Raw genomic sequence first — 63,481 nt, 5'->3', positions numbered from 1 at the left:
CTTAGGGTTAGTTACGGTTTTGAAGATTTGAGGTTTTTTTTTAGTTTAGAGTTGTTTCGCGCCTAGGGTTGGCTAGGTTTGCTTACGGTTTTGCAGGGTTGATGGTTTTTCAGTTTGTAGAGGTTTTTTCCGGTTAGGGTATATCTTAGGGTTAGTTACGGTTTTGAAGATTTGAGGTTTTTTTTTAGTTTAGAGTTGTTTCGCGCCTAGGGTTGGCTAGGTTTGCTTACGGTTTTGCAGGGTTGATGGTTTTTCAGTTTGTAAAGGTTTTTTCCGGTTAGGGTATATCTTAGGGTTAGTTACGGTTTTGTAGGATTGAGGTTTTTTTAAGTTTAGAGTTGTTTCGCGCCTAGGGTTGGCTAGGTTTGCTTACGGTTTTGTAGGATTGAGTTTTTTTTAAGTTTAGAGCTGTTTCGCGCCTAGGGTTAGCTAGGTTTGCTTACGGTTTTGTAGGGTTGATGGTTTTTCAGTTTCTAGAGGTTTTTTCCGGTTAGGGTATATGTTAGGGTTAGTTGTGGTTGTGTAGGGTTTTGGTTTTTTAGGGTTTAGAGTGGTTTCGCGCTTAGGGTTGGCAAGGTTTTTTACGGTTGGGTAGGGTTTAGGGTTTTTCAGTTGTTAGAGGTATTTTGTGGTTAGGGTATATCTTAGGGTTAGTTACGATTGTGTAGGGTTTAGGTTTTTGAGGGTTTAGAGTGGTTTTGCACTTAGGGCTTTTAGTGTTTTTTTCTGTTTCTTAGGTTTTAGGGTTTTTTTAGGGTTTAGAGTTTTTTTGGCGGTTAGGGTATTGCTAAGGATAGGGTTGGGGTTAGTTTCTTTTTTTTATACCAGGGTTTTTTTCTGGAAATAATAACCTTTAATGTCTTTTCTGGAACTTTTTACGCTGGGGTAGATTGTTGTTAATAGCAACCTTACTGATTTTTTTCATAAATATTAATTTTTTTACTTGAATTTTTCACTAGGAATATTAGTTTTTTATAAATGTTTTTAAATATTAACCTTACTTGCCTTGCTTGGAAAAATCTGACCTTTAACTGCTTCTTTGGAGATATCTCTGCTTAGTGTTAGGGTTTCGAAATAAAAACCCTAACCGTTTATCTGGGAAATATCTAGGATAGGGTTTATTTTTTTTTACTGGAACCATTAATTTGAAATTAACTCTACCAAAATGTAATCTTAGCTGCTCTCTGGGAAATATTTGAGCTATAACTGCCCTTTTGGAGATAAATATGCTTAGGGTTAGTTTTTCGAAATAATAACCTTAACCGTTTTGTTGGGAAATATCAAGGATAGGGTTGATTTTTTTTACTAGAACCATTAATTTGAAATTAACTCGACTGAAATATGACCTTAGCGGCCTCGGTGGGAAATATCTGAGCTTCAACGGTTCTTTTCGAGATAAATAAGATTGGGTGGATTTTCTGAAATAAGAACCCTTACCGTATGGTTGGGAAATTTGTAGGCTAAGGTGGATTTTTTTTACTGGAACTATTAATTTGAAATGAGTTTTACGAAATAATAAACTTTACCGTCTGTCTGGGTAAAACGTTTGATTTAGACTATAATGCGCTGCTTTTCTTAATGAGGATTTCTTTCTTTTCAATATGGCGAATGAAGTTTGGCAAAATTGTTTTTAATTTGTTTACGGTTTGGGATTGGGGTTGGGTTTAATTCCTAATCAAGTCAAGGTGGTAGTCGGCTTTCTTGCTGTCATATAAAATATTTAATCAAACTTTTATTGCTTGATGTTTCACACTTATATTTTACATTCACTTATTTTACATATAAACCATAACAAATTCTATATATAAACCATAACGGTAGCTTTATTAGAATACAACGAAGATTTGCATACAAAAATATAAGCAAAGAATCTTATACTTTGCCATTACTAACTGTGTGGCAATTGAATTACATGCTTATCGTTGGCTGGCGGTTGAAGGATTGGTTTTTTTATTAAGATAATTGTTACATTTTGTACTGGTATAAGTCTGCCTTTAAAATTATTCAATTCAGGAAAACTTTTCGAAGTTCTTATGGTTTTTCTATCTCATAAACAAAGGGTTTTCAAAAGGCTTTCTCTCAGATATACGCGTTAGTAATTTTTAAATACGTCGCTTATCATAGCGATTTGGAAAAGAAAATTCTTAAGATTGTTCTGGCTGTTGCCGCTTCTCAGGATATATATTCTTCTGCCTCTTTCCTGATTTGTAGTCCTCTTCACGTTTGACACTGTATGTAGATAAAAGGGAGCGATATTAAGTTAGGTTCATTCAAGGTTTCAATACAAAAGTAAATTGTAGTTGCTAATATCGAATCGAATTGCACTAAAGATTGAATTAGTAACTATGTACATAATAACTGGTGCTGGCGTGTTTTTTTTATCATTATTATTTAGTTTCGTTGTCCTTTAAACGTATTTGTAATTAAATAAGAGTGTAATGCTATTTTAGGGCATGTCAATTTCTACTTCTAGTTTAAATGGTTTCTCAACTTCGTTTGCTTAATACAGGCTTTGATTATGTTTGGAACAATTGAAAAAAGATATGAATTACTTTACCGATTTCAAATTAAACCAATCTATTATGTGAACAAGAAACATCTGGTTGCCAGCTTGTATTCAGAATGGTACCACATATTTGTAGTTTGCCAAATAAAGGGCAAGTTTGAAAAGTCCCTCTTTTTCAACTCGTTTTTTTTTAATTAGAATTTTTTAAATTATTTAGTTTAAGGTTGTAGTTTCTATCTATTGTCTAGTTGTAAAAGTAATAAACACACCAACTTATCTTTCACTATCAGCCATATGCCCTACTCTGCCACGATGTGATCCAGAGTGAGTAACGAGGTCATGCTGAAAAAAATCTAACAAAAATTGTTGCAGTTAAAACATGCCCGCCTTACCTCTTAGATGATATGTAGAGCTTATAGATATCAAGTTTTTCTTCAACTGATCAGTGCGACACATCAGGGTTTTCCTAACAGCGAACGAGCCCATCTTACACAGGTTAGTATCGTAACATTTAAGTATTTCTTTACATATCTTCTCAGTGATGCACAGCATCCGAAAATGAGGATATCTTGAGCTGCAATAATTTTTAAATGTTTTAAGCTCCCAAATCCCTTTTATTCTTTCTATCTAACTTGAGACAATATTAACTTCTATACTACACTATACCATAGTGTACACTACCATACTATGCTCAACTATACTATCCTATACACTACTGTACAGTACTTAGATGCATGTGTAATAATTTCACTTATTTTGCCATAAAAGCTATTATAAGATGTCATATTCTCGAGTTAGAGCAGCGATTAGAACACTTGTTCTCTTTTCAGTTTAAGATTAATGCAAGGGCTGTGCTCTGTCACCCGTTCATGACTGTCTTTTTTAATAGGAAGACAATCTGCCTTGAATAGCTTCTACTTCCATTACTCAGAAACTTTATCGTACCTGTGGTTATTTCCCTACTTTGGATTCTTCTTGCAGCTGTAGCTTAGCTTGTTGTCATGATCATCTTTTCATGAAACACTCCAGTACTGCTCTACTGATATCCCAGTGTTCGAAATTTAGCCACAAATCACCGGCGACCCTGTGGTTGCTTGTGTCCTTCCAAAGATCAGCTGATGTCGAAGTAAAACTAGGTCTTGGGACAAAAAAATCTCTGGAAAACTTTCAAAACATTGCATCTTTTAATAATATTCATTAAAAATCATAAATACATAAATCAGACAAAAACATTACATTTATTAGACTTTTATTTATTAATCAATTTATTTACATATTTATTCATCTTCCTACTTATTCATTATTTCTTTATCTTCTTAGGGATTTAGTTGAGAAATGATAACTGTCATTAGTTATCAAGATGTATTTTATTACTTTATTTCAACTTTTTATTATCAAAATTTTGGTGTATGTTAAGTTATTAGGTATACTTTTTTAAGCTATCATTTAGAAAAGGCTCTCAACGACAGTATTTGTAGACACTTCGTTGGGCCTATGTAACTGGACTGGTTGCACTGAACTTCACTGAATCCGACTTGACTGGGGCCTTTTTCTGAATAGAGCTTTACTCTCATGGATGGCACCGCACTGCCCTAGGTTGTACTTCACTAGTCTCAGCTGGAATGCATTGTGGTCGACATTGTGTACCAGATTGAAACACACTGCAATGTACCTCAGTTAGCGGGACTGGACTGGACTGTACTGGACTGGACAGCACTACACTGCATTGTTGCAGTTGGCTTATGTTGACTTGGGTAGTTCCGGATGGAAATACACTGCAATGTACTTGCATGGATGAGACTTGACTTGATTAGATGCGACTGGACTGGAGTGAGCGGGACAGGACTGCACTGGACCAGACAGCGATACACTTCACTGCACCGGATTGCTGTAGACTGTGCTTGACTTCACCAGACTGCATTACACTGCACTGTCTTGGATTGAACCGGAAATGACCATACAGGATAGCTTGCATAGCATTAAGCTTGACTTGGAGGGGCTGTTCTTGGTTGCCTAGAATGCAATGGAGTTAATGGTGCTACACTTGACTTGAATGCAAAAGACTGCTAACAAAGACTGATAATATACTTAGGATTTAGAGAAGACCGACTAAATCATAGTTTTTTTGAAGCTAGTGCTAGTCGCATATATTTAAGACAATTTGTGTCGCGAGCATATGAAATGCAATGGAAATCATATAAGTTGTCCCTGAATTGTCCCCTGACTTAATACTTACACATAATCGTCATGTGTTACTAATCCCATGGGTTGCTGATTGGATAACTGGGCCTTGTTTAAAAGCATGTCCAACTGATGGTTTTTCTCCTCTGATAACAGAAAACTTTCAGAATACAAGAAAGGATATAAATATTAAACATGTCACCTTGGAAATTATTAAAAATTGACACCAAAGCAATGAGTCGGGAGGCCAACTCACAAATTCTGTAAACAGAAAATTTCAGATAGTCCAGAGCCGAGAATAATTTTTACAAATGTTTCTACGTTACCTTTGAGGTGTCTGATGCCCTACCTCTTCACGAAGTGATCGGGAGTGAGTTACAAGGTCCTTTTGAAAAAAAAGAAAAAAGAAATCTAACAAAACTGGTTGATCTGTAGAGCTTACGGGTATTAAGTTTTTCTCCAGCTGCTCCGCAAAACGCATCAGGGTTTTCCTATTAGCGAACCAACCGATTTTTCTCAGGTTAGTATCATAATATTACAATATTTCTTTACGTACCTACTCACTGATGCACACCTCCCAAAAACCGCCTTATCTTTAGCTGCGAGAATTTTAAAATGTTTTAAGCTCCCAAATCCCTTTTTTATTCTTTCTGTCTAACTCGAGACAACATTAACTACCATACTATAGTGTATAGTACCAAACTATGCTATACCATACTATACTACACCCTCCTGTATAGTACTTTGATGCACGTGTAATAATATCACTTTTTTTGCCATGAAAACTATTATAAGGTCACATTCGCGAATTTGAAGGTGATAAGAGCACTTGTTCTCTTTTGAAGTGAACACTTATGTAAGGGCTATGCTCCAACACCCGTTCATGAGTGCTTTTTTCAGAGGAAGAAAATCTGCTTTGACTAGGTTTTCCATTACTCAGAAATTTTATCGTACCTGTGGTTATGTCCTAGCTTTAGATTCTTCTCGTAGCTGTAGCTTAGATTGTTCTTAAGATCATCTTCTAATGAAGCACTCCACTATTGCTCAATTGATATCCCAGCGTTACAAATTCAGCCACAAATCATTGGAGACCCTTTGATTGCTTGTGTCCTTCCAAAGATCAGCCGATTTCTCGGTGAAACTTGGGCTTGGAAGAAAAAAATACCTGGAAAACTTTTAAAGCGTTCCATTTCCTTTTAATATTCTGTATTGAAAAATCATTAATACATATAATAATGTTATGTTTATTATTTTTTATTGGTTTATCAACTTATTTACCTATTTTTTCATCTTCCTATTTATTCTTCATTTTTTATCTTCTTAGGAACTTAGTTGAGAAATGATCCCTGTTATTAGTAATTAAGATTATTTCATCACTTTATTTTAACTTTTTATTTATCGATTTTGTTTAGTGTATTTTAAGTTATTAGGTATAGTTTTATGAAGCTATCATTTAGAAAAAGCTCTCCACGACAGCATTTGTAGACACTTCATTAGACTGCTGTGACTGGACCAGACTGCGCTGACTGGGACCTGAATGTGGCCTTTTCTGAATGGCACTTTACTCTAATGGGCAGCACTGCACTGCTTTAGGTTCTACTTCACTTGACTCAGCCGGAGTGCATTGCGCTCGACATTGCGCTCCAGATTGAAATACACTACACTGTACTTCAGTGAGTGGGAGTGGACTGGACTGGACAGGACAGCACTTCACGGAACTGGATTGTTGCAGTTGTCTTTTATGGACTTAGGGTGTTCTGGATTGAAATACATTACAATGTAATTGCGTGGATGGGACTTCACTTGAGTGAACGGGACTGGACTGGAGTGAGCGGGAGAAGACTGTGCTGGACCAGAGAGCACTGCGCTTTGCTGCACTGAACCGCTATAGACTATGCTTGACTTCACCAGATTGCATTACACTGCACCGTCTTGGATAAACTGGAAATCTACTTACAGCATAGTTTGCATAACATTGGACTGGACTTGGATTGGATTGCCTAGATTGCAATGGAGTAAATGGTACTACACTTGACTTAATACTTACACTTAATCGTTATCTGTGACCAGTCCCATTGGCTGTTGATTGGATAACTAGGCCATGTTTAAAAGCACTACCCATTGATTATCTTTCTCTTCTGGAGAGAGAAAAATTTCAGAATACAAAAAAGGGTTAAATATTAAACATGTCACCTTGTAAACTATTAAACATTGGCATCAAAGCAATGAGTCGAGAAGCCGCCTCACAAATTCTATAAACAGAAAATTTAAGGTAGTCCAGAACCAAGAGTAATTCTCACAAATGTTTCTATGTTACCTTTGATGTGTCTGATGCCCTACTTCGTTACGATATGATCTGGAGTGAGTTACGAGGTCTTCTTTAAAAAAATGAGAATAGAAATCTGACAAAACTTGTTGCAATGAAAACATGCCAGCCTTACCTGGAGTAATTTATTTTATTGATATTTATTTTATTATATTTAAGACAATTTGCGTTTCCAGCATATGAAATGCAACAATGGAAATCATGTAAGTTGCCTTGAATTGTCCCCTGACTTAATACTTACACTTACTCGTCATCTGTGGCCGGTCCAATGGGCAGCTGAACGGATAACAGAGTTTTGTTTAAAAGCACTACCCACCGATAGTTTTCTCCTCTGAAAACAGAAAAATTTCAGAAAACAAAAAAGGATTGAAATATTAAACATGTAAATGATTAAACATTGACATCAAAGCAACGAGTCGCGAAGCCACCTCACAAATTCTGTAAACAGAAAATTTCAGATAGTCCAGAGCCAAGAATAATTCTTACAAATGTTTCGATGTTACCTTTGAAGTGTCTGATGCCCTTTTCGTCATGATGTGATCTGGAGCGAGTTACGAGGTCCTGCTGAAAAAACAAAACAAAAAAACAAGGAAATCGACAAAACTTGTTGAAATCCATAATATGACCTGTAGAGCTTAGGGTATTACCTTTTTCTCCAACTGCTCGGTGCAACGCATCAGGGTTTTCCTATCAGCAAAGCAAACCATCTTACTCAGGCTAGTAACATAACATTATAATATTTCGTTACATACCTACTCAGTGCTGCACAGCTCCTGAAAACGGGCGTATCTTGAGCAGCACTAATTTTAAAATGTTTTTACCTCCCAGATCCGTTTTCTATTCTTTCTATCAGACTTGAGATAACAGTAACTCCTATACTTTATTATAGAGTGCAGTACCAAACTATGCTATACTATACTGCAGTCTACCCTACTGTAAAATATATAGATGCCTGTAAAATAATTTCATTTATTTTGCCATAAAAACTATAACAAGAAGTCATATTCTTGAGATTGAATACGATCAGAACACTCGTTCTCTCTTGAATTTAAGACTAATGGAAGTGCTATGCTCTTTCACTCATTCATGAGTGCTTTTTTTAGAGGAAGGCAATCTTCTTTGACTAGCTTTTACTTCCATTACTTAGAAATTTTACCGTACCTGTGGTTATGTTCTAGCTTTGGATTCTTCTCCTTGCTGTAGTTTATCCTGTTGTTATGATCATCTTCTCATGAAGCACTCCAGTACTGTTTTACTGAGATCCCAGAATGACAAATTCAGCCACAAATCATTGGTTCTCCTGTGGTTGCTTGCGTCCTTGCAAAGTTCAGCTGATGTCTCAGTAAAACTAGGTCTTGGGAGAAAAAAATACCTGGAAAACTTTTAAAACGTTGCAATTGCTTTTAATATTCTGTGTTAGAAATTTTAAATACATAAATCATACAATAATATTATATTTATCAATCTTTTATTTATTTATCAATTTATTTACATATTTTTTCATCTTCCTACTCGTTTATCATTTCTTTATCTTCTTAGGAATTTAGTTGAGAAATGATCACTGTTCTAAGTTATTGAGATTTATTTCATTTCCTTATTTCATTTTTTTATTGATCAATTTTTTCAGGTGTATTTTAAGTTATTAGGTATACTTTTATTAAGCTATCATTTAGAAAAACCTCTCCGCGACAGTATTTGTAGAAACTTCATTGGGCTGATGTGACTGGACTGAATTGGACTGGAATGAACTTGATTTTACTGAATTGGACTTGAATGTGGCCTCTTCTGAATGGCACTTCACTCTAATGGACAGCACCGCACTACCCTAAATCGCACTTCACTTGACTCACCGGGACTGCATTGAGCTAGAAATTACGCGCCAGATTGAAATACACCGAACTGTACTTCAGTGGGCGGGACTGGACTGGACTGGAATGGAGTATTGCACTTGGCTTTTATGGACTTGGGATGTTCCGGATTGAAATACACTGCAATCTACTTGCGTGGATGGGACTTCACTTGAGTGGACGGGACTGGACTGGATTAGACGGCACTGCACTGGATTGCTATAGACTGTGCTTGACTTCACCAGACTGCATTACACTGCACTGCCTTGGATTAAACTGGAAATCACCATACAGGATAGTTTGCATAGCACTGGACTTTACTTGAAAGGACTGTTCTGGATTTAGAAAAGATCGGCTAGATCATGTTTTTTTTAAAGCTAGTGCTAGACGCGCATATTTAAGACAATTTGCGTTTCGAGCATATGAAATGCAACAATGGAAATCATGCAAGTTGTCCTTGAATTGTTCCCTGACTTAATACTTACACATCATCACCAGTTCCATGGGCTGCTGATTGGATAACTGGGGCTGTTAAAAGCACTACCCATTGATAGTTTTTCTCTTCTGAAAACAGAAAACTTTCAGAATACAAAAAAGGATTGAAATATTAGACATGTCACCTTGTAAATTATTAAACGCTGATATCAAAGAAATGAGTCGGGAAGCCACCTCACCAATTCTGTAAACAGAAAATTTCAGATAGTCTAGTAATTGCTTAGGGTTACCAAGAATAATTCTTACAAATGTTTCTGTTACCTTGGAAGTGTCTGATTCCCTACCTCGTTATGATGCAATGAGTTACGAGTCCACGCTGGAAAAAAAAACCTAACAAAACTTGTTGCAATCAAAACATGCCGGCCTTACCTCTTATTAGATTGATCTGTAGAGCTTATGGATATCACACTGTAAGTTTTTCTCCAACGTCAACGCATCAGGGTTTTCCTATCAGCAAAGCAACCCATCTTACTCAGGTTAGTGTCATAATATTTCTTTACATACCTACTCAGTGATGCACAACTCCCGAAAATGGACTTATCTTGAGCTGCAATAATTTAAAAATATTTTAACTTCCCAAATCCCTTTTCAATTCTTTCTATCAAAATTGAGACCTTATTATCTCCTATACTGTACTTTACTATACTATACGATAATGTACATTACCAAACTATGCTATACTATACTCTGCTATAACCCTAGTACACACTACTTAGGCACATGTGTGATAATTTCACTTATTTTCAATAAAATCCATTACAAGATGTCATATTCTCGAGTTTGGAAGCCATAAGAACACTTGTTCTCCTTCGGATTTAAGACTGATGTAGTAGCTATGCTCTATCACCAATTCATAGACGTTTTTGTCGGAGAAAGACAATCTGCTTTGACTAACTTTTACTTCCATTACTCAGAAAATTTTTCGTACCTGTAATTGTCCGCTCTCAATACTGCTCTACTGATATCTCAGTTTCACAAATTCAGCCACAAATCACTGGCGACCCTGTGGTTGCTGGTGTCTTTTTAAAAGTCAGCTGATGTCCTGGGAAAACTAGGTCTTGGGAGAAAAAAATATCTCTTAAACATTTAAGACAACGTCACATTTCATTTTAATATTCAGCAAAAATCATAAATACATAAATCATACTTCAATGTTATATTTATTGTTTCATTTACTTATCAATTTATTTACATATTTATTCATCATCCTATTTATTTATCATTTCTTTATCTTCTTAAGTGTTTAATTAAGAAGTAGTCACTATTAGTTATTAAGATTTATTTTCTTTCTTTATTTTCTTTTTTATTGATCAGTTATTTTTGATTATTTAAGTTATACTTTAGGTATATTTTTATTAGGCTATATTTAGAAAAAGCTCTCTACTAGAGAGTATGTAGATGGTCTTTCATATTTTTTTCCTCCAACTGCTCGATTCGACGTGTCAGGGTTTTCATATCAGCGAATAAACCCATCTTTACAGCAGATTTGTATCCCAAAATTATAGTTCTTTAATTACCATCTCTGTGAGAAAATGGACTTATGTTGAGCCGCAGATATACGAAGTTCAAGGGAAAAAAATTGAAATTTTTCGTTCAGTCCCCGAAAATGGACACAGTGAAGTTTTTCCATCTCAAACCTGAAAGTCGCACGAACAGTTTCCAGTTGAAAGTGGATGACTGTGGCTTAATTTACGACAATGACCAAACCCTCCCAAATATGGGCTAACATGCAGTTACCACCTAGATAACATTTCTTCCAGGGCTTTTTTTATTGGCAGATTGGGTAGTTATTGAACTAATCCAGTTTAGGCCATCTTTTCGTGAAGCACGCCGTCCTGTTCTATCGATAATCCAGGTTTAAATTCAATACTATATTATACTGTATTATGTAGTACTTTTCTAAGAGAAAGACAATCCGCTTCAAGTAGCTTTTAATCCATTACTCAGAAATTAAATGTACCTGTTATCATGTCCTAGCTTTTAGTTTCTTTTCGCGGTCATGAAGAATAGAAAAGATCTAAACAAATTTCTTGAAATCAAAACATGCCGGCCTTACCTCTTTCAGATGATCTGTAGTGCTGATCGACCGTAACTTTTTCCTCCAACTGCTCTAGGCAACGCGTTAGGGTTTTCCTATCAGCCAACGAACCCATCTTACAAAGGTTAGTACCAAGTTGTTATGATTGTTTACTTACCTTCTCACTAATGCAAAGTCGCTGAAAAGAGCTTATCGTGAGTTTCAGGAGGTTGAAATGTCTCAAGCTCTAAAATGGGAAAAAAAGGCGCGCTGTTCTTTCATATTAATTCTGGCAAACTCGAGACAACCTTAACTCTTACACTTGACTAGACTAGACTATACTATACTTCCTTTACTGAGACATTTAACATACCTGTGGTTATGTCCTAGCTTTGGATTCTCCTCTTTGTTGTAGCTCAGCTTGTTGTTATGGCTATCTTTTCATGAAGCACTCCAGTCCTGTTTTACTGATATCTTCGCTTTACATTCAATTGTTTACTATACTATACTATGTAGTAATTTTCTGCCTCGACTAGCCTTTAATCCATTACTCAGAAATTTACGGTACCTGTGGTTATGTCCTAGGTTTGGATTCTCCTCGATGTTGTAGCTCAGCTTGTGGTTATGGTTATTTTCTTATGAAGGACCCCAGTCCTGCTTTGATCCGAACTGAGCCACGAGGTCATGCTAAAAAGAAAAAATCTAACAAAACTCGTTGCAATCAAAACATGCCGGCCTTACCTCTTTCAGATGACCTGTAATGCTGAGCAACCATAACTTTTTTTACCAGATGCTCTATGCAACGCCTCAGGTTTTTCCCATCGCCAACGCACCCATCTTACACAATTAAGTTACTATCACATTGTTTTAGTTCTTTACTTACCTTCTCAGTGATGGAAAGCGCTGAAAATAAGCTTATCTTGAGCTGCAGAAAGTTAGAAAGTCTCAAGATCTTAAATCAGAAAAAAGGGCCTGCTCTTCTTTTTTATTTATTCTGGCAAACTCGAGACTACCTTAACTCCTACACTAGACTAGACTATAGTATACTTCCTTTACTGGGAGACTTAACATTTCTGTGGTTATGTCCTAGTCTTTGATTCTCCTCGCTGTTGTGGCTCAGCTTGTTATGGCTATCTTTTCACGAAGCACTCCAGTCCTGTTTTACTAATCTCCTAGCCTTAGATTTAATACCTTACTAAAGTATACTATTTAGTACTTTTCTAAGAGGAAGACAATCTGCTTCGACTAGCCTTTAATCCATTACTCAGAAATTTAACGTACCTGTGCTTATGTCCTAGCCTTGAATTCTTCTTGCAGCTGTTGCTTAGCTTGTTGTTATGCTTATCCATTCCATTTCTGCTCTACTGATATCTCAGTGTTGCAAATTCAGCCATGAATCACTAGCGACCTTGTGATTGCTTGTGTCTTTCCTAAGGTCAGCTGGTGTCTTGCTAAAACTAAGTCTTGAGAGAAAAAATACTTGCAAACCGTTAAGACAACGTGGTGCTATATTTAATATTCTGCAAAAACATTTTTAATACCTTGACCATTGTTAATAACGTAAGTATTTCTTAACTTATTTATATATCAGTTTATTTACATATTTATTGATCTCCTTATTAATTCATCATTTGTTTAGTTCTTCAAGAATTAATCAATGTTATCAGTTATTGAGGTATATATTTTATCTTTTATTGACTATCAGTTATTCTTGTTTATTTTTAAGTTATCTGGTATACTTTTATTAAGGTATCATTAAAAAGACTGTTTACGACAATGCCGTAAGTAGACGCTCTTGATTGTGTTGGTGTGACAACTGCAGACAAGACTGGACTGAAATACACTTCTATGGGCTTAAATGTGGGCTTTTCCGAAAAGCACTTCACTTGTCTTGACGGGTCGCAATGCACTTGGTTGTTCCTAACTTGATTGAGCAGGACTGCGTTGTGCTAGACTCAACGGCAATTAGTTGTTCTGGAATGGACGAAACGGAAATGGGCTGAGGTGTTACGGATTGCACTGTTCTGCACTGCACTTGACTGGACTAGACTCGACTGCTGTTGACTTATATGGACCTTGGCTATCCTAGATTGAAATGTACTCAGGTGGAAGGGAATGAATGGAATTGGACGGGAATGAATAAATTTGAACGGGACAGAACTGGACTGGAAAGGAAGGGAACAGAATCCACTTAATGGACTGGACCGGATTAAACTGGACTGGAGTACACATCAGCGGAGTGACTGGACTGAACTGGACTGAGCCGGACAGCAGTTCAGAAGACTGAACTAGACGGTACTGCACCTGACTGGACTGGACTGTCTTTGCCTGAGCTTGACTTCACCCGACTGCACTACACTGCACTACCCTGGATTAAACTGGAAAGTACCATACAGGACAGTCAGTTCATTGCACCTCGCCAGACTAATCTGCACCGGACTGCATTGCACGTTTCCAAATGAAATTGATAAAGACTGTACTGCACTGCACGTGAATGTACTCCATTGGACTAGACCACACAGGATAGCGTTGCACAGCGTTGGAAGTAAGTTAAAGGGATTGTTCTGGATTGCCTAAACTGCAATGGAGTTGATGGCTTTTATGCAAAAGACTACTAATAAAGACGGATGATATACTGATGTCTTAAGAAAACATCAACTAAATAAAAATTATATTAGGAAGCTGGTTTCAGTTTCAGTTATTCAAGACAATTTGTGTTTTTGAGCATACGAAATATGTAACAATGGATATCGTTTTGGTCGTCCTTGAATTGTCCCATAACTGAATAATGAAAGTTAATGGTCATCTGTGACCTTTCTGACGGGCTGCTGACTAGGCCTTGTTTGAAAACACCAGTTTTTCTCAGCTGAAAACAGGACACTTTTCAGAGAAAAAAAGGTGTTGAAATATTAAACACGTCACATAGTGAGTGGTGAAACGTTGTCATTAAACCAATTAATCAGGAAACCACCTAAAAATTTCTGTAAATAGAAAATTTCAGATAGTCTAAAAGAAAGAATAATTCTTACAAATGATTACATATTACCAATGAAGCGCTCGATGTGCTACTTATTTATGTTGTGATCCAAAGGGAGCCACGAGGTCATGTTTAAAAGAAAAAATCTAACAACTTGTTGCAATCAAAACATGCCGGCCTTACCTCTTTCAGATGACCTGTAGTGCTGATCGATCATAACTTTTTCCTCCAACTCCTCTATGCAACGCATCAGGGTTTTCATATACGCCAACGAACCCCACTGACGTTACCTCCTCTATTATACCAAATATCTACCATACCTGTAGTTATGTCCTAGCTTTGGATTCTCCTCGCCGTTGTAGCTCAGCTTGTCGTTATGTCTCTCTTTTTATGGCGCACTCCAGTCCTACTCTGATCCAAACTGAGCCACGAAGTCATGCTGAAAAGAAAAATCTGATAAAACTTGTTGTAATGAAAACATGCCGGCCTTACCTCTTTCAGATGACCTGTAATGCTGATCGACCATAAGTTTTTCCTCCAACTGCTCTATGCAACGCATCAGGGTTTTCCTATCAGCCAACGAGCCCATGTTACACAGGTTAGTATCACAGTATTATAATTCTTTACGTACCTTCTCAGTGATGGAAAGCCGCTAAAAATGAGCTTCTTGAGCTGGAGAGAGTTAAAATTTCTCAAGGTCTTAAATCGCAAAAAAAGGCGCGCTGTTCTTTTATATTAATTCTGGCAAACTCGAGACAACCTTAACTCCTACACCTGACTAGACTAGACTATACTGTACTTCCTTTCCTGAGACATTTAACATACCTGTAGTTATGTCCTAGCCTTGGATTCTCCTCGCTGTTACACCGCAGCTTGTTGTTATGGCTATCTTTTCCCGAACCACTCCAGTCCTGTTTTACAAATATCACAGCTTTAAATTCAATTCGTTACTATATTACACTGTGTAGTACTTTTTCTGTTTCGACTAGCCAGTAATCCATCACTCAGAAATTTAGCGTACCTGTAGTTATGTCCTCGCTTTAGATTCTCCACGCTGTTTTACCTTAGCTTGTGGTTGTGGCTATCTTATGAAGCACTCCAGTCCTGCTCCGATCTTAAGTGAGCCATGAGGTCATGCCTAAAACAAAAAATCTGACAAAACTTGTTGCAATCAAAACCTGCCGGCCTTACGTCTTTCAGATGACGTGTAGTGCTGATCTACCACAACTTTTTCCTACAACTGCTTTATGCAACGTATCAGGGTTTTCCTATCGGCCAACGAACCCATGTTACAAAAGTTACATTGTAATAATTCTTTACTTACCTTCTCAGTGATGGAAAGCCGCGTAAAATGAGTTCGTCTTGAGCTGCAGAAAGTTAAAATGTCTGAAGCTATTAAATCGAAAAAAAAACCCACTCTTCTCTCATATTAATTATGGCAAACTCGAGACAACCGTAACTCCTAGATTACACTAGACTAGACTAGACTATTCTATACTTCCTTTCCCGAGACATTTAACATACCTGTGATTATGTGCTAGCCTTGGATTCTCCTCGGTATTGTAGCTCAGCTTGTTGTTACGGCTATCTTTTCATGAAGCATTCCACTCCTTCTCTACTAATATCAGTCCTTTAACTTCAATATTTTAGTAAACTATGCTATGCAGCACTTTTTGTAAGAGGAAGACAATCTGCTTCGACTAGCTTTTAACCCATTACTCAAACATTTAACGTACCTGTGGTTATGTCCTAGCTTCGGATTCTCCTAGCAGGTGTTCCTTAGCTTGTTGTTATGATTATCCATTCCAATCGTGCTCTATTGATATCCCAGTGTTTCAAATTCAACCATGAATCACTAGTGACCCTGTGATTGCTTGTGTCTTTCCAAAGGTCAGCTGGTGTCTTGGTAAAACTAAGTCTTGTGAGAAAAAATACTTGCAAACTTTTAAGACGACGTGGAGCTATATTTTAATATTCTGCAAAAAATATTGTTAATACATTGACAATACGATAAAATTGTATTTATTTAACAACGTGACTATTTCTGGACTTGTTATTATATCAATTTATTTTCATATTTATTTATCCCTCTATTAATTCATCATTTCTTTAGTTCTTCAAGAATTAATCAATGTTTCAGAGATTGAGATATATATTTTATTTCTTTAATTTATCTTTTATTGATCATCAATTATTCTTGTTTACTTTTCAGTTATTAGGTATACTTTTATTAAGGTATCATTAAAAAAAGATCTGTCTACGACAATGCCGTAAGTAGACGCTCTTGATTGTGTTGGTGTGACAACTGAAGACAAGACTGGACTGAAATACACTTGTATGGGCTTCAATGTGGACTTTTCCGAATAGCACTTGACTTGAATGGACGGGCCGCAATGCACTTGGTTTTTCCTGACTTAACTGAGCAGGACTGCGTTGTGCTAGACTCAACGGCAGTTAGTTGTTCTGGACTGGACGGAACGGGACTGGGCTAAGCAGTTACGCATTTCACAGCTCTGCACTGCACTTGACTGGACAAGACTCGACTGCTGTTGACTTGTATGCACCTGGGCTATGCTGGATTGAAATTAACTTTGCTGGAAGGGAATGAATTGGAACTGGACTGAACGGGACTGGACTGTACGGGCACAGATTCCTCTAAATGGACTGGACCATACGTTAGTGGAGTGGAGTGGACTGGACTGGACTGAGCCGGACAGCAGTTCAGAAGACTGAACTGGACGGCACTGCACTTCGCTGGACTGGACTGTCTTAGTCTGAGCTTGACTTTACCAGACTGCACTACACTGCACTAACCTGTATTTAACTGGAAAGTACCATACAGGACAGTCACTGCACCTCGCTAGACTGATCTGCACCGAACTGCATTGCACGTTTCCACTGCACTGTACATGAATATATTCCACTGGACTAGACCCCACAGGATAGCTTAGCAAAACACTGGATGTAAGTTAAAAGGATTCTTTTAGATTACCTAAACTGCAATGGAGTAAATGGCAATACATTAATCTACACTTGACTTACATTCAAAAAGACTGCTTATAAAGACTGATAATAGACTGATGTTTTGAGAAAACATCAACGAAATAAAAATTATATTATGAAGCTAGTTTCAGTTTTAATTATTTAAGACAATTCGTGTTTTGAGCATACGAAATATGTAATAATGGGTATCGTGTTGGTTGTCCTTAATTTGTCCCATAATTGAATACTTGCAGTTAATTGTCATCTGTTACCTTTCTGATGGGCTGCTGATTATACCTTGTTTGAAAACACTAGTTTTTCTGCGCTGAAAACGGAAAACTGTTAAGAGAAAAAAAGATGTTGAAATATTAAACACGTGATATTGTGAACGTTGTCATTAAACCAGTTAATCAGGAAACCACCTAAACGGCTTTGTGAATAGAAGATTTCAGATAGTCTAGAAGAAATGATAATTCTTACAAATGATTACATATTACCTATGAAGCACTCGATGTGCTATTTGGTTTTGACGTGATTTGAAGTGAGCCACGAGGTCATGCTTAAAGAAAAATCTAACAACTTCTTGCAATCAAAACATGCCGGCCTTACCTCTTTAAGATGACCTGTAGTGCTGAACGACCATAACTTTCTCCCACAACTGCTTTATGCAACGCATCAGGGTTTTTCTATCAGCCAACGAACCCATCTTACACAGGTTAGTATCACATTGTTATAATTCTTACTTACCTTTTCAGTGATGCTAAGCCGCTGAAAATTAGCTTTTCTTGAGCTGCAGAAAGTTAATGTCTAAAGCTCTTAAACCGAAAAAAGGACCCGTTCTTCTTTTATATTAATTCTGGCAATCTCGAGACAATCTTAACTCCTACACTAGACTAAACTAGACTAGACTTACTTTACTGAGACGTTTAACACACCTGTGGTTATGTTCTAGCTTTGGATTCTCCTCTCTGTTGTAGCTCAGCTTGTTGTTTTGGCTATCTTTTTATGAAGCACTCCAGTCCTGCTCTGATCCGAATTGAGCCACGAGGTCATGCTGAAAAAAGAAAAAAAAAATCTGACAAAACTTGCTGCAATCAAAGCATGCCGGCCTTACCTCTTTCAGATGATCTGTAGTGCTGATCGATCATAACGTTTTCCTACAATTGCTTTAGGCAACGCATCAGGGTTTTCCTATCAGTGAAGGAACCCATCTTACACAAGTTAATACCAAATTGTTATGATTGTTTACTTACCTTCTCACTAATGCAAAGTCGCTGAAAAGAGCTTATCGTGAGTTTCAGGAGGTTGAAATGTCTCAAGCTCTAAAATGGGAAAAAAAGGCGCGCTGTTCTTTCATATTGATTCTGGCAAACTCGAGACAACCTTAACTCTTACACTTGACTAGACTAGACTATACTTCCTTTACTGAGACATTTAACATACCTGTGGTTATGTCCTAGCTTTGGATTCTCCTCTCTTTTGTGGCTCAGCTTGTTGTTATGGCTATCTTTTTATGAAGCACTCCAGTCCTTCTCTGATCTGATCTGAGCCATAAGGTCACGCTGAAAATCTAACAAAACTTGTTGCAATCCAAATATGCCGGCCTTACCTCTTTCAGTTGACATGTACTACTGATCGACCATAACTTTTCTCTACAACTGCTTTAGGCAACGCATCAGGGTTTTCCTTTCAGTGAATGAAGCTATCTTACACAGGTTAGAATCAAATTGTTGTGATTATTTACCTTCTCACTGATGCAAAGTGGCTGAAATGAGGTCATCGCGAGTTGCAGAAACTTAACTGTCTCAAGTTCTAAAATGGAAAAGAAGGCGCGCTGTTCTTTTATATTAATTCTGGCAAACTCGAGACAACCTTAACTCTTACAATAGACTAGATCATACAATACTATACTTCCTTTACTGAGACATTTAACATACCTGTGGTTATGTCCTAGCTTTGGGTTCTACTCGCTGTTTAGCTCAGCCTGTTGTTATGGCTATCTTTTCATGAAGCACTTTAGTACTGTTCTACTGACATGCCAGCTTTAAAATCAATATTTTACTAAACTATACAATACTATGTAGCACTTTTGTAAGAGGAATACATCCGCTTCGACTAACCTTTAAATTATTACTTAGAAATTAAATGTACTTATGGTTACGTCTTAGCTTCTGATTCTCCCCGCTGTTGTAGCTCAGCTTGTTGTTATTACTGTCTTTTAATGAAGCAATCTAGTCGTCCTCTACTGATCCGTGCGTTAACTTCAATACTATACTACAATATGTAGTACCTTTTGTAAGAGGAAGACAATTCGCTCCGAGTAGCTTTTAATCCATTACTCAGAAATTTAAGGCACCTGTGGTTATGTCCTAGCCTTGGATTCTCCTTGCAGCTGGTTCTCAGCGTGTTGTTATGATTATCCATTCCAGTCGTGCTCTACTGATATCCCAGTGTTGCGAATTAAGCCATGAATCACAAGCAACCCTGTGATTGCTTGTGTCTTTCTAAAGGTCAGCTGATGTTTTGGTAAAACTTAGTCTTGTGAGAAAAAATACTTGCAAACCCTTAAGATAACGTGGTAATGTATTTTAATATTCTGCAACTGATCATATTGTTTTAATTCTTTATTTACCTTCTCAGTGATGGAAAGCCGTTGAAAATGAGCTTGTCTTGAGCTGCAGAAAGTTAAAATGTCTCAAGCTCTTTGATCTGAAAAAAGGCCCGCTCTTCTTTTATATTAATTCTAACAACCTCGAGACGATCTTAACTCCTACACTAGACTAGACTAAACTATACTATGTTTTCTTTACCAAGACATTTAACATACCTGTGGTTATGTCCTAGCTTTGGATTCTCCTTGGGGTTGTAGCTCAGCTTGTTGTTTTGGCTATCTTTTCATGAAGAACTTCAGTCCTGTTTTACTCATCTCCCAGCTTTAAATTTAATTCCTTACTATACTGTGTAGTACTTTTGTAAGAGGAAGACAATCTGCTTTGTCTAGCCTTTTATCCATTACTCAGAAATTTAACGTACCTGTGGTTATGTCTTAGCTTTAAATTCTTCTCGCAGCTGTTGTTTAGTTTGGTGTTATGATTATCCATTCCAGTCCTACTCTACTGATATCTCAGTGTTGCAAATTCAGCCATGAATCACTAGCAACCCTGGTCCATAGGTCACCTGGTGTCTTGGTAAAGCTGACTCATGTGAGAAAAAATACTTGCAAGCCTTTAAGACAACGTGGTGCTATATTTTAATATTCCGCAAAATGATTGTTAATACGTTGATCGTACGATGAAATTGTATTTATTTAGTAACGTAACTTTTTGTCAACTTATTTATATATCATTTTTATTTACATATATATTCATCTCCTTCTTAATTCATCATTTCTTTAGTTCTTCAAGAATTAATTAATGTTATCAGTTATTGAGATATATATCTCATTTCTTTATTTTATCGTTTGTTGATTATCAATTATTCTTGTTTATTTTTAAGTTATCAAGTATACTTTTATCAACTCCAGTGGGCTTTTTCTAATAGCACTTCACTTAACTGGACGGGCCGCAATGCACTTGGTTGTTCCTAACTTGACTGAGCAGGACTGCGTTGTGCTTGACTCAACGGGACTGGGCTGAGCTGTTATAGATTGCACTGTTCTGCACTGCTTTTGACTGGACTAGACTGCTGTTGACTTATATGGACCTGGGCTATGCTGGATTGAAATTTACCTCGTTAGAAGGGAATGAATGGAATTAGTCGAGAACAGACAGAATTGGACAGGACGGGACTGGACTGGACGAGCACAGACTCCACTCAATGGACTGGACCAGATCAAACTCGAATGGTATACACGTCAGCGGAGTGGACTGGACTGAAGTGGACTGAGCCGAAGCACTTCAGAAGACTGAAGTGGACGGCACTGTACCTAATTGGACTGGAAGGTCTTAGCCTGAGCTTGACTTCGCCAGACTGCACTACACTGCACTACCCTCAATTGAACTGGAAAGTACCATACAGGACAGTCGGTTCACTGCATCTCGCTAGACTGATGTGTACCGAAGTGCATTGCACGTTTCCAAATGAAACTGACAAAGACTGTACTGCACTGCACGCGAATGTACTTCATTGGACTAGACCACACAGGATATCTTTGCACAGCGCTAGAAGTAAGTTCAAAGGATTGTGCTGGATTGCTTAAACTGCAATGGAGTTGATGGCAATACATTAATCTACACTTGACTTATATGCAAAAGACTGCTAATAAAGACGGATGATATACTGATGTCTTGAGAAAAGATCAACCAAATAAAAAATACATTAAGCTACTTTCAGTTTCAATTATTCAGGACAATTCGTGTTTTGAGCATACGAAATATGTAACAGTGGATATCGTGTTAGTTGTCCTTGAATTATCCCAAACTGAATACTGACACTTAATCGTCATCTGTGACCTTTCTGATGGGCTGCTGATAGGCCTTGTTTGAAAACACTAGTTTTTATCCACTGAAAACAGAAAACTTTTTAGAGAATAAAAAGGTGTTGAAATATTAAACCCGTCACATAGCGAGTAGTGAAACGTTGTCATTAAACCAATTAATCAGGAAGCCACCTACAAAGTTCTGCAAACAGAAAATTTCAGAAGAAAGAATAATTCTTACAAGTGATTAAATATTACCAATGAGGCGTTCGATGTGCTATTTGTTTATGACGTGATCCAAAGTGAGCCACGAGGTTATGCTGAAAAGAAAATTCTAATAACTTGTTGCAATCAAAACATGCCGGCCTTACCTCTTTCCGATGACCTGCAGTGCGGTTCGACCATAACTTTTTGCTCTAACTGCTCTATGCAACGCATCAGGGTTTTCCTATCAGCCAACGAACCCATCTTAGAAAGGTTAGTATCACATTGTTAGAATTCTTTACCTACCTTCTTAGTGATGCAAAGCCGCCAAAGATGGGCTTATCTTGAGCTGCAGAAAGTTAAAATGTCTCAAACTCTTAAATCGAAAAAAAAGCCCGCTCTTTTGTATTAATTCTGACAAACTCGAGACGACGTTAGCTCCGCCACCAGACTGGACTAAAGTAAACTATACTTCTATAACTCAGAAATCTAACATACCTGTAGTTATGTCCTAGCTTTGGATTCTCCTCGTTGTTGTAGCTCAGCTTGTTGTTATGGCCATCTTTTCGTGAAGCACTCCAGTCCTGTTCTATCGATAATCCAACTTTAAATTCAATACTATACTATATTGTACTATGTAGTGCTTTTCTAACCGAAAGACAATCCGCTTCGAGTAGCCTTTAATCTATTACTCAGAAATTGAATGTACCTGTTATTATGTACAAGCTTTTAGTTTCTTTTCGCTGTTGTAGCTGATCATGTTGTAATGGCTATCATTTTATGAAGCAATGCAGTCCTTCTCTGATCCGAACTGAGCCACGAGGTCATGAAGAAAAGAAAAGATTAAAAAAAATTTGTTGTATTCAACATGACTACAACAAATTAATTTGATGTAATCAGCTCAGTTTGTTGTTATGGCTATCTTTTCATGAAGCACTCCAGTCCTATTTTATTGATATCCTAGCTTTACATTCAATTGTTTACTATACTAAACTACTTTTATGCTTTGACTGGCCTTTAATCCATCACTCAGAAATTAAATGTACCTGTGACTATGTCCGAGCTTTGGATTCTTCTCGCTGTTGTAGCTTAGCTTGTAGTTGTGGCTATCTTTTTATGAAGCACTCTAGTCCTGCTCTGATCCGAACTGAGCTACGAGGTCATGCTGAAAAGAAAAAATCTAACAAAACTTGTTCCAATCAAAACATGGCGGCCTTACTTCTTTCAGATGACCTGTAGTGCTGATCGACGATTACTTTTTCCTCCAATTGCTCTATGCAACGCATCAGGGTTTTCCTATCAGCCAACGAACCGATGTTACACAGGTTAGTATCACATTGTTGTAATTCTTCACTTACCTTCTCAGTAATGATAAGCCGTTGAATGAGCCTATCTTGAGCTGCAGAAAGTTAAAATGTCTGAAGCTCTTAAATCGAAAAAAAGGCGCGCTCTTCTCTTATTTTAGTTCTCACAAACTCGAGACAACCTTAACTCCTACATTAGACTTAAGTATTCTATACTTCGGTCATGAATCACTGGACATTTAACATACCTGTGGTTATGTCCTAGCTTTGGATTCTCCTCTCTGTTGTAACTCAGCTTGTTGTTATGGCTGTCTTTTCATGAAGCATTCCAGTCCTGTTCTACTGATGTCCCAGCTTGAAATTCAATACTATATAAAACTATGTAGTACTTTTGTAAGAGGATGACAATCTGCTTCGACTAACCTTTAATCCATTGCTGAGAAATTTAACGAACCTGCGGTTATGTCCTAGCCTTGAATTGTCCTCGCTTTTGTAGCTTAGCTTGTTGTTATTGCAATCTTTTCCTGATACACTCCAGTGCTGCTCTACTGATATACCAGCTTTAAATTCAATTCTTTACTATACTATATTATGTAGTACTTTTCTAAGAGGAAGACAATCTGCTTCGACCAATCCACTACTGAGAAATTTAAGGTACCTGTGGTTATGTCCTAGCTTTGGATTCTCCTCGCTGTTGTATCTCAGCTTGTGGTCATGGCTATTTTCTTATGAAGGACTCCAGTCCTGCTCTTATTCTAACTGAGCCACGAGGTCCTACTAAAAAGAAAATCTCACAAAACTTGTTGCAATCAAAACATGCCGGCCTTGCCTCTTTCAGATGACCTGTAGTGCTGATCAACCATAACTTTTTTTACCAACTGCTCTATGCAACGCCTCAAGGTTTTCCTATCAACCAACGGCACCCATCTTACACAAGTTAGCATCACATTGTTTTAATTCTTTACTTACATTCTTAGTGATGGAAAGCCGCTGAAAACAAGCTTATCTTGAGCTGCAGAAAGTTAGAATGTCTCAAGATCTTTAATCGAAAAAAAGGCCTTTTTTTATATTAATTCTGGCAAACTCGAGAAAACCCAAACTCCTACGCTAGACCATACTTTACTTCCTTTACTGAGACATCTAACATACCTGCGGTTATGTCCTAGTCTTTGATGCTCCTCGTTGTATCTCAGCTTGTTGTTATGGCTATCTTTTCACGAAACACTCCAGTCCTGTTTTACTAGTCTCCCAGCTTTAGATTCAATACCTTACTATAGTGTGCTATGTAGTACTTTTCTAAGAAGAAGACAATCCGCTTTGACTAGCCTCTAATCCATTACTAAGAAATGTAACGTACCTGTGCTTATGTCCTAGCTTTGGATTCTTCTTGCAGCTGTTGCTTAGCCTTTTGTTATGATTATCCATTCCAGTCCCGCTCTACTGATATTTCAGTGTTGCAAATTCAGCCATGAATCACTAGCGACCTTGTGATGTCTTGTGTCTTTCCAAAGGTCAGCTGGTGTCTTGCTAAAATTAAGTCTTGTGAGAAAAAATACTTGCAAACCGTTTAGACAACGTGGTGCCATATGCAAGAACATTTTAAATACATTGACCATAAGATAAAATTGTATTCAGTTAATAACGCAAATATTTCTTAACTTATTTATATATCGATTTATTTACATATTTATTGATCTCTCTATTAATTCATCATTTCTTTAGTTCTTCAAGAATTAATCAATGTTATGAGTTATTGAGATATATATTTTATTTCGTTATTTTATCTTTTATTGATTATCAGTTATTCTTGTTTATTTTTAAGTTATCAGGTATACTTTTATTAAGGTACCATTAAAAAAGACCTGTCTATGACAATGCCGTAAGTAGACGCTCTTGAATGTGTTGGTGTGACAACTGAAGACAACAAAGGAATGAAATACACTAGTATGGGCTTAAATGTGGGCAAATAGCACTTCACTTGACTGGACGGGCCGCAATGCACTTGGTTGTTCCTAACTTGACTGAGTAAGACTGCGTTGTGCAAGACTCAACGGCAGTTATTTGTTCTGGACTGGACGAAACGGAAATGGGCTGAGGTGTTACGGATTGCACTGCTCTGCACTGCACTTGACTGGACCAGACTCGAATGCTGTTGACTTATATGGACCTGGGCTATCCAAGATTGAAATGTACTTAGGTGGAAGGGAATGACTGGAATTGGACGGGAACGAATAGATTTGAACGGGACGGGACTGGACTGGGCGGGACGGGAACAGACTCCACTTAATAGACTGGAACGGATTAAACTGGACTGGAGTAAACGTCGGCGGAGTGGACTGGACTGGACTGGACTGAGCCGGACAGCATTTCAGAAGACTGAACTGGACGGCACTGTACGTAACTGGACTGGACTGTCTTTGCCTGAGTTTGACTTCAGCAGACTGCACTACACTACACTACCCTCAATTGAACTGGAAAGTACCATACAGGATAGTCAGTTCACTGCACCTCGCTAGACTGATCTGCACCGAACTGCATTGCACGTTTCCAAATGAAACTATCAAAGACTGTACTGCGCTGCACGTGAACGTAGTCCATTGGACCACACAGGATATCTTTGTACAGCGCTGGAAGTAAGTTAAAAGGATTGTTCTGGATTGCCTAAACTGCAATGGAGTTGATGGCAATACATTAATCTGCTCTTGATTTTTGAGCAAAAGACTACTAATAAAGACGGATGATATGCTGATGTTTTGAGAAAAGATCAACTCAATAAAAATTATATTATGAAGTTAGTTTCAGTTTCAATCATTTAAGACAATTCGTGTTTTTGAGCATACGAAATATGTAACAATGGATATCGTGTAAGTTGTCCTTGAATTGTCCCATAACTGAATTCTGAAAGTTAATCGTCATCTGTGACCTCTCTAATGGGCTGCTGATAAGGCCTTGTTTGAAAACACTAGTTTTTCTCCACTGAAAACGGAAAACTGTTAAGAGAAAAAAAGGTGTTGAAATATTAAACACGTCACATAGTGAGTAGTGAAACGTTGTCATTAAACCAATTAATCAGGAAACCACCTAAAAAGTTCTGCAAACAGAAATTTCAGATAGTCTAAAAAAAGAATAATTCTTACAAATGATTACATATTACTTATGAAGTGCTCGATGTGCTACTTGTTTATGATGTGATCCAAAGGGAGCCACGAAGTCATGCTGAAAAGAAAAAATCTAACAACTTGTTGTAATCAAAACATGCCGGCCGTGCCTCTCTTAGATAACCTGTAGCGCTGATCGACCATAACTTTTTCCTCCAACTCCTCTATGCAACGCATCAGAGTTTTCGTATAAGCCAACGAACCCACCGACGTTCCTCCTCTACTAAACTAAACTAACATCTAACATACGTGTAGTTATGTCTTTGCTTTGGATTCTCCACGCTGTTGTAGCTCAGCTTGTTGTTTTGGCCATTTTTTCGTGAAGCAGTCCAGTCCTGCTCTATAGATATTCCAGTTTTAAATTCAATACTATACTATACTGTACTATGAAGCACTTTTTTATGAGGAAGACAATCCGCTTCGACTAGCCTTTAATCCATTACCTAGAAATTTAACGTACCTGTGGTTATATCCTAGCTTTGGATTCTCCTCGCCGTTGTAGCTCAGCTTGTTGTTATGGCTCTCTTTTTATAAAGCACTCAAGTCCTGCTCTGATCCGAACTGAGCCACGAAGTCATGCTGAAAAGAAAAAAAATCTGACAAAACTTGTTGCAATGGAAACATGCCGGCCTTACTTCTTTCAGATGACCTGTAGTGGTGATCGACCATAACGTTTTCGTCCAACTGCTCTATGCAACGCATCAGGGTTTTCCTATCAGCCAACGAGCCCATGTTACACAGTTTAGTACCACAGTATTATAATTCTTTACCTACCTTCTAAGTGATGGAAAGCCGCTAAAAATGAGCTTATCTTGAGCTGCAGAAAGTTAAAATGTCAGAAGCTCTTAAATCGAAAGAAACGCCCGCTCTTCTTTTATATAAATTCTGGCAAACTCGAGACAACCTTAACTCCTACACCTGACTAGACTAGACTAGACTGTACTACCTTTCCTGAGACATTTAACATACCTGTAGTTATGTCCTAGCCTTGGATTCTCCTCGCTGTTATACCTCAGCTTGTTGTTATATTATATTTTCCTGAAGCACTCTAGTCCTGTTTTACTGATATCCCAGTTAAATTCAATTCGTTACTATATTACACTATGTAGTACTTTTTCTGTTTCGACTAGCCTGTAATCCATTACTCAGAAATCCAACGTACCTGAGGTTATGTCCAAGCTTTGGATTCTCCACACTGTTTTACCTTAGCTTGTGGTTCTCGCTATCTTTTTATGAAGCACTCCAGTCCTGCTCCGATCCAAAGTGAGCCACGAGGTGATGCTTAAAAGAAAAAATCTGACAAAACTTGTTGCAATCAAAACCTGCCGGCCTTACCTCTTTCAGATGACCTGTGGTGCTGATCGACCATAACTTTTTCCTACAACTGCTTTACGCACCGCATCTGGGTTTTCCTACCAGTGTTTCAAATTCAACTATGAATCACTAGTGACCCTGTGATTGCTTGTGTCTTTTCAAAGGTCAGCTGGTGTCTTGGGAAAACTTACTCTTGTGAGAAGAAATACTTGAAAACTTTGAAGACAACGTGGTGCTATATTTAATATTCTGCAAAAATATTTTTATACGTAGACTATACGATAAAATTGTATTTATTTAACAACGTAACTATTCCTGAACTTATAAATATATCAATTTATTTGCATATTTATTTATCTCCCTATCAATTCATCATTTCTTTAGTTCTTCAAGAATTAATCAATGTTTTCAGTGATCGAAATATATATTTTATTTCTTTATTTTATCTTTGATTGATTATCAATTATTCTTGTTTACTTTTCAGTTATTAAGTATAATTTTATTAAGGTATCATAAAAAAAGACCTGTCTACGACAATGCCGTAAGTAGACGCTTTTGATTGTGTTGGTGTGACAACTGAAGGCAAGACTGGACTGAAATACACCTGTATGGGCTTCAATGTGGAATTTTTCGAATAGCACTTGACTTGACTGGACGGGCTGCAATGCACTTGGTTGTTCCTAACTTGACTGAGTAGGACTGCGTTGTGCTAGACTCAACGGCAGTTAGTTGTTCTGGACTGAACGGGACTGGGCTGAGCTGCTACGGATTGCACTGCTCTGCACTGTACTTGAATGGACTAGACTCGACTGCTGTTGGCTTATATGGACCTGGGCTATGCTGGATTGAAAAGTACTGAGCTGGAAGGGAATGAATTGGAATTGGACTGGACGGGCGCAGATTTCACTGGATGGACTGGACTGGACTAAGCCGGACAGGAGTTCGGAAGACTGAACTGGACGGCTCTGCATTTCACTGGACTGGACTGTCTTATTCTGAAGCTTGACTTCACCAGACTGCACTATACTGCATTACCCTAGATTTAACTGGAAAGTACCATACAGGAAAGTCACTGCACCTCGCTAGACTGATCTGCACCGAACTGCATTTCACGCGAAGTGAAACTGATAAAGACTGTACTGCACTGTATGTGAATGTACTCCACTGGACTAGACCACACAGGATAGCTTAGCACAACACTGGAAGTTAGTTAAAAGGATTCTTCTGGACTGCCTAAACTGCAATGGAGTAGATGGCAATACATTAATCTACACTTGACTTGCATGCAAAAAGACTGCTAATAAAGACTGATAATAAACTGATGTTTTCGGAAAACATAAATGAAATAAAAATTGCATTATGAAGATAGTTTCAGTTTTAATTATTTAAGACAATTCGTGTTTTGAGCATACGAAATATGTAACAATGGGTATCGTGCTGGTTGTCCTTAATTTGTCCCATAATTGAATACTTACAGTAAATTGTCATCTGTCACCTTTCTGATGGGCTGCTAGTTAGGCCTTGTTCGAAAACACTAGTTTTTCTGCGCTGAAAACGGAAAACTGTTAAGAGAAAAAAAGGATGTTGAAATATCAAACACGTCACATTGTGAAACGCTGTCATTAAAACAATTAATCAGGAAACCACCTAAAAAGTTCTGTAAACAGAAAATTTCCGATAGTCTAGAGGAATGAATAATTCTTACAAATAATTACATATTGCCTATAAAGCGCTTGATGTGCTATTCGGTTTTGACGTGATTTTAAGTGAGCCACGAGGTCATGCTGAAAAGAAAAAAATCTAACAACCTGTTGCAATCAAAACATGGCGGCCTTACCTCTTTCAGCTGACTTGTGATGCTGAATGACCACGGCTTCCTCCTACAACTTCTTTACGCAACGCATCAAGGTTTTGCTACTAGCCAACGAACTAATCTTACACAGGTTAGTATCACATTCTTATGATTCTTTACTTACCTTCTCAGTGATGCTAAGTCGCTGAAAATGAGCTTTTCTTGAGTTGTAGAAAGTTAAAATGTCTAAAGCTCTCAAACCGAAAAAGGTCCCGCTGTTCTTTTATATTAATTCTGGCAAACTGGATGAAGCACTTTATGAAGCACTCAAGTCCTGCTCTGATCCAAACTGAGCCACGAGATCATGATGAAAAAAAATATCTAACAAAACCTGTTGCAATCAAAACATGCCGGTCTTACCTCTTTCAGATGACCTGTAGTGCTGATCGACCATAACTTTTTTCCTACAACTGCTTTAGGCAACGCATCAGGGTTTTCCTATCAGTGAACGAACTCATCTTACACAGGTTAGTATCAAATTGTTATGATTATTTACTTACCTTCTCCCTGATGCAAAGTCGCTGAAATGAGCTTATCGTGAGTTGCAGAAAGTTAAAATGTCTCAAGCTGTAAAATGGAAAAAAAGACGCGCTCTTCTCTTATATTAATTCTGGCAAACTCGAGACAATTTAAATCTTATACTAGACTATACTAGACCAGACTAGACTATACTTCCTTTACTGAGACATTTAACATACCTATGATTATGTCCTAGCTTTGAATTCTCCTCTTTGTTGTCGTTCAGCTTGTTTTTATGGCTCTCTTTTTATGAAGCAATCAAGTCCTGCTATGATCTGAACTGTGCTACGAGATCATGTTGGAAGAAAAAAATCTAACAAAACCTGTTGCAAATTAAAACATGCCGGCCTTACCTCTTTCAGATGACCTGTAGTGCTGATCGACCATAACTTTTTCCTACAATTGCTTTAGGCAACGCATCAGGGTTTTCCTATCAGTGAACAAACTCATCTTACACAGGTTAGTATCAAATTGTTATGATTATTTACTTACCTTCACAGTGATGCAAAGTCGCTGAAATGAGCTTATCGTGAGCTGCAGAAAGTTCAAATGTCTCGAGCTTTAAAATGGAAAAAAAGGCGCGCTCTTCTTTTATCTTAATTTTGACAAACTCGAGACAACCTTAACTCCTACACTAGACCCGACTATACTATACTTCCTTTATTGAGACATTCAACATACCTGTGGTTATGTCCTATCTTTGGATTCTCCTCTCTGTTGTATCTTAGCTTGTTGATATGGCTCTCTTTTTATGAAGCACTCCAGTCCTGCTCTGATCCGAGCTGAGCCACGAGGTCATTCTGGAAAAAAAAAATCTAACAAAATTCGTTGCAATCAAAACATGCCGGCCTTACCTCTTTCAGATGACCTGTAGTGCTGATCGACCATAACTTTTTCCTACAACTGCTTTAGGCAACGCCGCAGGGTTTTCGTATCAATGAACGAACCCATCTTACACAGGTTAGTATCAAATTGTAATGATTATTTACTTACCTTCTCAGTGATGCAAAGTCACTTAAATGAGCTTATCGTGAGTTGCAGAAAGTTTAAATGTCTCAAGCTCTAAAATGGAAAAAAGGCGCGCTCTTCTTTTATCTTAATTCTGACAAACTCGAGACAACCTTAACTCCTACACTAGATCCGACTATACTATACTTCCTTTATGGAGACATTCAACATACCTGTGGTTATGTCCTATCTTTGGATTCTCCTCTCTGTTGTATCTTAGCTTGTTGTTATGGCTCTCTTTTTATGAAGCACTCCAGTCCTGCTCTGATCCGAGCTGAGCCACGAGGTCATTCTGGAAAAAAAAATCTAACAAAATTCGTTGCAATCAAAACATGCCGGCCTTACCTCTTTCAGATGACCTGTAGTGCTGATCGACCATAACTTTTTCCCACAACTGCTTTAGGCAACGCATCAGGGTTTTCCTATCAATGAACGAACCCATCTTACACAGGTTAGTATCAAATTGTAATGATTATTTACTTACCTTCTCAGTGATGCAAAGTCGCTTAAATGAGCTTATACCGAGTTGCAGAAAGTTAAAATGTCTCAAGCTCTAAAATGGAAAAAAAGGCGCGCTCTTCTTTTATATTAATTCTGGCAAACTCGAGACAACTTTAACTCCTACACTAGACTAGACGAGACTATACTATACTATACTATACTTCCTTTACTGAGACATTTAACATACCTGTGGTTATGTCCTTTGAATTCTCCTCGCTGTTGTAGCTCAGCTTTTTCTCATGGATATCTTTTTTATGAAGCACTCCAGTCCTGTTTCTACCGACATCCCAGATTTAAATTCAATATTTTACTATGCTATACTATGTAGCACTTTTGTAGGAGGAAAATAATCCGCTTCGACTAGCCTTTAAATTATTACTCAGAAATTAAACGTACTTGTGGTTATGTGCTAGCTTTGGATTCTCCTCGCCGTTGTAGCTTAGCTTGTTGCTACGACTATCTTCTTATGAAGCAATCTAGTCCTCCTCTACTGATATCTGTGTTTTAACTTCAATACTATACTACAATATGTAGTACTGTACTACTATGTAGTATATGTAGTACTTTTTTTAAGAGGAAGACAATCCGCTTCGAGTAGCTTTTAATCTATTACTCAAACTTTTAACGTACCTGTGGTTGTGTCCTAGCCTTGGATTCTCCTCGCAGCTGGTTCTAAGCTTGTTGTTATGATTATCTATTCCAGTCCTGCTCTACTGATATCCCAGTGTTACGAAATTGAGCCATGAACCACTAGCGACCCTGTGATTTCTCGTGTCTTTCTAAAGGTCAGCTAGTGTCTTGGTAAAACTTAATCTTGTGAGAAAAAGTACTCGCAAACCTCCAAGACAACGTGGTACTGTATTTTAATATTCTGCAAAAAGACTGTTAATACATTGACCATACGATAAAATTGTATTTATTTAACAACGTAACTATTTCTCAACCTATTTATATATCAATTTATTTACATATTTATTTATTTATCTCCCTTTCAATTCATCATTTCTTTAGTTCTTCAAGAATTAATCAATGTTATCGGTTATTGAGATATATTCATTTCTTTATTTTATCTTTTATCAATTATTTTTGTTTGTTTTTAAGTTATTAGGTCCACTTTTATTAAAAGTAAAGCTTAAGTGACAGGCCGAAGTGGCCCAAGGTATAATTAAAGAAGACCTTTCTACGACAATGCAAGTAGACGCTCTTCCTTGACTTGACAACTGAAGACAACACTGGACTGAAATACACTTGTATGGACTTAAATGTGGGCTTTTCGGAATAGCACTTCACTTGTCTGGACGGGCCAGAATGCACGTGGTTGTTCCTAAGTCGACTGAGCAGGACTGTGTTGTCCTAGACTCGGTGGCAATTAGTTGTTCTGGACTGGACGGGACGGGACTGGGCTGAGCTGTTAGGATTGCACTGGTGTGCACTGCACTTGACTGGACTAGACTCGACTGCCATTGACTTATATGGACCTGGGCTACGCTGGATTGAAATGTACTTAGCTGGAAGGGAACGAACAGGATTGGACTGGACGGGACTGGACCGGACGGGCGCAGATTCCACTGAATGGACTGGACCTCACGTCAGTGGAGTGGACTGGACTGGACTGAGCCGGACAGCACTTCAGAAGACTGGACTGGACTGTCATAGCTTCAGCTAAGGATTCAGCAGACTCCACTGCCCTGGATTGAACTGGAAAGTACCATACAGGATAGTCACTGCACCTGGCTAGACGGATCTGCACCGAACTGCATTCCACGTTTCCAAATGAAACTGAAAAAGACTGTGTTGCACTGTATATGAATGTACTCCACTGAACTAGACCACACAGGATAGCTTAGCACAATACTGGAAGCAAGTTAAAAGGATTCTTCTGGATTACCTAAACTGCAATGGAGTAGACGGCAATACATTAATCTACACTTGACTTGCATGCAAAAAGACTGCTAATAAAGACTGATAATATACTGATGTTTTGAGAAAACATCAACGAAATAAAAATTAAAAATGAAACGAAATTAAAAATTGTATTATGAAGCTAGTTTCAGTTTCAATTATTTAGACAATTCGTGTTTTGAGCATACGAAATATGTAACAGTGGGTATCGTGTTAGTTGTCCTTAATTTGTCCCATAATTGAATACCTACAGTTAATCGTTATCTGTCACCTTTCTGATGGGCTGCTTATTGGGCCTTGTTTGAAAACATTTGTTTTTCTCCACTGAAAACAGTAAACTGTTCAGAGTAAAAAGGATGTTGAAATATCAAACACGTCACGTGAAACGTTGTCATTAAAACAATTAATCAGGAAACCACCTAAAAAGTTCTGTAAACAGAAAATTTCAGATAGTCTAGAGGAATGAATAATTCTTACTAATGATTACATATTACCTATGAAGGGCTCGATGTGCTATTTGATTTTGACGTGATTTGAAATGAGCCACGAGGTCATGAAAAGAAAAAATCTAACAACCTGTTGCAATCAAAACATGCCGGCCTTACCTCTTTCAGATGACCTGTATTAATGATCGACCATAACTTTTTCCTTTAACTGCTCTATGCAACCCATCAGGGTTTTCCTATCAGCCAATGAACCCGTCTTACACAGGGTAGTATCACATTGTTATAATTCTTTACTTACCTTCTCAGTGATGCAAAGCCGCTAAAAACGGGCTTCTCTTGAGTTGTAGAAAGTTAAAATGTCTCAAGCTCTTAAATCTTAAAAAGGCGCGCTCTTCTTTTATATTAATTCTGGCAAACTTGAAACGACGTTAGCTCCTCTACTAGACTAGACTTAACTATGCTATACTATACTTCCATTACTCAGAAATCTAACATACCTTTAGTTATGTCCTAGCTTTGGATTCTCCACGCTGTTGTAGCTCAGGTTGTTGTTATGGCCACCATTTCGTGAAGCACTCCACTTCTTCTCTAACGATATTCCAGATTTAAATTCAGTACGATACTATACTGTACTATGTAGTACTTTTGTAAGAGGAAGATAATCCGCTTTAAATAACCAATAATCTTTTAATCAGAAATTTAACGTAGCTGTGGCTATGTCCTAGCGTTGGCTTCTCCTCGCTGTTGTAGCTCCGCTTGTTGTTATGGCTATCTTTTTATGAAGCTCTTTAGTCCTGCTCTGATCCGAACTGAGCCACGAGATCATGCTGAAGAGAAAAAATCTAACAAAACTTGTAATCGAAACATGCCGGCCTTACCTCTTTCGGATGAACTGTATTGTAGATGGACCATAACTTTTTCCTCCAACTGCTCTCTGCAACGCATCAGGGTTTTCCTACCAGTGAACGAACCAATCTTGCACAGGTTAGTATTACATTTCATGATTATTTACTTACCTTTTAAGTGATGCAAAGTCGCTGAAATGAGCTTATCTTGAGTTGCAGAAAGTTAGAATATCTCAAGCTCTAAAATCGAAGAAAAGGCCCGCTCTTCTTTTATATTAATTCTGGCAAACTCGAGACAACCTTAACTCCTACACTAGACTAGGCTAGACTATACTATACTACACTATACTTCCTTTACTGAGACATTTAACATACCTGTGGTTATGTCCTAGCTTTGGATTCTCCTCACTGTTATAACTCAGCTTGTTGTTATGGCCCTCTTTTCATGAAGCACTCCAGTCCTGTTCTACTGATGTCCCTGCTCTAAATTTAATATTATACTTTATTATACAGTAATTTTTTAGGAGGAAGACAATCCGCTTCGACTAGCCTTTATCCATTACTGAGAAATTTAACATACCTGTGGTTATGTCCTAGCTTTAGATTCTCCTCGCTGTTGTAGCTCAGCTTGTTGTTATGGCCATCTTTTCATGAAGCACTCCAGTCCTGCTCTACTAATATCCCTTCCTTAAATTTAATACTATACTATACTATATAGTAATTTTGTAAGAGGAAGACAACCTGCTTCGACTAACCTTTAATCCACTACTCAGAAACTTGACGTCCTAACTTTGGATTTTCCTCGTTGCTGTAGGTAGGGTTGTTGTTATGGCTATCTTTTTATGAAGCACTCTCAGTCCTGCTCTACTCATATCTTAGCTTGAACTTCAATTAATCATGAGGCCACCTAAACAGTTCTGCAAACAGAAAATTTCAGATAGTCTAGAAGAAAGAATAATTCTTACAAATGATTACGTATTACCTATGAAGCGCTCGATGTGCTTTTTGTTTATGACGTGATCCGAAGTGAGCCACGAGGTCATGCTGAAAAAAAAAAAAAAAAACAAAACTTTTTGTAATCAAACATGCCGGCCTTACCTCTTTCAGATGACCTGTAGTGCTGATCGACCATAACTTTTCCCTCCAACTGCTTTGAACGAACCCACCTTGCACAGGTTAGTATCACATTGTTATAATTCTTTACTTACCTTCTCAGTGATGCAAAGACGCTGAAAATGGGATTATCTTGAGCTGCAGAAATTTAAAATGTCTCAAGCTCTTAAATTGAAGAAAAGGCCCGCTCTTCTTTCATATTAATTCTGGCAAACGCGAGACGACGTTAGCTCCTACACTAGACTAGACTAAAGTATACTATACATCCATTACTCAGAAATTTAACATACCTGTAGTTATGTCCTAGCTTTGGATTCTCCTCGCTGTTGTGGCTCAGCTTGTTGTTACGGCCATCTTTTCGTGAAGCACTCCAGTCCTCCTCGACTGATATCCCAGCCTTAACTTCAATACTACACCATACTATGTAGTAGTTTTTTAAGAGGAAGACAATCCGCTTCGACTAGCCTTTGATCCATTGCTCAGAAATTTAACGTACCTGTGGCTATGTCCTAGCTTTGGATTCGCCTCGCAGCTGTTGGTTAGCTTGTTGTTATGATTATCCATCCCAGTCCTGCTCTACTAATATCTCAGTGTTGCAAATTCAGCCATCAAGCGACCCTGTGATTGCTTGTGTCTTTTCAAAGGTCGGCTGGTGTCTTAGGAAAACTGAGAAAAAATACTTGCAAACTTTTAAGACAACGTGGTACTGTATTTTAATATTCTGCAAAAAGATTGTTAATACATAGATCATACGATAAAATTGTATTTATTTATTTATCAATTTATTTATTTATCAACTTATTTATATACGAATTTATTTACATATTTATTGATCTCCCTATTTAACTCATCATTTCTTTAGTTCTTCAAGAATTAATCAATGTCATTAGTTATTAATTTATCTTTTACTGATCAATTGTTTTTGTTTATTTCAAATTATCAGGTTTACTTTTATCACATTATCAAGCGAAGAAACCCATCTTAGACAGATCAATATGTCAAAATTATAATAATTCTTCACTTACCGTCTCAGTGATGTTCAGCCCCTGAAAACGGGCTTATGTTGATCCGCAGGTATGGGAAATTCAAAGTAAAAATGAATTCAAAGTAAAAATGGACAGAGTTAAGTTTTGAAATCCTTTGCACTCGTCAATGGATGACTATCGCTAAATGTAAGACAACCAGCCAAACCCTCCGAAAATGGGCGAACGCACAGTTAACACCAAGGTGACTTTGCTTCTGAGGCGTTTTCATTGGCAAATTGGAAAGTCATTTTAACAATCTAGTTCACGATTCGAGCAAATGCCCCGAAATTGACAATTCAAGCCTCCGAAAATAGGTCAGTATAAAGCTCCTGCAGTTGAAATTGCTTTAGGGAGATCAAAAAATAATTTCTTAATAAAGAAAAGACACGACGCTCGCATCTTAATTGAATTCTTGAGACAGAAATTTACACTGGGCGCCGCGAAAAGTAAATCACATAAATTTGTGTACCCCAAAAATAAAGAAAAGAACACAGAGACATTCGGGTCAAGCATTTAATTTATAATACCGCATAACATCAATAACTTAACTTAGATTTTTCAAAATTACTTCACAGAACCCAGCAGGAGGGGACGCGCACCCTAGACGAAGAATTGGGCGTCCACAAATCTCCGAATGTTCCGTGTCAGTAATGCCGACACCCAGATAATTTGAACATCCATAGTGTCCTAGACGGTGCTCTCATTTTCATAGCAACTTGCTAACAACTCTCAGTCGTTTCCCATTGCCTTTGTATTCCGAACTGAGAATGCGAACAAGTTTTGAAAGGCCGAACGAGAAGCCGAAGTGAAATTCGAACCGAAGGTGAAGCCAAACTCCGAAAGAAACACGATCTTAATTTTCATCAATGCATGCATAATCTTTTCTCAAAGGCTAATTCTCAATTCTAATTTGCTGTCATAGCTGAATTGCTTAAATCCGATTTCCAGTCATAACTTTAAAATCTAGTTGAACCTTCGAGGCAAACTTTTTTCAAGTTAAACAGTCTTACTCGATCACAGTGTTTAAGATCCTCTCAATCAAGTAAAACTGAAAATGTAATCGGTCGCAGTCGAAGTAACAATGGGGGAAGACGTGCTCTAAAGTCGATGAGCAACTGATGAACACCGAAAGACCTGTTGATGAAGAGCCGAAGTATAAAAGGAGCCGATATTGTGACAAACCAAAGAAGCGACGAAGAAGAAACGACTTAAACCGAAAATATGCCGAACAGTATTCGATTGAAAAAAAAAGGCTAGAGAAAAAGATGTGGAGGGAGGACCTCGCCCAACCTCAAACTAAGCTTTAATAACTTTGAGCCGAATCAGAAGTGTGACAACTTTTAGCAGAATTTGGATTTTATGGTTCGACCAGTGCACTATCTATTAACCCTTTTTTTCATCCCAACCCACAAAGAATCTTACTAACCAGCCGGACATCAGCGTCTTCTAACTGTTCTGTTCCCAGCCTCCGCGTATACAGCAGAAAGGAAGAGAAGAAAACACCCAATTAAGCGTCGGCCCTTTTCTTCACCACGCTTTCCCGTCCATAGGCGAGTTATACCGGTAACAAGAGTCAGCACTTGTCTTGGGATGATGGACTGGACCATATGGAAAGGAATGGCGTGTACTGGAGCGGGTCGTACTGGACTGCATGGAACTGGACGGTGATTTTTGGACTGAATGCACAATGAACTGGTCTCTTCTGAAACGAAGTGAGAGGGGCTTAGGTTAAGTGATCTGGATTAGCTGGACTAGAATGGACTGAGCGGTGTTTGGACTGGAGTGTGTCGTACAAGTCTAAATGAGAAAGATATTGTGGATATTTAGGTGAAATAAATAATACGTAAAAACATCGTGGCTTCTTGTGAAGGGGAAAACATTGCAAAATAATCATACCCTGAGTTCGCAACCATTGCACATGTCATAAGAACTGAATAGGAATTTTCTGTTAGACACTTTTCCCTGAAACATTGCAAAACTTGGTTGGTCAACATGCCATAAATTTAAGTCATTTTTCCAGAGTACCTTCGGGAGTAACAAGATTAAAAAAAACTGTTCCCTTCACATCTTTACATCAGTGTTTTTATTGTCAATTCTGTTCTCCATACATTTCTTAAGAAGAACGTGTTTAACTATCATGAGCTTCGTTTGTTGGTGATTATTTCATTTCTTCTTATGCGTGTGACCTTAATTTGTGATTAAGGGGTGATATTATAACGAGAAATTAAATGTCAGTAATCCCTAGGTTTTCAAGATTACCAAAAAAATTACTTTTGTGTGAGAACGAAGCCCCCTTCATATTGTCAAATATCAGTTTCATCTGGATTCATGGCGAATAAACATCGAGGCATACCTTAATTTTCCCTCGCGAAATTTGGAGAATCTCATTGTAGAATTAAATTTAAACGTTTGCAGATTATCATTTCATTTGAAGCCCAGAAAAGAAGTAAACAAACAGGCAAATTAAATATTATGGCTTATTATAACCCTTTCGTCTAAAATATCAGAAATTTACAAACCTTCTTTGATTAAAAACCGTATTACTGACATTTTTACCATTCAGATGTTTCGATTAAAAAGAAAAAAAACAGAAGTGTGAACTTAATTTTTCACTTTTCATAACGAGCGGTTAACTCTTGAAGTCTAAGAAGTGATTAAAATGTAACTTCTCCCTATATTATTTATACATTATCCAGCAAACAGGAAGTGAGAATATTCAAATTTATCTCCTAGACGTTGTTATCTTGATATGATATCAGATTCTTTTAACTAATTGGAAGGACACGTTTGGCAGCCAAAGGGGAGAATTGACGATCTGATCTTGGAATTTAAGGGCTGAGACGAAGGAAATTCTCGGAATCTACCTAGAAAGTCGATTGAAATATTTCCTTAATTCACTCGTCATCTCTATATTACGCACAATGTTCAAAACTAGTGCCTCTATGAACAAGCTTTAGATATGCTCACTATCAAAATTAATATGCATTACTTAAAACACTAAGGTTCGCTTCAAACTTGTAACTAATTAAAAGTTAAGAGCACGAACCACGCTTTTTCTACATTGTTAACGCGGAATTTCAGCAAAGAAGATGAAAGATTAGAAATGGTACTCCGCGCGGTAAAGTTTCCGCACAGCCCCGTACTATTGTAAAACAAATCTGTTTTCCCAATGGAGATGAATTGTTTTTGTCATTGTTTTCTCTGTTCAAGAACTGAATGTATAATGTATGGGGGCTGTGCGGAAATTTTACCCTCCGCGCGACAACAGTTTCAAAAAAGAATTTCAAGGAAGCCAATTTTGCAAAAAAAAAAAATTACGCAATAGAATTTCTGCTGCTAAGTTATTGACAGCTTCTGGGCGGAAATACGAGCGACTGGAAAGAATTAAAGGATTTAATAAAACGAAGCTTCGATCTGGAGCCCTTCTTGAATTTGTAGATGGCTCAGCTGCTTTTAGAATTAGTTTACACAGTTTTACTTGTTTCTATAAGCTTCGATAAACGCTTACCTGCTTCCGTCCGTTGCCAGAAATGATACTTGATGTTAAGTTTGACAAAACGAGAAACGAAAGAGGGCTTCCAAGAGAGAAAACACTGTTTAAGGGCTAAAATTGTGACAAGAATTGATCACTGAAGTAGAATTTCTCGAAGCTTGTGATAATTTCAAAAGTGCGCCTTTTAAAACTTATACGTGCACGTGGGTTATTGAGCTCTTCCCTGAATGGCTCGTCTTACTGCACGGGTTTTTAGCGCGCACGATTTTTCTAATTAGCACTATTCATTAGAGGCACATTTTTGTTGTGGTAAACGCAAACGGCAAATTAACATATGCGTTCCCTCATTTTTCTTCCAAGACAAAATACAGAAGGGCCTCGCAAGTGATACTGCGGTATTCCCACTTAGTGTTTCTTTCCTTTTACGTTCCTAATTACATTTTTGTGTTTTTGCACGCATATTTTTCGTATTGTTTTCGCATTTTTTTCACTCACAGCGATTTGTATTCTGTTAGATTTTTTCGCATAATTCTGCTTTGTTTAATTTCATTCGTAAAATTTTCTCAGGAAAAAAGTGAACAATGGAGTATCAGAGTGCATTAGGTTAACATCGATTCCTTCGCTGCGATCATCTTTTAGTTTTCCCGTCCTTCATGCTCGCAAGTCACACAACGTTTGTAAGTGTCTTTCCTTGTCCGATTGTATTTCCTCTGCTGTTTTGCGTTTTCCTATTCCTTCTACTTCGAAATCATTTGTAATTTTTTGTTCCTTTTAGCAACCACGATCAACCGTAATGTAGATAAATCCTAAAGCGTTCGCGAGTTGAAACCTGACTTTGTTGGCAGTCACACAAAGAGTACAAAAGTTTTGCACAAAATGCAGAAACTGAAAGGGAGGTAACAAAACTTCAATTTTTGTCGTAGTCGTTCGTCGTGGGTTATTGAGCTCTTCCCTGAATGGCTCGTCTAACTGCACGGGTTTTTAGCGCGCACGATTTTTCTAATTAGCACCATTCATTAGAGGCACATTTTATTACGGTAAGTGCAAATGGCAAATTAACATCTGGGTTCTCTCGTTTTTCTTCCAAGACAAAATACAGAAGGATCTCACAATGAATACAAAAGTTTTACACAAAATGCAGAAACGGAAAGGGAAGTAACAAAACTTCAATATTTGTCGTAGTCGTTCGCGTTAAAATGATCCCTCCATCAAAATAGCACAATTTGACAAGAAATAAGCCATAGTTATCATTTTTCACGGGCTTTAAATATATATATTTTTTCTGTTTAGTCACGGTTGAAATGATAATAAAATAATCGACAAAACTTGTAAGAAAAATTAAACCCTGCGTGTTCCTCCGCTTCCAGTACAAATTGTCTACGGGCTAAACTTGCATGTTTCAGTTCGTTTTGTTTCTTAAAGAACTCTATCATACAGGTTAGTAGAAGCGTAAATAAAGATTATTATACTACTAGCGCAAGGCCGTAAGTTAGATAACTCATCGGGGTAATTACGTCACCTTCGTTCAATAAAGAATACTGTATTGTATTGTATTAATGAGGTTGGAGCCCCTTCGCATAGATTTCAACCTCAGATTTCTACGACATGACCCAAAGAAAGTTCGTAGCGATTTAGGGATCTAGCGATTTAGTGATTTTCAATGCTCTAAGTTTATAGTATTTGGAAGTTCAACCGAGGAGGATTTCCCCCAAAGGAACCAAAGAATTCTGTACTGAGGAGGTCAAGTATCCTTCTTTTGCTACATTGCAAATAGAAGGGAGTACCTTTGCTACAGAAACTATAACCACGAATAAAAATTTTATTCATATCATTTAATTTTTGTATGTTTTCCCTTTTGCCAGAGGAGCAATATCACAAAGCTTAATTAAAACTGGGCATAAAAGCTTTCTTTCCAGAATTTCAAATTTTTACGAACAAACCATAACAAGAAGAAGAGTTTGTTTGTTAAAATTATACTTTAAAAAGGAGCTAAAGTAAGCTCTTACTTCGGTCAAAACTTTGTCTGGTGCTCTTAGTGATTTTTTTACACAAGGAGGGCAGATTTAAGGCTACGTTCTTGATGCTGTTGCCATCCTCAATTCACCTCGTCTCGACCGCGGTTATCCAACGGTTGTCCAGATCCTTTTTTAAAATAATAATACTGTACATAACCTTCTCATTTCCCCCTCTCTCTCGTTCCCTCTATAGGTATGGTGGGTACTTTTGTAACTTTGTCGTCTCTTCAGCAAAAAATCGCCCTTTTTGAGACCCGGTTTTCGCATTTCCTGAAATTAGATGTTGCCCTCATTCTGCCGTGTGAAAATCTTTGCCAGACTTTCAAAGCAAAACGTATTATAAACATTTAAACTGCGTTCAGGCTACAAAAGTTCCCTTTGCCGTGGAAAGGTTAACTTTTCCGTGTTAAGTCGCCAAATTCCTGCGGTGTATGGGTATTTAGGGGCGTAGTACACGCCATACAATTCACTCTTTTTCCACCTTTAATTGTGAGTTGGCTATTGCGTGTGGAAAAATTTTGTCGGTTTCCGCGTACACTTCTCATGTAGAGTTGAAGTTTCCAGTTTGACGAAAACACCATTTTGCAGACAGCACAATTCGAAACTTAATTTCGTCCTTGTTATTGAGTCAAATTTTATTACATTTATGCTAAAGGTAGGTATGCTATTTTAGTTTATGTTTCTGAAATTTTGCAGCTTTTAGTTAATTCTTTGTACTAAAAAGTAGCTTTCATGTAGGGGTTGGTACATGAAGAATGCGAAGTTACGTAAGTACCTGCTTAGATGTTCCGTCAGTGGGAGAAGCACTTCTTTTTTTAATGAAACATCTACTGCTTCGTTGAAGAAAAAGACCTAAATGACAGCTTTCATCTTCGAAAATCTCAGGACGCGACAACAAAAAATATGTATGCAATACTATTATTTTCCTGAAAAAGCGCAAAACTGGCATTCGCAAGAACTGCGTATGTTCTTCAAGACCCCAGTTTTTTTATGCAGCAATAAAGGAAAAAAATAAAAAGAAGAAAATCAGTAAGCCACAACGCACCCTTACTTCGTGTTGAAGTCACTTATCAAATGAAATGCTCAGAATCGCCATATCTTATTGAGAAGGATGCATGTTTTTCCTTTCACAAGGCAAATTTTGAAATTGCTTTGACGTCTTTTCAGTTAAACAGTTCTTTATAACCCTGATGCTATAAAAAGTTTTGTGAAGTTTTGATTTAAGCAATTGACTTTAAGGCATGGCAAGTTCTGCTTCTCTTAGAAAAGAAAGAAAAAGGTAGATTGGAAATGCAATTCGGCAATCGAAACGTCCTGCAACTGATCTAAAATGTAATAATATTTGGAGACACATGTTACCTTGCTGATAAGAATTGGTATTTAAATACAAAAAAGGAAACTCAACGTATGTTTTTGCATTTGACTAAGCTCAGTGCTTTTTTATGCTATTTGTAGATCGACGCTCTGACTTGACCTGGCATTGGCCGAAAGATTTGGGTTACTCAGTTTTCTAACCTCCATAAAGCAATAGTGTTCATGAAAGAATAAAAAATTCGTTGTTTCTATTCACGCTCAGACCTAAAAAGACAACCAAACGTAAACTACAGAGCGCGCTAAGAACTAACAAAACAATCAAACGTAAATTATAGAGCACGCTTAGAACTGACAAAACAATCGAACGTAAACTACAGAGTGTACTTAGACTACCAAATCAATTAAACATAAACTACAGAGCGTGCTTAGACCTAATAAAACAATCGAACATAAACTACGGAGAGCGCTTAAACAATCAAACGTAAGCTACTGGGCGCGCTTAGAACTAGCAAAAAAATCAAACGCGCCCGCAATCTACACACCGGAAGTTAAATGTTGCTTGAAATTGCGCGAACCGGAAATAAAATCTGCGAAATACATGTTTCTAGCTCGAAATTTTGTTCGGTGACCAATCTGGATTTTTCGCATGCACGCACCATTTACGATGGTACTTCAAATATAAAAGGTTCGGGAAAATTATCCAGTAGAATTTTCTTCAAGCCATAAATCGCATTTTCTTTAAATATATTTAATTCTACCAGATAAATTTTTTCCATACTGTCTGAAAATTTAAAGAATTTCGGGAACTTTCCAACAAAGAAATAAAAATGGTAGGTCACCGAATTAGTTTTTCAGATGATTTACAAAAACTAAAATTTAGTGGACGTTTTTGTGGACCTTGTGCGTTGCCATGGTAACTGATATGACGTCACAATTACCCTCATAGTATAGCCCAGCAATAGAGTTACAAGGAGACATAGTTTGCCCACCCCATTAAATATCCTTCTTTGTAATCTTCCATCGTTTCACAAACATTGCAACAACGAAAAACCCTTTTGAGCCTCCTTAAAACTAACAAAATAATCAAACGTAAACTACAGAGCACGCTTTGACCTAACAAGACAGTCAAACATAAACTACAGAGCGCGCCTAGAACTAACAAAATAATCAAACGTAAACTACAGAGCGCGCTTAGACCTAACAAGACAGTTAAACATCAACTACACAGCGCGCTTAGACCTAACAAAAAAATCAAGCGTAAACTACAGAGCACACTTAGACCTAACAAGACAGTCAAACATAAACTACAGAGGGCGCTTAGAACTAAGAAAACAATCATACATAGACTACAGAGAGCGCTTAGATCTAACAAGACAATCAAACATAAATTACCGAGCGCGCTTAGTAACAAAACAATCAAACGTAAGTTACAGAACGCGCCTAGAACTAACGAGACAATCAAACGTAAATTACAGAGCGCGCTTAGACCTAAAAAAACACTCAAACGTAAACTACAGAGTGCACTTTGACCTAACAAGACAGTCAAATATAAACTACAGAGCACGCTTAGAACTAACAAAACAATCAAACGTAAACTACAGAGCACGCTTAGACCTAACAAAACAATCAAGCATAAACTACAGAGCGCGCTTAGACCTAACAAAACAAACAAACATAACCAACAGGGCGCGCTTTGAATTAACAGAAGAATTAAACGCTAACGACAAAGAACGCTTAAAACTAACAAAACAATCAAATGTAAACTACAGAGCACAGTTAGACCTAACAAAACAATCAAACGTAAACAACGGAGCGCGTTAGAACTAATAAAAGAATCAGACGTTAACTACAAAGCGCAGTTATAACTTACAAAGTACAAAGTACCCCTCACATATGGAGGACAGAGGTGGCAAAGGATTACTTGTTCTGCAATCTGTTGTAACTCTGACCCATTCTCCGCGTCCTTGCTTTGTTTTCCTAGTGTCGGTGCACTTTGGTGACGCACGACGGGTAGTTGTCAAAACGTACTCATAAAGCAATGAAGGAAAGGAGAACGCACCGCTGAGGGATACAATGGCCATCGAACGATTTTTATTAACGAGTTGCCGTGCATCAAAAAACGAACGAGCGAGTTTTTTTTATGCAAAGCAACGAGTGAATAAAAATCGTTCAAGCATTTTCCATGGTGTGATGTTTTTATTTCATACGTACTGAGATTTTTTCTTACTGAAAGCAACACGCTTGTTGCCCTCCACTGTGAAGTACTATCGTTCATGTCTACGATTGGACGAACGATGTATTTTCAGTCGTTCGCTCAGTATGTACGAAATAAATTACAGTACTTTCAATGTTTTGAGAATCAGATACCGTAACAACACTTTTTTGAGCATAAATCTTTCCAAATCCTGAATAATTACTATTTGTTATCAGAACGATTGTCTGCCGCAATCCTCAACCCTTAACAAAACGATCTATTTTTTTTGGTGAAAGAACGTTTCCTGTCCACGTAGAACGTTTGAAGTACTACCCTTCTGATCCCCTAACTCTATCAACTCGGACGTCGTCCAGTTTAAAAGTTCCATTTTCTAAAAAGCAACTGAAGTGGTTGCGTTAACAAATTTTTTAAGGGTTTAAGTAGTTCAGGAATTAAAAAATATTTATAAATTTCCATAGTTACAAAAGTGCCCTAAAAGTTACCAAAATGCCCTGCACAGTTACAAAAGTGCCTGTCACGTTACAGAAGTGTCCTTTTGTGTTACAAAAGTGCCTGAAAAAAGATAGAAATGTGCCCTTTCCTCCAGCTCTCTCTCTCTCTCTCTCTCTCTCCCTTCCTCTCTTCAACACTGTTTTTGTAATTGCGCTGTTGTGGGTTTTTTTTTTGTAATAATGTGTGAGGGTTGGGGTGAAGTTGATTCATGAAAGCACCGGGTGGTACAATTGGCGCCATACATCTTATCATCAAAACACTTTTTTATGCTTTTTTATGAAACTTTTTCACCAACATTTTCAACTCAAAATTTGGGTGAAAGGATTGAGGAATTACGCTTGTAGTATCAAATTATTTGAGTTTTATTTTCAACACTTAAGTTTTGTTTTCAAAATTCAAGTTCTATGCGCACTTCAGTCAGGATTTCAAGTCTCCCATTCTGTCGCTTTAGGGTAGCTGTCATGGGAAAACCTTTTAACGGAGCTGAAATCTCACCGAAGTAATTAATAGTCTCGTCAAAAATATATATATATATATATTTAATCGCTTTTGTTTAGTGGGGTGACAGAATCACTCTGTCAGCGTTACCCAATCAATACTCTGTCAGTTCCACGCAGCTATTTAGTCGTTCGCTGCTCTGTCAGTTGTGCACAAATTTTCTGTCGGTTAGCCAATTTACTTTGAAGGTATACGCACTGTTGCACCATGATGCCTTGCACATAAACGAAAATTAAACCAAAATTGAAGTTGAAGAGAAACTGAAATAAAATTTACTGAACTGGAAATGAAATTGAAATTAGGCTTTCTTTCCAATTACGCCGATAAATTCACCAGAAACGAGTTAATTCACCCGACACCACCCTAAATGACAGCGAAATAATGTTTTAAAATTCTCCTTTACAACAGTGGCTCAATTTCTCAGCAACGGCTTGAGAATCGCCTTATCCCAGTTCAACTGAGACAATTGCGCTTTCTTGGTAAACGTTGGGGAAGGCGCGGGTTCGAGTTCAGGCACGGCTATTATAAACAACCTGTATAGTGTTCATATATGAGTACACCAATTGTGATTTGACTCATTGACGAAGATACCACTGACATCAATACCGTCGATTCAAATTCAATATGTCGGAGAAACAGAGGACACCTTGTAAAGTAGATTATAGCAAAACTAGAATGCCTTTATGAAAACGTTAGCTCGGATAGTCCAGTTGGATGATGATGCTGACGCGAAGAAGCGTACAGCTTTGGAAAAACGTGACAAATAGAGTGCGAGCAACGGTTGTTTTGCAAATAAAAGTCACAAGTAATGTTCAGTATTTCTACACTCACGCAGGTTTGTGATAAATTAACTACGTGATATATTTGTAAACGGAGTAATGTAGTGTAACATTGTGGTAACACTATTTCTGATCCTTTTGTTATATCTTCAACCTTTCAAGGCCCTCTTCATTCTGGGGAATACGAGATGCAGGAACCAAAGTCAGTTGATGAAGTGTACGTGACAATTATGTAAATCATTCTATTGAGCAAACAGAACCTTTTCGTTTACAACATCGTGAGCCAAAGTTATTTCAATCGGAAACTTATTGTAGTTATTATCGATATTAAGGAGAACGGTATACTAGTCTAAGCCTCTCTTTGTTGGCCACAAGTCCTTTTAAGAAGTAAAGGAATATGTCGCAGCTTGTGTTCACTGCAACGAAATTTCTCATTGATTTAATTATTAATTTTTGTGAAATCTGGGCCAGCCACTTTAGGGAAAACACACAAGATTCCTATATGAAGACAAATATATCAGGCTGGTAAATGCAATGGGTCAGATGTTACTCTGAAAAGTTACATTGAAGCAACTTTTCAATGAGAAATTGCAATTCAAACTATATGGTGATCATTCTGATATTTTTAAACTAGTTCCCAACTCAGCTGAAGGTAGTAGCTTGTGGTGCTGATTGAATTGGTTTGGTAAATGAGTCTTTTATATACTTTTGATCTTAATAACCTATTTCTTTTTTCTGGAAAGTGTAAATGTCACATATATTGATCGCACTGGAGACAAAATAAAAGTTAGAGGGAAAATAGGAGACAACTTGCTATACTTGGCACACCGTTATGGCATAGAAGTGGAGGGTAAGCTACATGTTTTACAACTAAGCTAATTAATTTGCTTTTAGTAATGGAAAGTGCCCATTAACCACTGGCAATTGCTTTACTTTCAAAAGAGCCATTAAGGATGCAAGATATTTAAAACAGAAAGCTAATACATAGTACATTTAAGTGAAACTCAAAGCAAATTAACAAGGTGATACAAATATGAAAATGTATTTTCTCAAACTGTGTTTATTACTGCCATGACCAAGGAAGTTGAAGGTTGAAGAGCTGGGTTTATTTATGATGGAGCAATCAGGATTGAGGTCAACCATGCATATATGAGAAATGTATCATTAACATTTATACTTTATGATGTTTAAGTTATTTGAATAAAGAAACTTTCAGAAATTATTCTTGTTTTAAAGGAGCATGCGAAGCATCATTAGCCTGTTCCACGTGTCATGTCTATGTTAGGGAAGATTTTTTGGAAAAGCTTCCTGAACCAGAAGAGAAGTAAGATTTATTTGAGGAGATTTTTGGTACTCAGTGATAGTCTATAAAAAAAATGATTTTGTCTTATCCCATGGAACAGGCATCCTCATACTTCTGATATCCTTTGAGTGGTGCCTACTTTTATGTGCTATTTTGATAGTTGAACCTGTCCTGATAAATAAATTGTCACTTGGTATCAAGGTGTTTTCCTCAAAATCATTTTCTCAAGCCATTTAGAAGAGCCACATTTTAAAGTTGTTCATAATTATGTACACCTTAACTAGATTCATGAATAAAGTAATTTTTTTAAAAGAAACTGTGGTGTTGTGTAGGTAGGGGAGTATAACAAGATAATTTGGCTTTATCAACTGAGTTGCTAATGTAAATTGGCCACTGTGAAGAGTTTTAAAGCTGATGTTTTGAGCATTAGCCCTTAGTTTTTCTCCTCCAAGAAAATAAACTCTAAACCATAAATAGTAAAGATTAACCTGTAGTTGTTTAATTTTGTAAATATTATGAACTTAACTAGAATTATGTCTCCAGGGAGGATGATATGCTGGATATGGCTCCATTTCTTCAGGAAAACTCAAGACTTGGTAAGCAGTACAATGTAAAAGTACTATGCAGTGTCATTGTAAAGGAGTTACTAGGTATTTGAAGTTCTGCACATAACATACGATAGAGCCTGTTGTTTACAGTTTTAGTACCTCATGATTGGCTACTGTCAGTAAGTTGGTTTTTTTTTGTCATACAGAATTAGAATTTTGTACTCTACGGTGTGGATGTGTGTTTGATGCCATATATTTTGCATACTTCTTTGGTAATATTTCAGGGCTGAAAAAAGGGGTTTCCAACAATTTGATTCATGAAAAAATAAATCCATAGTGCTGATAAAAATATATCAATAAATTTTTGCCTAGCTACCTTGGACAACAAATCAAATGTCAAAGCAAAATTAGCTCTATCCATCTGGAAGATATGGAAGCCATTTCAATAAGTTCACTATCAATTAGATCCGGCATAAAATTTAACCAAGGTGCACATCATTCTTTTTGGCTTAAAAGTTCTTTCAAGTTTGCCATCAATCATTTCTGCAATAAATTGTGACCCAAGCCCATGTTATTATTTTTTGCAAATAATTGTTATCAAATCTGATGAGGTCTTTGAGTATGATATACTGTACTTTTCTTTTTTGTTTTTACTGTGATACTGTCAGTTGATGTAGTTGTGTTGCTGAACCCCTAATGTAAAGAGCAGTCTCCTTTGCTCTGCTGATGGAACTGACAAGGAAATTTGTAACAAATAAGAAAACCTTTTATCATTACAGTTAGATTAGACTAATCATACTATATATAACAACCTTGCATATTCTTGTTGATGATACAATTAATTGATGTTGACAAACTTTTTTGTGGAAGTTACATATCAAATTGTGGAGGTGCAGTGGCCTCATGGTTAGTGCGCTCAACTCCGGATTGGGTGGTCCGGGTTCGAGCCCTGGCTGGGGTCATTGTGTTGTATTCTTAGGCAAGACACTTTACTCTCACAGTGCTTCTCTTCACCCAGGTGTACAAATGGGTACCAGCAAATGTGCTGGGGGTAACCCTGCGATGGACTAGCATCCCATCCAGGGGTGAGTAGCAACACTCCTAGCCGCTTCATGCTAAGAAAACCAGAGTTAAGCACTGACCCCATGGGCCATTTGGGCTCATATAAAGGCTTTACTTTACTTACATATCAAATTAACCTCTTCTTAAGTGAATGGGATTTTGTTGATGTGTTTCCTCAACGAGGAAGGTCAGCCTTAGTCTTTTTGTGAAATCAATGTATTCCTTTGTACTACCAGGTTGTCAGATCATACTAAACAAAGATTTAGAGGGACTTGAAGTAACTCTACCAAAGGCAACCAGGAATTTCTATGTAGATGGGCATGTTCCACAGCCCCACTAACTATGAATTACTTTTAATTAGGGTAAGGACGTGTATTGTATAAGATAGCTTAAGTATCTTGCCAAAAGTGAATGTACTGTTTAAACATTTTGAGTGAAAGGAAATAAATGTTTCGTCAATAATGGAATCTCTATCATTTTATGAGTGGCTTCAATCAGTTGTAAAATAGTTTATTACCAGTTTTCTCAATAGATTCCCCCACCCCTTTGATAAACTCTTGCCTGCAGGGAAATATGAAACCCCTCTTTTAAAATAATATTATTGTTTTCAATACCTGTTACAAATTGTAATGAACAGTCTTCTAACATTGGTTATGCATCTGGCTTAGTTATTTAATGAAAAGGTCTGTACCTTCTTCCTTATAGTAAGCCGTCCTTTTTTTTATCAACAAATAATGCTGAGATGCAGTTCTGCAATTTTACACTTTTGTTCAATAGGTCAACATATGATCAAATCTATAAAATTTCCTGATTTGCAGTAGAAAATGTATTAGTAGATCATTGCATTAAACCTTTATCGTTGGCAACCAAAGAAAGTGTAGTGATGGGAAATAATACAAGAACATGTACAAAAACATAAGAAGATGTGAGTTTGAATTAATGATGTGTTCAGGATTTAAGTTACTGTACAAAACCTGTGAGATGGTGTTGCTACTGAACTGCCACTGTTTATCTTGAATCTAAAGGAACATTTGGTTCAAAATTTTGTTGCAACTGAGGCCTGGCATGAATTTTACACAAAAGGGTGGAATAAGGAAATGCAACTAGGAATGAAGGGACTTTCAAATCAGCTGAGGTAGCACACTTGATAATGCAAGAGGTAATGCACAAATACATGCAAGAATTGATACACAGTGATACATACAAGGAAGCCCACAAAGGTGGAGGGTTGTCTTGTCATGCTGTACCCCTCAGGGAGGTTAAGCCGAGGTGACAATTCTCAGTCCAGACTAAACAAAAGTAATTGCAAAGGGATACAAAAAGAAATGATGTATGGGAGCACAGTAATTCACCCCCTGAGTTTTCCTACCTAGCAGTGCCCTTCAATCAAACTAATTATTATGAGAGCAGGCTACAGTTTTCTGAGAGGGTCAATTATCCTTTTTGCTTTGGTAAAAAATTATATAGAAAACCTGCATTTAGGGAAGCTTCCCAGAGATTTTGGCCGCGGGAGATCTGGGTGCGAACACAGAGCACGAGCTTTAAAAGCGTCAACATGCTAAACAAACATGGCGGCTGGGTACGATCACACGAATGTTATCTGAAAAGTGTGTTAAAAACAATTTAACATAATGCAGGTTTTATGTTTTCCAGTGACGGCACCCGTAATATTTATGGGCCTTGTACGCCTGAAAAAGAGGTCAACCGGAAAGAAAACACTTTAGGAAAGGTCGCCTAAAGGCGACAGATTTGAAAGTCTACGCATGCTCAAATACCGATCTTGGCGAAGTTCTATTCCATTACGTAATGTGTTGACAATGGAAAATAGGGATCTTTCGAGTGAAATTAATCACGTTTCCTGCGGTGGGATTTCCTAAGATTTGCTGGACCGTTAAACATATTTGTGCCCTTCCTAATGCCTGTTGAAAAAAAAAATGGCTTTTTAATGATCGGCAGATTGTGAAAATTTTTAAATGATCACAAATTGTGAAAATTGAGAGATTTCACCGAAGCAAATCGAAGAAAATCAAAGGCAATGCCAAATCAAATCTGGGCCCGCTGTGATTGGCTACGCTGTTGCTGTATCCCTGCCATTTTTTTTTTTTTTTGTCGTTTTTTGTCATTTTTTTCTTTTCTTTTCTTTTTAATCTATTAATTTTTATTGTTGTTATATGGCGAAGTTAATAAATAAAAATTATTGCTGGCGAGCGCTTCCCTTCGTGGATTCTTGGCTTAATAACAAAAATCATTCTGATAATATTTATTGCAGAAAACAATAGTTGGAACCTTGTTCGTTGCCTTTTGATGGCATTTAGTGACCTTGAAGGCCAAAAAACATAAAAATATTCTAGAAAAACATCACGCTGGCGCGCGCGCCAACATACATTAAGAAAAATCCCTATGGAGCCTCCTTCAAGCTACATATTTTTTTTGTTAGACAAGCTCAGTAGCTGCACAGTTAAATAAGGAACGTTTTCCAACATTTGTCAAACCTTTATACTTTAAATTCGGTATTGTATCTTAGGGACCAATACCTGCTTAGAGTTAGTATTTGCACATGACCACCATTGAAGGGGGAGAATTTATAAAAGACCCCTCCCCGCTGACGCAGGTGAGACAATGACCAGGTTAATTGTGTTCGTTCCAAGTCCCTAAAGCTCCTCGGACGCATCGGTCGACCTTGCTAGAGCTCCTTTCAGCTATCCAGGTCACCCGAAATCTTTTCCAGTGCAAGAGTTGGGAAATGACTTCAAGAAACAAAAAGGTGGCTGAATTTATAATTTATAAGATTGCTTTCTTTTCTGTAGTTGCGACACATAAGTAAACTCATGTTAAGCTAAAGAAACAAACGGGGTATTAGTTGTAGGGTTTAGGATGCTGTGTTATCTTTTTAAGTAGGTGATTTAGTGGTAACAACTGGGATGAAAACGTAAATTAGCCACCGTAAAGAGTAAAAAAGCTGACGTTTCGAGCGTTAGCCCTTCGTCAGAGCGATGTATATACAGATCTATCGCTCTGACGAAGGGCTAACGCTCGAAACGTCAGCTTTTTTACTCTTTACGGTGGCTAATTTACGTTTTCAACCCAGTTGTTAACACTAAATTACCTGCTATACTCTCCCACCGACGCAGCACCACGCTTTCTTTAGAAACTTACCCCTTTATCTTTTTAGGTAAGTCACTTCGCCATCACCGAACTTTATCATCCTACCCGGCCCCTCCAAGAGAGTAATACTGAATACTATATTGCTACGATCTGACCTGCGATACACTTTACTCCTAAGGGTGTGAAATTAAATTATACCGTACATATATTATTAAGTAATTTTTTCAAGAATCGAAAACATGGTGGACCAGCGATATTTCTGTGTCAGCGATATTGCGCATTTTCGTGTTGTACACTTTTTTTAATGTATGTGAAACATTGTAATCAAAATTATTAACTAAAGTTGAGTTATCACACCTCTGATTTAGGCAAGTGAACATTAGGCAGTATAGAGACTTATTGGAAAACTTTATTTAATTTTTTAGAGCTAGAGGGTGGGAGAACGCTATAGGTAGCTTTAGGACACTCTGAAGTAGCACTGTGGTACTTTTTGGTGACCAAGGGAAGCGTGGGCTGTTAAGCTGTTTCATTACCCACATGCAATTTACTTTATTAATAATATGTTAACAACTTTCCTCTAAAGGAATTTAAATGCAAGGTTCTTATCATTGGAAGTGGTGTTATTGGTCTGACCACTGCTTATTTACTACTGGAAAGAGGGTCAGTAGTCTTTCTTTGTTTGGCAATATTTTAATATATCCAATATTTTTCCTTCTCTTGTATTTTAGGTATTCAGCTAAGTAAATTATCCAGGGTAACTAGTGACCTGTGGTATACAGTATATGCCATTTACATCTTTCTTACCCTACATTCTATTTGCCTTTGCCTTAAAATGTAATTGTGCTTACATATTTGACATTTTACTAAAGATTTGTTGCCTCCATGTTTATTGGCAGCAGACATTCTCTATGTCATTTTAATGAAGATTAATTACTTGAGAGCAAACCAGAGAGTATATTTACCATAATAATAATGAAATCATTTATAAACTTTGAATTAACAGGCATCATGTGGTTATTATATCAAAGGATTTTCCTTCTATTCGACACTTACCTAAGATTGCTTCAGAAGCCTCTGGAGCACTCTGTGTTCCTCCTATGGCTATGGTTCAAAGGGCTGCAGATGTACCGCATGGTAAATCAGAATCTGAGCAAAGAATCTTGAATGAAACTTTGAAGGTTTGAACTTGACAATGATTGCTTTATTTAACTGCAATGATTACATGAAAGTCAAAGAAAGTGTCAAAATTCTTACTGAGGATTTAAAGATTTACCTCCATTAATTCCCAACATGTGGGATAAATTCAGATTCATATAATTATTTACTGTTTGACATTTACTGATTTTATGAAATGTAAAATGTATTGTCTGATTCAAGGAATGGTCAGTATATGGGGGAGAAAGATACACCTCACTTTGCAATGATTCAAGAAATACAGGAGTGTACTTAAGAGAGTTGGTATTTCTTTTGGGAGAAAAAGTAAGTAAATGAATTAAACTAAAATATTTGTAAATGTCCTATTTATTTTTTGCTCATCTAACTGGGAACACTATCTTCTTTGTTGCACTTTGAAGAATTTAATTTGTCTGCTGAATGATGTGGAATTAAAAAATACTACTTGATCATAATTGAACTAATTACCCCTAATCTTGAGGAAGACATTACAAGACATCTATTAAACTACTATTCCCCCCAGTCAAAGTGCATGTCAAAAACTAGGTAATGAGCTTATTGCAAGGTAAGTACTACTGCTAATAGCTGAGCCTCTGGTGTTAGAGTTGCCATGTTATCAGGTAACATTAACCATCCTGATATTTTATCGGTTTAAGGTCAAAGAAATGGCTGTCTTAAAGGAGGTGTTACCCCAGACACTGAATTATCCCGACCATCCTTAATTACAATTATGGAAATATACAATAATTGTAGATTATGAGATCTGAATTTAATTTCTGTCAATTCAAAAATTGTTTGCAGATGTTATCAATGGAGATTTTACCTGTAATATTGATTATCTGGAGCACACTTTTCCCATAACAACTACTGCTTTCTGCTCAAAAATTCTACCTTGTCTTGTTTGTATTGTATTGGGACTGAAGAGAAAAGTATTCTACTTTTGGAATAGGGTCAATCAATTTATGCTTATCTACTATTTTCTTGGAAATAGGAGTTTTGTTGAAATAGAATGACAGAACTGGCCTACTGAAATGGTATCTGACACCTCAGCAAATGTTTATCCCTTAATTTAAATAGATTATGGATGATTATCTACAATTGTTAAAAAAAATTGATTTTGATGATGTACATGATCATCATCTGGTTGTTTTAAATGTCGGTAATGGTATCAGAAAGTATCAAATAATATTGAAGTTTTTTCCTAGATTGATCCTGTAATATTGGAGGAGTACAAGCTAATGAAAAGATTTAAAAATTCTATGTCATTGATTAAGGAGAAAGGTTTGGGAGAGACACCTTAAACAGATTTGACGTTTTGATGAACCACATAATCATCTACAAATTGTGTTCTTCAGAAGTCCCCTGTCATATGTTCTTCTGTTAGATATAGTGCTAGTGATAGTAGTTAATTTAATTTCAATTGCTATTTCAATTATCACTACCAAAGTCATGTTTGTAGACAATGTAAGTTTCTCCTTTTGCTGCAGGTCATTTAATTTTGACTAAGTTCAGAAAACCTCTTTTTCAGTTTAATAAGGAAAATACTCTGTATTTGACAAGGTTTTCTATTCTTAAGCTGAGAGATTAACTGCAAACTCCTAATTTGTATGGAATCTCCCTGTTTAGGCTTGACAGATGGAAATGGTCTGATAAAAGATGCTGTTTCTTTTCTTGCACCAATCATTGATCCACCAAAATTTGGAACATGGCTTTTTGAAGAGGTACAAGCTGCTCCCTGTTTTATTTGTCAGTTTTTCATGTAGTTTTTTTGAAATTAAGAGGGTTATTTTATGCTGACCAAGTCTAACAAAGTAATACTTTTTTTCGGAAATTAGTCATGAGATCGTAGAGTAAGGTTAGTTTGCTGTGATGATGACCTTTAATTAGCGGAATGTAAAAACCATCCCAGTGTATTAGTTTATATTTGTAAAACTGTTACAATACAATAGCTCCCTTCCCCCTTTTGAGTGGTTAAAATATCTTCTCATACTGTGGCTGTGCATAATAACAAATGATCATAACCAAAGATGGCTAGCAGAGAGCCTTCGCAGAACTCATGGCAAGAGAGAGTCAACCATGTTTATTGAAAAAATAAATGAATAAAGCAAAGAAAGAAGGTCACTTTCAAATACATGATCACTTTTTATCAGTAAAATTTAAATTCACTATCCCTTGTGAAAAAAATTATCTTTATCAGTGATGGTCTAAACAAAAACCAACATGGTGATTCTCTTGATCAAATTCTTGTGGTTTTTTTTCAGTGCAAAAGGAAAGGGGCACACTTTATACAAGGTGCCATTAGAGGACCACTGACAGAGCAGGGGGATGCACTGAGAATGACATATGGTGTTCAGTTTATTGTCAACTGTTCAGGCTTAGGCTCAATAGAGTTAGCTGGAGATCAAGGAATGTTCCCAGCAAAGGGTAATGGGTTTTCTTCTCCTTAAAAAGTTAATTTATTTCAATTGCTATAGTCCTGCTGGCCATAGAAAAGTGGATCTATGATGGATCATATTGTTGATGGTAGAAATGAGATTTAGATAATGGAAAAGAGTCCAAATGCTCTAACAAAAATAAACAACAAATGCCTCTCATACAACTGAGACCTCATCACTGGAAGTCCAAGCTTGAAAAAAAAAAAAGCATGAAGCCAACTTGAAATTTATTGAGACTAACAGTGTGTAACATATCTTCACAGGGATTCTCTTGAAGGTAAAAAACGATGGCAGTTTATTTCCTAAGATTGAATTTTGTGTGGAAGGGAAGCATACCAGCTTTGGACATGATGAATCAGGACAAGAAATTTGTGGTCGTCCATATCTTTTCCCCAGAGGTAGAGTAATTAATTGCCATGATATATTATGGTAAAAGCTATTATTTTTATCGTCATCATTATTTTGAAATTTAAAAATTAAATATTAGAATGCAATTCCTTTAACCATGGTCATGCACCTACACAAAACTGACCCAACTGTTGCAGGAAATGAGCAATAAACCCAATGGCATAATTTTGATTGGGTGAACACTGTCACAGATGTGGCATTATAAACAGTAATTAAAAGTACAGTATCTGCTGTGCATTTTACTCTGTGGATGGTTGGAATCAGAGAGCAGAGTAATGCAAATCAGAGAGCTACCAACATTCTTGTTCCCATGGCCATTTTATTCTTTGGATCACATGCCTTGATGTAGGGAGAAAGGAGGGACTTTAGTAGACTGAAGTATCTCTCTAGGGAAAGGTGATAGATAATTAGATACTAGTTAGATATGGAGCAGGCACCTTGTGTCTTGATTTTTCTTTTTAGAAATAGGTTAGTGTTTTTGGGGACTCATTTGTGTGTTTTGGAAACTTCTTTCTTTTTGGAAATTGTAGAATTTATTTGTGTTTTGGGAAATGGATTTGTAGTTAAGTTAATTGTTTTAGCTTTGAGGCCTAATTTAGGCCCACAGTCATGCAGCTTAATTCCATGCACAGAAAAATAAACAATCTGTTTTCATTTCTCTAAACTGTATGGCAGCTATAACTCTGAACTTAGATATTTTACTTGTTGATTTGTGCTTTTTTATGTAGCATTAAGTTTTACTAACACGGCCAGATCCATTGCAACTAATACAGTTGTAATACATGTGTTTCTAAACAGTACTCCAATTATTCAGGTTCATAATGTGTTGCAATTATGATAGTTTTAAGTTGCATTTTTATCGTTTGGCTTATAGCTAATTCATTTGTAGAAATCAAATGTCCAGCTTGTTTCAATTTATGCTCTTGCAGGTGAAGATACTCTGATGTTTGGCTCATTCTATCAGCTAAATCGGTGGGACTGCAGTGCATCTATTACAGCTCCATATGTCCAATCTATGATCAGACAATGCAAGGATCTCAGTCCGTGCCTGAATTCTCTTAGGGATAGTGATTTCCAGGTTATTGTTGGCATTCGACCTGGAAGAAAACCTGGACTTAGACTAGAACAAGATCCTTTAGAACCCCGGATATTTCATAATTATGGTCACTATAGGTGGGGAATGACATTAAACTGGGGAAGCGCTAGAGATCTTGTTTATCTTATCGAGAATGAGGCAAATAGGATCCAAAATGCCAAAGGGGAAGGAAAATCAGCTGTTGCCAAACTGTAGCTGGAGAGGTTAAGCCTGGAGCAATCTTAACTTACGTGTAACTCTGGAAAAAAATTGTGTACAGTGACACTGTTATCAAGCAAAACCCACATTATAAGCACGTGAAAACGATTGAATTGAGCTGTTTTAAGTGAGACCCAAGACCAGCATTTAGAGGACAGCACGAGATGTTTTGCTGTAGAGTTTTAATGTTTCAGGGAAACTAAAGAACTTTAAAACCTTTAAACCCTTAATTGATAAAAAGAAATTTTCATAGCCCTGTGGTATTGTTGTAGATTAGTCTTAACTATATATTATTATATTATTACATGTATTTATATAATATAAATTACATTGTCTGTGTGAAAATTATTTTTATAGGAACCTTTCCTTTTAAATAGCTAATAAGAGAGGACCAGTGAGAACTGTTTGAATTTTGAATTTTGAATTTTGAATTTAGAAGCTCTTTGCACTAGAAATTAAAAAATTGGCAAAGGTAACTAGGTTCACAGATACGTGTTCTTGCACTCCACTTGCAGCCAACGTTTCCCAATTGCTCATCAAACATTCCACATTTTGCTTCTAGAAAGCTAAAATCATCAGAGTAAGTTCTCAATCAAGAGTGTAACGTAGGAAAATAAACACACTCCACCCCCGTGTTACTGCTGATTCAAAGATAGTAAATGACATCGGATTTATATACTATTTGTTTTACAGTGGTGACGGTATTATCATTATTACTATTTTTACCTTAAACATACAATTTATCGGCAATGGCATGTTTTCTGTATCCACAAACCATTCTCATGGGGTAAAACAAGAATAACCATAAAAATGCCACAGCCATAAGCCCAAACAAATTCCTTTTCTCATATTTTTGCCACAGAGATTACACTGTGATTCAACTTTTTTAAAATTTTGAAGAAATTGAGTTGTAGTCAATCAACTCGTATTAAACGATTTCCATCTCTCCTAGTGGGCATAATCTTTCATCTACTTCTTAACTTTATCTGGTCTCTTTCAGTTTATATAAAAATGAAATAAAATAAATCACGTAAATGTCAAACTATGTAGCCTGGGAGATACCCATTCGTAGTTTACAATAAGGGATCACAGACTAATACAGAAAACAAAACTTAGATGGCAAAGATATCTTTAATCAAATATGAATAATACAAAATGCAGTCTAAGATTTTTGAAAAATAATACTAAACATATTTGATACCTATCAGCAGCTGAACTAGTCTATTATATAACAACCTAATTTATAATAGAATGACATTCTTTAATTAAAGTGCTTGAAATTTGACAAAATATCAAAGGATATTGCATTCAATGGGGGAAGACCCACTAAGAAAGATAAACTTTTCACTCCACGGAAACAGTAGTTCAACAGTTTTTGTAATATTTTTCAAACTTTTACTCAAAGCATTATTTAGAACCTTAGTTTTAAGATTTCCAAAGGTTACTGATCATTGTCAGAATATTCATGTGGAAGATAAAAAGGTAACTTTAGTACTTTTAGATTTCACTATTTAGGTTTCCTTATTTTCAAGGCCTTAATTAGTCACAGTTTAGGCTTCGCTTCTAATGAATAACCAAACTTGAGTAAGCGTAATGAGACACTGCAAGTTTGTGATGTCACGTGACATCGTAAAATTGGCTTGACCACATCTTGAACATCTCTGGGTAGGCTAGGCAGGTTTTTTTGTTTTGTTTTGTTTTTCAAGGATTAATTTTTGTTAATTTCAATGTCGTGTTTTTAGGTTTTGAGCCATTGATCTCTACCATCGATGGTGTTGAGAGGAAAAAATTGAAAAAAGTTTTCTTTAGTTTATCAGAGGGGTATAAAGAAGGTTATAAAGAACTGGTTTTATACAGTCAGCCCTGAGAAGCAATGGGTCTTTTGTTTAACAAAGTTCAGTTGACTTTAAGCGGCAACCACGCCTTTGGTATCTAAGACCTCTTAATCACCTCTAAACAATGTTTTATCTGCATGAAAATTGACCACAATTTTGTTGCGTAACAAAGGGAAATGCAATGTATCTTGTCACCGTCGATACTGAATAATGAATTTGACGCATGTTTGTGGCTTAAACTGAGAATTATACACAATGCAATCATTGCATTGTGTAGTATTGCAACAAATTTCTAACTAACCTGATTAACAAATCACATCCGGTAAAATTATTGCGTTTAAAACACTTTTTGTTAAAAAACAACCAAATTTTGTACACAAAGCTATACAATGAATGCAAACTGAGTTCTAATAGACAATGTCAAACGAGCTTGAAAATAAATCTATCAACTGTATCTTTTTATTTTCCTTTTTTTTTTTCGTTTTTGTGACAGATGTTCCATTTGAGTAAACCGTTTGCAACTGAATGTTTAAAAATTGCTTTGAACAATATGCATCGTGTATTCGACAGAAAACTATTGAAAGATTTAAGACGATTGTTATCATACACAAGTAGGAGATCTTGTTAACCTTACGGCGAGTACTTGAGAGTTCTCAACGTTAAAAATTAATGACTTTTGTCCCTGAATAGATGTGATCTCGAAAACAGAGGCTCAAGAAATAATAGTTCTTTTATGTCATTCCCAGGTGATTACTCGAAATAACATCCATTTCTGCCAATTTCGATTTTTTTGTTTAAAAAGCGTAGATTTTCTACTTCCTTTTTAATTTTTTTGAATTTATACAAGCGAGTCTATTTTTATTACAAATTAATCAAATAAATGGAGTAAATTTTATGTAGTTTATTATTTGTTTGATTCAATCGAAGTAATTGCTTGTGGTAAGTGATGATTCAAAGTTCAATATTCCGGAGTCGTTGTTGAACATATTCTTATGAATCAAATTCCTTTTAATCGTAACCGTCCTCAATCGCTTCGTTTCTTTCCGATTTAAGCTATTATTATGGCAAACGATTTTGGACTTTTCCGGATTTCCTTTGCGTCAATAACGTTTTTTTTTCTATATAGTGAAGATACATCCATGTGCATCTGAAAAATCGACGAACGTACATTAGACGAAGAATATTGTTTAGTAAATGATTTGAAGAACTTGTTCTCTTGGTTACCAAAATATTATGTTTTCTTTAGTCTTCAGTTAGCTCCGACGTCAAGAGTTTTATTTCCGCGCTGAGGAACTCTTAGTTGCTTGTAATTCAATGTTGTCCCGGCTTAGTTCGCCTCTCATGTTTGAAAGCGGATTTCATTTTTTCTTAATCCGCTTGTGCAGTCAGAGCATTTTCGTGTTATACTCGATAGCGGCCGGTGAGATATTTTCATTCGTTTCCTTCTCATTTCTATGTTACACCCAGTCGCCTTTCTCGTCTTTAAGCCTCTCTCGTATCATATACAATTGTAACAGTTCGTCCCATCTGCTTGACCTGTCTTCGGAAACACTTCCCACCGTCAAATCATTTAGTTGTTTTGTAATAAACTGTAGTCCTCTCATTACCATCACTGTGCTGATTTGTCCTGCACTTCGAGTCAGGGAGCTGGCAGTCCTTCGCGGTTTCCTCTGTCGCGATTTTCTGTTTGAGGAACAGTAATCTGCGAAGGGGGGGATAACCGCGTTGTTCGTTGGTACAAAATAGAAAACCTCCACTAGATCTTGTGACCAGTGAACGCGCTTATGTTTCTTGAAAGGTGGTGTTGGGTCTTCATCTGCTCCTATGAGAACAAATTCGTCGCCTGAAAGAATATTAAACTCATCTGGTTCTTGAAGTAAAGCCATCTGCAGATTCAAATGTATTCTTCGTTGTTTTTCTTTGCCAGTATATTTGGATTCCAATTGTTACTACTCGAGGCGATTTAGCGCCGGACAACAATGAAGTAAAGACACTCGTGCGTTTTGCCTAGTTCTGGAGATTTCTAAATCTCGATAACAACGGCTCATTCAACTGTAGTGGTTGGTTTTATCTGCTAAAATTTCCTCATAAATTATTGATTGAGCCTAACAGAGAATACTTTCTGAATTAAGTAAGATCGCAATGCTCTGTTACCATAACAATCCAAGAATAATAACATTCCTGTACGCTGCCCACACATGTTCTTGTTGTGCTACGTGCGTGAGGCGCGATCCTTAGGCCTCTAATAGTTTGTTCAGTTTATGTATCAACTTCTAAACCGTGAAAAGGTTTGTTTTCTTTTCAACTGAAACGTACTCTGTGAAATAGCGGTGAACCGTTGGTGGGGGAACGAGAATTCTTAAGTTTGGTGTTAATTGCTCATGTGGCCTTTGCACCATAACCACGTCATAGATTGCGAGCTGGATAACGATTCAAATGAGCCTTTTAGTTGAATTGGATTCCACTGAGTCAATTTGCCTCAAAGGACATTTAAACGTATGCATTTGTTTAAAATATGTACGTACAATACATAACAAAACTAATCTCCCCAGAAGAAAATTTCTAAGGATATT

General features: G+C 37.0%; 2 protein-coding genes across 2 annotated transcripts; both read left to right on the top strand.

Moving 5' to 3' along the window:
• Nucleotides 1–47,562: 47,562 nt before the first annotated feature.
• On the top strand, nt 47,563–51,125 carry LOC131792478 (adrenodoxin-like protein 1, mitochondrial). Its single transcript, XM_059109846.2, has 6 exons — nt 47,563–47,801; nt 47,908–47,962; nt 48,489–48,595; nt 48,982–49,069; nt 49,592–49,644; nt 50,895–51,125. Exons 1-6 carry the CDS (start codon nt 47,681–47,683, stop codon nt 50,996–50,998), a joined length of 528 nt encoding a protein of 175 aa, XP_058965829.1. The 5' UTR covers nt 47,563–47,680; the 3' UTR covers nt 50,999–51,125.
• A 2,212-nt stretch (nt 51,126–53,337) lies between these two features.
• Nucleotides 53,338–59,490, top strand: LOC131792466 (uncharacterized). The gene is made up of 9 exons (XM_059109831.2): nt 53,338–53,422; nt 54,347–54,423; nt 54,767–54,941; nt 55,141–55,242; nt 56,142–56,217; nt 56,563–56,657; nt 57,198–57,360; nt 57,635–57,769; nt 58,709–59,490. The coding sequence occupies exons 1-9, from the start codon at nt 53,402–53,404 to the stop codon at nt 59,068–59,070; spliced, it is 1,206 nt and encodes a 401-aa protein (XP_058965814.2). The 5' UTR covers nt 53,338–53,401; the 3' UTR covers nt 59,071–59,490.
• Nucleotides 59,491–63,481: the final 3,991 nt, after the last annotated feature.

The sequence above is a fragment of the Pocillopora verrucosa genome, chromosome 8 (genome assembly GCF_036669915.1).
Source record: "Pocillopora verrucosa isolate sample1 chromosome 8, ASM3666991v2, whole genome shotgun sequence".
Taxonomy (NCBI): Eukaryota; Metazoa; Cnidaria; class Anthozoa; order Scleractinia; family Pocilloporidae; genus Pocillopora; species Pocillopora verrucosa.
This window is presented reverse-complemented; position numbering and strand designations above follow the sequence as displayed.

What these genes read in the sequence shown, in the direction of transcription:
- LOC131792466 (XM_059109831.2), top strand. Translation starts at nt 53,402, where the DNA reads ATGACTTCAAGAAACAAAAAG. An exon ending in TGACTTCAAGAAACAAAAAG is followed by an intron (nt 53,423 to 54,346) that starts GTGGCTGAATTT and finishes TTTCCTCTAAAG; the next exon opens with GAATTTAAATGCAAGGTTCT. An exon ending in AGGAATGTTCCCAGCAAAGG is followed by an intron (nt 57,361 to 57,634) that starts GTAATGGGTTTT and finishes ATATCTTCACAG; the next exon opens with GGATTCTCTTGAAGGTAAAA.
- LOC131792478 (XM_059109846.2), top strand. Translation starts at nt 47,681, where the DNA reads ATGATGATGCTGACGCGAAGAAGCGTACAGCTTTGGAAAAACGTGACA. An exon ending in GTATTTCTACACTCACGCAG is followed by an intron (nt 47,802 to 47,907) that starts GTTTGTGATAAA and finishes CAACCTTTCAAG; the next exon opens with GCCCTCTTCATTCTGGGGAA. An exon ending in CTTCCTGAACCAGAAGAGAA is followed by an intron (nt 49,070 to 49,591) that starts GTAAGATTTATT and finishes TTATGTCTCCAG; the next exon opens with GGAGGATGATATGCTGGATA.